The following is a 72,089-nucleotide window of genomic DNA, read 5'->3' as shown; positions in this document are numbered from 1 at the left end:
CTAATTCCTAATCAATTGATGACTTGATGATGAGGAAAAAGTTTTTAATTATTTAAGGAAGGTAGGAGTGGTAACAGGGAGGTCATGCGAGGGGGAAGAGTAGAATTAGGGCTATCTCATGGTATGTGTATGTATATATATAAGAGTAGTGTAATTTGTACGGAATGATATTTCAGGGTTAGGATATACATACACATACCATGAGATAGCCATTTTCTTTTGTTTACTTTCTTTGATGTCCTTGCCGAACTTGGTTTCTTCATCATTGTGGCGCAATGTAAGATTACCGACGCTCACATCAATAACAACTTGTTGTGTAGCCAAGAACGGTCTTCCAAATATTAATGGCACATTTTTCTTTTGTTTACTTTCTTTGATGTCCTTGCCGAACTTGGTTTCTTCATCATTGTGGCGCAATGTAAGATTACCGACGCTCACATCAATAACAGCTTGTTGTGCGGCCAATAACGGTCTTCCAAATATTAATGGCACATTTTTCAATTCAGGTCCTACATTCAACACTACAAAGTCTACAAGAATAACATAGTTTTTAACTTTGACCGGCACGTCCTCCAGTATGCCCAATGGATACCGCGTGTTACCATCGGCAAGTTGGATGGTCATACGGGTCGGTGTCAAAGGCACATTCAACTTTTAGGATATACACGAAGGCATAACATTAACAGAGGCGCCTAGATCGGCTAGTGCATCCCCAACAAATTTATCATTGATAGCACATGGCACTACAAACGCCCCGGGGTCACCATCCTTTCTATGACACCCCTTTTGTAACACCCCTAAATTTCAAGATATTTAAAACCTATAAAATAAAGGCTAATCTCTTATTAATTCCCAAACAGAGCATAAAAAAGACATAGTAGTCGGGGTGCTATGCCACATCTGAGCTAGAGAACTCAGATCCACAGGCTAAACTAACTAACAAAGCATAAACCATAACTAATACCCAAATACAAATCAAGGCACGCAGGCCATCTCATCCAGGCTAGAACTATCTAAACTAAGTCCACGAATCCACTAGCGCACTCCGAAGCTACTCACTGTCCCTAAAAAATATTCGGTGTAACAACCGTCAACGAATAATGTTGGTAACCCACTCTAACGCGTTAAGTACAATATAGATAGATATAAGAAACTCATTTTGAAATTGGAATACATATATACTTACGAGACTCTAGTTTAAATCCAAGATCAAGACTCAAGGCATATTAACAAACTCAATATCATAGAATAATCATAAGAACTAATAGGCACCCTAAACATGCAATGCAAGACATAACAGACAGATACGCATGCAACTAACAAGTAGAGGCAACTAAGGCATCCAATACAATCAACTAGCAAATAGTCATCAAAGCACACAATTCATCATCCAACCTTATACCAAGTTCCAACCTTGTATCTCCCCTCCGTCCTTATATCAGTTCCAACCTATACCTCCAGGCCACCCTTATATCCCCACCTCTTATGCCTCCGGGCAACTAGATGCCCCCACCGACAAACCACCTTTCAACCACCAACATATCAAGATGGTGCCGCAGTGCCATTCAATGATCTGCACCTCTAGTGCCAATATCAAGGGTTTAGCGCATATAGCTCTAACATGACATCGCATCACTTATAACATGAACCATGCCTAAAGCAAGCAAGTCGAAGGTGGGTGTGTGCCTTTAGCATAGTCACCGCTATGGTCTGTACCTTTAGTACAATGACCGGGAACAAGTGGTGCCAATCGCCAATAGTTTATTTTCCACCAATCATAATCTCATCATCATCATCATTAGTCACACTGGCCATTGCGCAATGACTACAATACTCATCATCATCCAATCAATCAACACATAATCACATAATAAGCAAGACACAACAAAAATGACACGTTCCACACATAAAATCCTAGAACGATGCCTAAAACACCAAACGAGACTCATACACGACAAACGAGGTACAACGGGACATGAGGAAACAACAAACGGGGGAAAACATCACGACGCACTGCCAATTTCCAGCGGGTTGGCTGCGGGTGGAGGACCACCCGCCTGCCACCCGCCGGCGGCGGTCCACAATCCAGCGGGGGTCCGGCGGGCAGTCGCCTGCTCGTCGGCTACCCGCTGGAGATCGGGCAAGGGCAGCGGGTAGGTGGCGGGCACCCCTGCCCCCACCTACCCCCCACTGACTCATAGGTAATATTTTGGTCCCGGGATCTCTCGTGGAACCCGAAACCATGCCCAAACACATTCAAACACATAATGACAACACCACGTATTCAATTAACGGAATTAAACCAAGAATCACACCAAATACATCCTAACACGATTCCTAAACATGCCAAGACTTAACAAAAACCTATTTTATTGATCCAGGGATATCTGGAATCACAAGAACATCAAGAAATCTATATGCAAAGTCCTAAACACAAGTCCCGGGCTAGACTCAACACCCGATCATGCGAAATCCCACCCCAAATATACTAAGAACATCATAATACGAAATCCACGTTATAACCCTAGGGATCTAGACATAATCAAAATACAAGATTATTCATATAATTTATCATGGTATCAAGAACATCAAGATTATCACATAAACATCAAGACTATCACATAAACATCAAGATTATCACATAAACGCAATATAAACCCTAGGCAAAGCTCTATCAAGACTCAAGCACAAAATCATATATCAAAGAAGCCAATGAATAAGATATAGCAAGGAAAATAGGTTTTGTTGAGACATGGGTTACCTCTTAGCCTTAATTAATCCTCCCTTGGCTATTAAGGTTCTTCTCTAAGATTTCCATCCGATTGATCTCCCTAGGCTTGGTGGTGGGAATCTCCCGGGAATATTTTCGTGTAATATAACTATGGGTGGCAAGGGTTCTAATTGCTTTCTAGTCCCCTATTTATAGAGTCAGGAATCCAAATCAGAGTATGAATAGTAAAAACCTACTTTCTATTCCTAATAGGTATATAGGTCTAGGATTTCTAATTAGAATCTGAGTAGTAAAGGCCCACTTTTCCTATTCTTAATAGAATTAAAGACTTGGTTAAGGATAAGGGTCCATGATCCATTGTGGATCATACTAATTAATTAATGGGAATTATAGTCTAATTAAATCTTTTTTAATTATATGTTAACGGAATTAATTTTATAATTAGTCCAGATACGGAGGTCGTAACACGGGGTGTTACAACTTTTCCAGAACATCAGAACATGCCACACTGAGGTGGGCATGAGATTCATCATGAATCTCTTTCTTTTGTAGAACATGTTCTTTCTTTTGGCAAGTCGATCTAGGTAGGTTTTTCAGTGTGTTTAGCAGAGTCATGTTAACATACAATTTTCTAAGCAAAGCATTAAATTTACCTCGTTGTTCAAGTTCAGCCATATTTACCGTCTGTTTTATGGCTTGCGGGCGGTAACGAGACGTCACCGTCCTTCCATTGGTTTTTGTGTCCGTCGTGACAATCAGATTTCATGACTTCTTTTCCTTTGTGTCCTCGCATTGTTCTTTGTGTTTCCACGACAACCATATCGGGTTCAGATTCTTGACGAACTGATATAGCATTCACTCGCTCCTTTGGGTTGTTCTCCGTCATACTTGGTAACGACCCCGAGGGTCTTTCAGTTACCAGTTTAACCAGTTGGGCAATCCGAATCTCCATATTCTTGTAAGAAGTTTGTGTTTCTTGTCTCATAGTTGTCATGTCTTGTCGATATTCCTGTGTGATTTCTTGTTTCAGCTGAATCCTATCACTTTTAATTTCTTAAATTGTCTGGTTTAATTTTTCATCCATCTCTCTCAAATCTGGTTGGTAAGGTCTCAAATCGTTTTGGGGACATGAGGTGGTCGATAGAGAGCATTGTTGTTTACTCCTAGTTGTGGGCTATAGGTGATTGGGCCCCTATCTCTATTCTGACCATAGGCAGGTTTGCTGCATTATGCATTATGTGGTCTCCCTGACGATTGTCCTCCTTGGTTCCATCCTTGTGCGGGTTTCCAACCGTAACTCCCCTCCCAGGATTATTCTGATAGTTATTTCTTTGTTTCCCTTAAACATATGCGATTTCATCCGCATTTCCTGATTCATTCGATGAAGTGCATATTGCTGTGTCATGTGGCCCCCCGCAAACATTGCAATACAACACAAGGGCCATGCATGGTTTTCCTTTAGTTTCCATCTTTTGAATCATTTCCTGTAGTTTCTTGATCTCATGGCTCATAGTCTCCACTTTTGCATCTTGGGCTACATTCCCAGATACTTCATACATCCCTGACTTGGTGTTTCTTCTATTATACCAAAATGTGGTATTAGAGGAAATTCTCTCGATTAAGGCTTCAGCGTCGGTGGGCGATGACGACACAAATGCTCCACTTGAGGATGAGTCCAAAATCATTTTACTCTCATCGTTTAGACCTCCATAAAAAGAATTGGTCACGTCCTAGGGGTGCAGTAGATTGAGAGGGAAATTGCATACTTAAATTATTAAATCTTCTCCATGCCCCACCCAATGATTCAGATGCTCCATGTTTAAAATCTTGCACTTGTTTGTGCATTTTCATTGTTTTGGTGAGGGGGAAGAATTCGTTCATGAACTCTCAATATAATTGTCTCCAAGAAGTAAAGTGTTCATTATCTTGTGAATCCAACCAGGTTTCGACTTCTCCAATAACACAAAAGGGAAACAAAGTAAGGCGGATTGCATCCTCTAGAACTCCATTGGGTCTAAACATACTACAAGCTCTTACAAATCTTGTCATGTGGGTGTGTGGATCTTCCGATGGTAATCCACTGAATGGATTGCCTTAGATCATGTTGATAACAAACGGATGGATGGTGAAATTAATCCCCTCCATGGGCTGGATATAGATTGAATTGTGCATAGAGAACTCGAGAGTCATATACTCCGCGATTGTTCTCATATGTCTTTCTCCTGGTTACTCAGCTCTATTCCGGTCGTCCACATATCCTGGTGCTTCTTCATCAACTCTTATGTTATTGTTCAAATGTTCTCTCGATGGAGAACCTTCAAAGATGTTCACTCCTGGCTGAGATGGTTGGTTGGTATCCGTACTTGTGGATGCCATATTTCTTGGTATTTCCTAATTTGTTTCGGCTCTTAGCCTTCTCTTCGAAGTTCTTTGAATCTCTGGATTTAACGGGAACAAACCTTTTGTTCTGTGTGATCTGGTATGCATCAACTTCTGATTTGATTTTGAAAGCAATGTAGCTAAAAGTAGCTAAATTGTTGGGTAAAAGTGAAAGAAAAGAGAAAACAGTTTTGAATCACGCTTCAAGGTTGTACTTCCTCACTCCTCACAAGCTCAAGCTACCGTTTTCCATTCCATGGCAACGGTGCCATTTTGACCGTGATCTCTCCGCTTATGGTTGTGGTTCTTGAAAGCGTGGTCAAAAGATTGAAGTTGTGTGTGATTGGGATTGTTATGAATAGATGGTAAAACGGGGAGTTAGAACCACCCCGGGTGTCGCTCCTTCAACGAATGACAACTTGGAAGTTGGGCTTAAGAAAAGGTAAGGCAGGCTAGACACTTAAAGGTTCAATTCGGGAAGGTAGATTGACGTTGTTGGTTTGAAAGGGAATTGGAAAAGAACTTGAAACTAAGAAAGGTAGATCGGGAAATAAGAATTTACTCAGAGAGAAAAAGGCGGGTAGGATTGGGTTTTGATTGTGTTGTGCGATTGGTCAATCCCGCAAGGGGAGGCTTGTGGTGATTTGATTGTGCGCTACTAGTCAAGAGAAGTGGATGGCTAGTGCGTTATCCGAAATAGTCTAACGCCGCTCGTAAGAACTCTTGCTCTCTATGGGGCATTTAAACAAACACTTTGACCTCACTTCTTTCCGATTCTTGCCCTCTCGGATCGGACACGGGGAAATGAAGAGGATCAAGGCTACTCGGATCTAGCAATCTCTGGCCAAGATCTAGGTGTCCAACACCATCCATGGAGTTGGGCCCCACTCCAAGAATGTCACAAAGATCATCCTCAACAACAAGACATCCACATAGTCAACAATCAATCAAACACCACAAGATAAGCAAATCAAAGCATCATCACAACAACAATCTACACCTCAACCCTAGCCACTAGATTTAGCCAAGCATGATTAAGATCTCAACAATCAAGGGGCAAAAAGAGATATAACAATAAAGCACAAATTAGATTTTACCCCAAATTGTTTAGATCCACCAAATACGAATCGTTGATGAAGATCTACTAGCCAATTGCTTTCAATCTTCAATGTTCCTTTGCAAAATCTAGCAATACAAGGTGTTTGCTAATGTAGATCTAAATCTCTCTCTAGAAACCTATTCTAATCCTACTAACCTCTCTCTAAAATATGATTGTAGCTAATGAAAATCTCTCTAGACAAAGTTGGAATCCCCTCACAAAATGAAATTTTAGCTTTAAATAGTCTTCATCCATTCGGCCTCCCATTCACGCACGGCGTCACGCCGTGACGCTAGCGTGAATGGGAATTACTTCCTCCGGGTTTGTGCTTCTCGGCCTCTTTAAGATCCCATTCGCGCAGTTCTCACGACGTGAGGAGGGGCGTGAATGGGAAATAATTCCCATTCCGTCCCTCTTCTTCGTGCGTAACCTTGGCGTGTTCGGTCCTTGTTCGCGTGTTTGCCTCAGTTTAGCTTCTTTTAGCCTTTCTACCACATTTTGTGTCTTAAAATGTTCAAAAATACATAAAATATAATTAGGAAGGTATTTCCTTATACCTTCGTGCTTTTAAGATAATTTGCTCTATGAATAAGACTTTTAGGCTAAAATACACATGCAAAACCTTAGAAAAGCTCTTAGAAACTTAGCATGTTTTGAGGCTTATCAGGTGTGTTTTATTATTTTAATATGTCCTACTATGATGTGGGGTTATGTCCTCGTTAGTTATTCCTTTAGTTGGACTATAATTGGAACCAAATATTGATTATTTAGTATGCCCAACTAATGGTGGGGAATTATATCTTCATTATTTAGTTGGTCAAATCAATTATGAGTATGTATATCATTAATTTTGCTGAAGAATATCTTAATCGGTGGGAGTGATCATTTAGAAAATGATCATTAAGATACTCCACTAAAGTTTTTTGATTTAATAGGCTTCATACATCCTAAATTGGATTTTATGTCAAACAATAAGTCCAAAAGATTCCACAAGTATTAATCTTGTATTTGTTCATATAAATTCATATTGGTTGTGCAACATATTTATGAAAATGTTGTAATAATATTAAGGAGTTTATTAGACCAAAACATTTAGCCTGCGGTGTGCTGTTATTTAATAAATTCTTTAGCATTTAATAGAGTCTTTAGTTTCTTCAAAATTGGTCACGGGCCATTTTTGGTTTGTAAGGCTCAAGACAATTTTGCGAGACATAAAAGTAAGATTCATAATGTTCAGCTCATTTTAAGGTGGACCTTGAGATTATTTGGGAAGTTATGGTGTATGTTTAACATTCCAAATTAATAGACTTAGAGTTTTGGTTTATTGTTGTCTAAGTTGTTGGAATGCTTCTGTGATTACTATCTTTTGGCTATTTTGATGAGTGGGAGTGATAGACGTGTATGTCAACTCCAAGCTCTTAAACAACATATCTTGAGCCTACTTGTCAACACACACACACACACACACACACACACACACATATATATATATATATATATATATATATATATATATGATCAATTGATGGAGATCAATTATTCTTTTACATATTCAATATACTAGGTGAAATTCGAGCACACCAATCAAAAGATGAATAACATACCCAGCTAGTGGTCCATGCCAAAAACAAGAAGATCTTGTACCTGTAAAGCAAAAGCAGTCACATAAGCAACAATAGCAATGATAATAACATAAACTTTGTATGCGTTATGATCGTTCCTTTTTTTTTTTTGTGAATACTGAAATGCCCTTACTTAAATATTAATTTTTCTTTTATCATTTTTTATTTAGTATTCTTTTGTCTAGTAGAAGTCTCTTTTCGCTCCCAAAAGTAAAATTGAAGAAATTTTATTTTTTTAGATCTAGTATTATATGTGCTCTATAATGCATGGATTTAACTATCAACTACCCGTACCAATTGTGGAACTACCATATTCAAAATATTAACCTGCTCGATAATACTATTGAGAAATTTGGACTCATCAAATTGGTTTGTAATGACACTTATAAAGAAAGCATTGCATCTTTTGTGGGAAAAAAAAAGGGTGAAGTATCAACAGAAAGAAAAATGAAAAATGGTTTAAATGACTATAAAATGGTCAAACAAAATGATCAATGTTGGCCAAAGGCTGGTGAAGAGTCAAGTCCAATACCGTGCATCTCGAAAATGTGGTGGCAATATATAAGAAAATACAGTTGCACAAGTTGTGCCTTCGCTGTGAGTTATTTTTGGCGTAGTGAAAAGTTTTTGATCTTAACAAGTGGTATCAAAGATAGGTCACGGGTTCGAGTTTCAGCAAGAGCAAAAGTTGTGTAGTTAAGACTGGCAGGTGCTGACAAAGTCTCATTTGGAGCAAATGGATGTGAAGACTGCTTTTTTGCATTGTGATCTAGATAAGCATACATTTGGAGCAAATGGATGTGAAGACTGCTTTTCTGCATGGTGATCTAGATACGCATATTTTTATGAAGCAATAACTCGAGCACGCTTATAGGTTTACAGTTCTCATTTTAGATAGCGTCATCAAAAGATTCGATGAGCATGGTCGTGTATGGAAAGAGATGAAAAGAGTTAAAATGGGGTGAGTGAGAACCACTCCAAGTGTCGTACTCAAGGAGCAAAAACTTAGAAGTGTTGAGAGAGTGTTATGGTAAGGGTATTTGAGCTTGAGGTTCTTGGTTAAGGGCTCGCATTAATAGGTTGTGGTAGCCGAATCGAGTAAGGTGAAAGAGAAATAAGAGAGGTAAAACAAATGAAAGGAAACGGGCTCGGATCGTGCTTCGATTGCATTGCGTGGTTGGCCATACCGAAGGTTAAGTGATCCAAGTGTGTTGAAACTCTAGTCAAGAGGGATGACACTGCTAATGCATCGTCGATTCAGTCTAAACGCCACTCGAAGTAACTCTTGTTCTCTAGGAGGCATTATAACAAACATCTTGCCTACATCCCTTTTCGGACCTTATCCTCTCGGATCTGAGGGCGGGAAATGCAAGTGGTAAGGTTAGAGTGCATCACAATCTCTTGGCAATGCACTCATATATCCTAGATCTAATGGGCAAGTTGCGCACCACACTCACTAGTCTACAAAAAACTCACTTCCAACAAGACAAACAAGCCAACAACGATCAAGAATCACAAAACGCAAATCAAATCAAGCAAAGTAATCTACACATCAATCCAAGCTCCTAGAATTTTAGCCAAGCATAATAAAAACCAAGATCAAGTAATAAGGAAGTGGATGAAAGCAAGAGATAAGTAAATAAGAATAGAGTTTAGATTTCACCCAATCCAATCTATATCTCTTCAAATGGTGGTGAGAAATGAGAGATCCAAGCTATAGAAACTTTAGATCTTCAATCTTCCTTCCAAAGTATCTAGATTTGAGGCTAAAACCCTAGAAAAGAAAATGTAACCTAGCCTAAGTCTAAAGCTACCTAAAAGAAACTTCTCTCTAAAATTGAGGAATGGAATTGAACTCTCCTTTCAATGCTGAATTTTTTCCCTTTTTATTCGCACTCCTATTCACGCACGGCCTCACGTCCTGAGGTCGGCGTGAATAGGTTATAAGTCTTCCGTGTTGAGCTCTTTGTCCGGTGCCCTTAAATCCCATTTACGGGACCCTCACGCCGTGAGGAGGGGCGTGAATGGGAAATAATTCCCATTCCGTCCCTCTTCTCGTGCGTAGTCCCAGTGTTTTCGGTCCTCATTCGCACGTTTGTCTCGGCCTTGACCTTTTTGCCACATTTTCTGTCTAACAGTACCTGAAAATAATTAAAATGTAATTGGGAAGGTATTTTCGTGCTAAACTGTACTTTTAAGACATTTTATCCTAAAAACACGACTTCTAAGTTAAAACTAGTGCACAACTCCTTAGAAAAGCTACTAGAACTTAGTATATTTTGAGACTTATCACAAGTTTCCACACTTTAGCTTGCTTGTCCCCAAGAAATTTAACAATTAAGAACTGATTAGCTCAAAATATACGTTTAAACAAAAACTTTTGGTGTACTAAGTGTTTCTCTTGAAGAACAAGTGCTAGACAAGCATAAGAATGGAATCCCTTGAATTATTTCAAAAGTGTGTAAATCATGCACCAGTCAACAACTCTTGGAATATTTAAGAAAATCGTCCCCTTGAGAAGGTAAAAACAATTTAAACAAAACGGGGTGACTCACTCTATACACCACTTAGTCAAGCATGCAATCCAAAGTGGGGGAATTCACCTATTATTTTACCAAGACCTATAGCCGAGCCACACTAGTGGGAACGATGTGCACAACCCAACCGAAATCCAACCTTATAGCGCCAATGCCCTCTACAAAAAGTAAGTGAAAGGTTTGGTATGGACCGCTTACCAGCCTTAAGCCAAGGTCCAGTCTCCTCCGGCACAGAGCTCTATGTTTTAACCCGGGGAGACTTTTAATGGTCCCGACTTAAGCGTTGGTTCTCACCTTCCTCCACCCTTATGCCAAAGACCGATTCCCCTCGGCATAAATCTTTATCTTTTAACCCAAGGAACCTTTTGTGATCCCGACATAAGCAATGGCTCCCTCTTTCGCTCAATTTTTTCGTTGGGCAGCCCTTTTCGGTCTTTTCCTTTTTTCTTTTGTAATCCCCTTCTTTCTATCACTCATAATTTTTCATTTGGGACTTTTTTGTTAAATTTTTACCACAAGGCTCACCTTTTGCTCCATACCTAACCAAGAAATTTGTTCATTTCTGACCTTGCTTCTTATCTTTGTGTGGTTGGAGAGTGCACACTCCCACTTCGAGATCGTTTACTAAGGTCTAGGCAAAATAGAAGGTGACTTATCAAACAAACATGTAACAAAAGTAACCATACTTGGGTTCTATACAATCCTAAGGTGTAAGAGGAAATAATTTTCAAAGATATTCCAAAAATTTAGCTGACTTAAGGCATCATAAAACACATTTCAAAATAATGCAACCAATTCGATTCTTTCCTAGTCATATGCACATTCTAATATTCACAAATTGGTACGCCAAAAGTTATCAAAATTAAAGCACAAGAGTGCGCCCCTTTCCACATTTTAGAACAACATCGTCCCAATGTTCATTACCGTGGACGCACGGATGTGAACAAAAGCAGGAAAGTGAAGCAAGGTTTCCCATTCCACACTTTAGAAGTGTGGTGTGGGATGCCCCTGATTGTTCAATCAACACCCAAAAAACTATCCTAAGGAAGTTGTCCATTTCCACACTTTAGGAAATGACACTGGGACTAAAAGTGACAACAAAGCACTCAAAGGATAAAGTCTAGCAACACAGGGCACAGGAAAGTACCTTTCCACACTTTAAAAGCAAAAACTAGGAAAGGTAAAAGATTAGAGAACATAAAAGAAACCCTTCATTGTAGGAAAATTTCCACAATCTGTCATTAAGAACCTGTTTCCCTACTTTTCTATAGACAACATATATTGAAAATTAAGCATTAGTGGCAAAGGTATAAAACATCTATCTAAACAGCAATTAAAACGAATCATGTAAGGATGACACATCGTCCTTAATGTTCCTATTTCAAGCACCTGTGTTGTTCATTCAGGTAGATAGGCATCAAAAGATGTATAGGAGGATTCAACTACTACTTAAAGCATTGAGAGATAGTTAAAGTTCAACATAATACTAAAAGAAAAGAGTTCAAACGTAAAGTAAAGCAGTCAACGTAAAGTACGCAAGAAAATAAAGGAAATATAAAGTCGGCACCCCACGCGTAGGGTACCTAATGTTCAGACATCTCCAAGAATCCAGGATCAAATCAGGAAAATCCAGAATCATAAAAAGCTCACGAACACTCAGATACGCATCAGAAAGGCGGGGGGTCATTGCTTGGGCCCTAAGGAGGTTGAGGGAAATAGGTGCTAAAACGGTAATCCACATAAGTCTGAAGACTGTTAAATCAGGCATCAATATGGGACTGCAGACCATCATATCTGGCGTCCACATGGGACTGAAGGGCATCCCATCTAGAAGCAGCCTGGGCCTGGAAAGCATCTCATCTGGAATAAGCCTGAGACTGGAGGGTATCCCATCGAGCGTCATTCCTCGTAGTCTGCTCAAGATGTAGGTTAAACTGGAAGCGGCGCAGTGTCGCCCAGTCCAGAACCTGCCCATACTGCTCGGGGATGTCATCATCGGCACCTGGTTATTGCGGTGCCTCCTCCTCCTCGACCTTGTCCGCCTAGTTCTCCCTTACTCTGGTTCAATCAAGAACCAGCCTCGTTAGAGGCTCTATTTCCGCCTTCACCAGTTCGCGCCCCAGCCTTCGATCCATTCCTATTCGTTAACATAGTCGGGTGAGCATTGGTCCAATAAAGATGTTTGCTGCTTTGCTGTGACTCTGCGTTACCAACCACTTCCTCGCAGCCAAACCCATGTTGATGTACTCTGCCCGGTCCATGCTTCGTAAGAATAATAGATTGCTTTTATAGACCTTATGTAGATTCTTCGTCCTGCCTCCGAAGGTGCTGGCTAAAATAGTTCGAACGACTTTTAAGTCATTCCAAACTATATGTTATCCTTTGCTTTGTCCAGCAGTCCATTCAAATTTCCCATAAGAAATTTCATTCCAATAATCCCTGGCCTCATTGTCAGTCTCAAAATCATCCTCTGTTTGAAGATAATCCAAATTCCTTTGCTCTTCCTCCGTATGCAGACCCAAATATAGTCCCAACTGGTTTACAGACAGATAATGTGCCCTGCCAAAAAGAGTGAAAGTCATGGATGTACGGCTCCAATCGCGCTCCTTTAACAATTTCAAGGAGGTGATAAACTTGTAAACCAGTGGAGTATAGGTGGATCCCCTCCATGCAAAGACTGGTGCCCACTAACGGTGAGACATTAGTCTTTCAACTTCCTCTCTACAGTCGTATGGCGCAAGAACCACCATGTCAATGAATTTTCCGTCGAGGACCATTTTCATTTGCAATGCTTGCTCTTTTTCTGCCTCATCGGTGGGCAGGTTTAATTCTCTTTCTGTCCCCTCTTCCCAGTCCATATCTAAATCCGAATCACTGGCAGGGTCCTCATTTAGGTTTCGACTAGAGCCACCCTCCTCAAGGTTGCTGGCCTTTCTTTTTGTAGCCCATCTCTTGAAGCGAGGCATAATGTCCTGCCAAGTCAAATTATATCATTTAAGGATAAAAAGACATCATGTATTCTTAGCAATAACCCTTTCAAAACCAAAGTCAAACTTGATGCGACGGACTTAGCATACAATTTTTGAATGACCAAGTATGGCATTTTAGTAATGATAAACATTTAGAAATCAACCCTCGGTTGCTCATATTCGATACAAATTAAACATTAAAGCTTCCAGGTCATTACCAAAATTGAACATGCATATGCAACTCTCCAAATATTCATACAAAATCAAGAAAACAATTTCTTCAATTATCAAGCTTTTCTCATTTGAACAACATCCAATAATTGTGATGACCCAAGATGATACTTAGCAATCATAACAATGGTTTATGCAAGAATTAAGGGCAAATATTTTCAAATTGATAGTCAAAATCAACTTAACCCAAATTCATGCATTATTGAACATGAGATACAATAAATTAGATGTTCTAAAATCATGAATGACTCATATTAACATCTAATTTCATTATATAATCATCAATTTCATAATCTCATATCAATTTCAAGAAAACCCAAATTCACCCTAACATGCAACCTAGGGTTCAAAATTACAAATTGGGCATCAGCAATGTATCAATGTATATCACAAATTTCTATCATTCAAACGTTCTCTAGAGTACATAGAAGCATCTTGTAACAAATTTTAAGCAAGTATAACAACATAAACTGTTCTTCCATGCATTAAGCTAAAGAAACAAACTTGATATAAAAGAAATTGACAAAGGAGAGTGTAGATGTTACCTTGTTGTGTAGCTAAGTTGGAATGCTAATGGAGTTCAAAAATTGGAGGGAAAATGGAGAAAGATGGAGCACCTTGCGTGAATGGAGTTTTTGGGGCTGCTGGGGTGCGTAGAAAGAAGATGAAGAAGACAAAAAATGAAAATAAGGGGGGGGGGGGGGGGGGGGGGGGGGAGAGAGAAACTTACGCTGGCTAAAAAAATTGGATGCCCATTCACGCCGCTGTCATGGCGGCGGGCGTGAATGGGGTTTTAATCCATTGTTCTCTGCGCTGTTGCGTAATTAGAACTCCCTCACGCCATGTGCGTGATTGGGGATTTAAAATCCCTTTCGCGCCCTAATAAAACTCGTATTCCCGGGCCTATTTTGACTTGGTGTTTTTCAGTATCCGCCCTAAACATTTGGTTCTCGTATCGTCTCTATATTCCTTTTCAAGTTAATCTTGGAAAAACTTACTTCAAAAATAAGAAATAAAAATAGAAATTAACAAGGAATTTAAATTGCAAAACAAAAGTAAAGGCAAAAATTAAAAACTTGGGTTGCCTCCCAAGAAGCACCCTACTTTAACGTCATAGGCTAGACGAGCATGGGTTATGCGTCAAAACACACTAGGATGGGGACCGCGCCATGCGTCCCGTCCACTTTTGTAACACCCCAATTTTTCACGACCAAAATTAATTTATAAAAAGGCATATTTTTTATTAAAATTTCGTTATTTAATTGCGAAAGCTAAACAAAACAAGGAAAAAATGGATGCTACCGCCACGTTTAGGTAACAACCTATATCCAAACGCACATGCTAAAAACAACACTACTAAAAACAACCCAAAACTAATACTAGTCTATTAACTCAAATAATACAATTGTCTAGATACAATTTCTAAATTTTCTAACAAAATAAAACTCCAAAGCTCTAAAGGATGAATCGCTCTCATGCTTCGAATATCATGCAAGATGTACGTGCAAAAGAAACTAAAGAGGGGACAAATTCAGCATACAACTGCTGGTAAGACTTACTCTGCCCCGTAAAATATTTGCACATAACACGTAACACTTTGGAGCACATAATTCCACGTTAACCCCTTAGTCATATTATCCTTAGATTAATTTCTCATACTACTCCACATTTAATCACCAATTACCAAATCAATCATATAATAAATATAATTTATAATTCCACATAACATTCCAGAATTTTCCATATAATCATTTAACTTCACATAAAATTCCACAACCTCCACATTTCACCACTTTTATCAATAATAGGATAGGATTTAATCCTTTATTTACCACCAATTTCTATCAATCATAAATATATTATGACATTTTCATATTTATCCACTGTTTACCACCAAGTCAATGAGGAGGAAAAATACCAAGCAAGAGTCATTACTTCGGCCACAGTGACCAAAAAAACCAACCGGAGACCCACACAGTTGGTCCAAGATCAATTCCTTAAGTATGCATACCCCCAATGGGAGACTTACACCAATAGGCAGAACGAACTCGAGGAGCCTGTGGGATTAACTACCCGGCGCACACCGGCATGTAAAGTAGACTCCACCTCCAGAATCAATGGTGGGATTAACTACCCGGCCCACACCGGTATATAATAATAATCCACAATCAAACGTGAGAGACCAAATTTACAAGAAAATCCGGGTACAAATCCTCCATGACCAAAGTGAATTATAATATAATTTTTATACCAATTAATTTATTCTCTCCACCTTACTCAAATATACAAATATATGCATAACAATACATTGATTACACCACTTTTCATACCATGTACCAAGTATTCATACCACATACCAATATGCAGGGACGGAGCCAGAAAATATGTTGAGGGGGGGCAAAGAAGTAGGGATGGATTCAATGGCGGATTCAGAAATATTTTTTAGTGAGGGAAAAAATTAAAATAAAAGAGAAAGTTTAAAAAAAAAATGAAATACTTAAAGAAGTATAACAATAAATATTGTTGGATATAGAGAAAAATAAAACATATTAAAACTTTATAAAAATATTTATAACAAAATATGAAACATAATTAATTTGATAAAATAATTCGAATATAAAACACATTATAAATTACACATTCCATTATTAATATAAAGAAAGTTATAATGGAAGTTATATATATCATGCCAAAATTTAATTGTGTTAATCAAAAAAGTGAAAAAGACTGTGACATTGTCAATGCAAAGACTCGAACCCAAGCCATTCCAAAACTCATACATGTTAGCTACCACATTGTCTATCACAGCTTTTGTTTACATAATTTGTTTTATAATACTTATATGAATAATGTACAATATATACATATTATATACAATATAGGGTAGGGGTGGGGTGGGGTGAGGGGGGCAGCTGACCCCCCTGCCCCCCCTCTGGCTCCGTCTATGCCAATATGTATTATTATAATATATAATATACGAACAAACTAATTGATATGCTTAATACATACCTATAAACAAGTAATAAATGTAATCATACTGTACGTACACCAACTAAACAAACATACATATATTCATACCTACTCAGTCTATTAATCAACATATAATTCGAATACGTATACAACATACAATATAAGTTCACGCATATAATACTAATTAATATGCAATTCCAGTACCTATAATCGGATTGTATACATTACATATATATATTTATTTCAAATAACTTACATATTAAACACAATTTGCACGAATATCATGAGTCACACATAGCAATCATTCAAAGATAACAAAATTGATTTTTGATGAAAACGATTTTCACATAAGCACTTAGGAGAATATTTTTATCTTGAGGCAAAATAATTTTGAGTGAACATAAATCTTACTTATTAGGAGTTAAAACAATATAATCTATTGCACACCACAATTTCCTATAATCGATATTCCAACTTTCTAGATGAATAGAAGAAGAAGACTTGATCAACTCTTGATTATTGAAGAAGATCGAAATTAAAAGAATTTATTTTTTCAAATGGAGTGATGTTTTTGAGCTAATGGAGAGGAAAATGAGAAGGTAATTTTCGACCACAGCTAGGAGAAAAAGAGAGGAGAAGAAGATTTATCTTGGTCAACCATGAGGAAAAATGGAAGATGAGTAATTAGGCTACTAATTTACAAATCAAGAATTGAAATAATGGAGTGATATGTGTGATTAGTTTGACTAGAAAATTATCCACATGTTACATTAACCTAAACTCCAATCAAGACCACATACACTATCTTATAAATAATATACAATGATTATACTCTATGATATATCATATATATATATATATATATATATATATATATATATATATATATATATATATATAGTGAAAGGATCAGGTGCATTTGTTGCTTCCCGTGCGGATGTGCGGTGGATTAATGTGCGTGAGATTTGTACACAATGTGCGTGAGTGTTGTGTTTAATGTGCCTGAGATTTGCACTTAATGTGCGTGAATGTGTAAAATGCAGCAGAAAATATTGATGTCAGCTTCTTCCCCATCCCCAGTAACCATTTGCCCCCTCCCTGATGATGATGATGCGGAGGCGGGCTATGGGGGTTAAGAATTATGGGAATAATACAACAGAAATCCACACTTAGCTACTGTACAAATTTTACTGTGCGTGCGTCATTTATATAAACATTCAGCTGCACTGAAGGTAGCTGATAATCCAGAATTCATAGCCAAATTGAAGGAAGAAGTAACAAGAAGTTTGGGCATTAATGTGCGTGAGTTTCTGTTCTGCTTCCTTCTGAGCTCGTAATTCTGAAATACTCACGCACATTAAGCACAAATCTCATGCACATTAAACACAATACTCAGGCACATTAAGTACAAAACTCACGCATATTAACATGACGCACATTAAGTACAAATCTCAGGCACATTGAGTACAAATCTCATGCACATTAAGTATAAACCACACGCACATTAATCCACCGCACATCTGCACGGGAAGCAACAAATGCACCTGATCCCTTCCCTATATATATATATATATATATATATATATATATATATATATATATATATATATATATATATATATATATATTACAACATTAGTAGAAATATCTATATATTTATATTTTAATTATATAAATACATATGTATATTTAATATACATAAAAAAATACGTGTACATATATACTAATAGAATAATATAGTAAAAATAGTTTATTTAAAATAATATTTATATAGTAAAATAATTTACTAAAAGAAATAATATTAAAATAACCGAAATATCACACTCTACCCCCTTAAAAGATGATTCGTCCCCGAAGCATAAGTACTCAAAATTCAAACAAAGAACCTAGAAATTAACTTACACCATTTAGAATAAATCACCAAATCCAAATTAAACATAGAGCACCACTTATCAAGTATCACGATCAAAGGAAATAAATATGCAACTAGGTATGCAATGTCTCACCAACTAATATAATCGAATCTAAACGAATTATTAAGCCAACGAACTAACTAACTACTAGATGAATACGCCCCTAGGTGACTCACTCGGTCTTGTGTCAACGCATCACGCCACATCACCAGAAACCACATCACTAGCCTCAGCCCGAGCTCTATTCATTATGAAGATCCTTCCTTGATTGTTGTTCCTATCATTGTTGTTTTGACCTCCATTATCAGTTGTTTGATTGTTCTCACTCCCATGGTTACCTCCACCATTGTGATTCTGGTTTCCAGCCCCATGATTGTTAGGTCTAGGTCCTCTGTGATTTCCTCCATTGCCATTAGATCCTTGGCCTTGTTGATTCCCAGTTTGTTGTGAACGACATTCATAAGATCGATGTCCCATCTTTTGGCATTTGAAGCATTTCACTAGATTTCCTTCGCAATCTTTCCCAGGGTGTCCATTTCCGCATTTCTTGCAGTAGTGGTACCTCTCTGTTCCATTGTTTTTCCACCCTTGGCCTTAACAAAATTTTCCTTAATTTTAATACTTTTTCTCAATTAAAAGTTCAATAATACTCTAGCGGAAGCATTAACAAGCCAAAATAAACGGTGTTACCACCACACTTAGGCAACCAAAAACCCAAGTGTTAAGGCTAAAATTACAACATCGAATAATATCTCAAGTACCACTTAATACATAAAATTTCAAATTACTATACAACAATATTTTTCTCAAGAATATCAAATCTTCCATGCTGTCTATTCTTAAATAGACTAAACTCGTTCTCAACTTGAATCCTTATTCATGTTCACCTGTAATAATCATTTCACACAAAAATCGAATATAGATAGAATTAGCATAAGCTATGTAAGTTCCATTTCACCCCGTAAAATAATAGGCTTGGATTTAATATAATTTTCAAAATAAAATACTTATATATTCTTATACTTTCGCAAACCATATATATATATATATATATATATATATATATATATATATATATATATATATATATATATATATATATATATATATATATATATATGTATATATGTATATATATGTATGTATGTATGTATGTATGTATACTTTTGTACAATTAACATAGTAGAGTCTTCCGAAGTATTACTTGGTAAATAACCATTTTTCAAAACATTTCACGTCATTTTTCCAAAATGTATCATATTTATCAAGGAGGAGTAGATACCGAGTGTAGAGTCTTTAAGCTCTCAACTTAACCACCAAGACGTATAATAAGCCAATCATGAAAATAATTTCAGAATTACAATGTGAGTTCTACCGGCTCACTCCGGTTTCCATATCTGAGATAAATTTCAAATTTGTGAGTTTTTCTGGCTCACTCCGGTATAGTAAATATATTTTTGTGAGTTCTCCCTTCTCACTCCGGTAGAATGACCAAATTTCCAATCAGTAGGTTGTGAGTTTCCTGGCTCACACCAACACCAAATATCACCATCCTCCAAGACAAAGATATATACATATATATATACATATATATATATATATATATATATATATATATATATATATATATACACACTAGTCTTTTCTATGCGCGATGCGCAAAAACATATGTCCAATATTTATATTTTTAAAAATAGCTAACAAATTTTTACTAATTATAATCTAAGTGAAATAAAATTTATTTATTATATATATATATATATATATATATATATATATATATATATATATATATATATATATATATATACACTAGTCTTTTCTATGCGCGATGCGCAAAAACATATGCCCAATATTTATATTTTTAAAAATAGCTAACAAATTTTTACTAATTATAATCTAAGTGAAATAAAATTTATTTATTATATTAGTCTAATATATAATGAATATATAATGTTTTACAAATATTGTTATAATTAAAGAATATAAGAAAAGATATGGTAGATGCATGTGCATGGTAAAAGTAATGGAAAAGATAACGGAAGTTATAACGGGGTAAGGGTATTTTTGTCCAAAAAATTGTATAGTACAAATCTAAAAGCACAATGCATACATACATACATACATACATATAGTACAAATCTAAAAGCACAATGCATACATACATACATACATACATACATACATACATACATACATACATACATACATACATACATACATATATATATATATATATATATATATATATATATATATATATATAGTGAAAGGTTCCAGTGCGGTTGGGTGCTTCCCGTGCGGTTGATTAATGTGCGTGAGCTTTGTACTTAATGTGCGTGAGTCTTGTGCTTAATGTGCCTAAGATTTGTACTTAATGTGCGTGAGTGTGTAATGTTAATGTGTGTGAGTTTTGTACTTAATGTACATGAGTCTTGTGTTTAATGTGCCTGAGATTTGTACTTAATGTGCGTGAGTGTGTAATAGTAATGTGCTCCTGTACTTCGTCTTCGTCTTCTCTTCCTCTCTTTTCCCTTAATCCTCTCTTTCTCTCTCTCTCTGTTCTTCGTCATATACGTCTTCGTCTTCTCTTCCTATTCAATTCCCTTAATCCTCTCTTCCCCTCTCTCTGTTCTTTATCATATACGTCTTCGTCTTCTATTCCTATTCCCTTAATCCTCTCTTCCCCTCTCTCTATTCTTCATCATATACGTCTTCGTCTTCGTCTGAATTTTGTGTTTAATGTGTGTGAGTTTGTGCTCTGAATGTATTTTGTTTATAGCTTCCTGTGCGATTGTACGTGTTAAAAGTCAAGCAGATTAAGCACAAACCTCTCGCACATTAAGCACAATACTCAGGCACATTAAGTACAAACCTCAGACACATTAAGCACAAGACTCACGCACATTAAGTATAAAACTCACGCACATTAATCAATCGCACAACCGCACTGGAAGCCACAAATGCACCTGATCCCTTCCATATATATATATATATATATATATATATACTTTATTTCATGTCAAAATATTTCTTTTCCAAACTTTATTTATTAATATGAACGTGGAATAATAAGATTTCATCACATATATAAATGGTGTAGTTTGTCAAAATATCAACTTATGCAAATTGATCACATTTGATCATATTTTTAATTTAATATAGGGGAAATGACACTTTTTTTCCCTGAGTTATATACCTATAGCATTTTTTTCCCCTAAATTATTGAAGTGACTGTTTTTCCCCCTGAAATGTTAAATGGACATATTTACCCTTAAACTAAATATTTAATTTATTTTTTTCTCCAACAAATTATGACCATAATTTGGTTCAAACTAAACAAACACTATAGCAACCAAACCGAAATATTCCAATTACAATTTAGAATCGAAATTCAATATTTAGAGTTTATTAAAATCGTGAACCGGAACGGACGGTTCATGTTCCGAACTAAAAAATAAAATACATTTATTGTTGAATTTAGACTATTTTAAAATAAAGACGGTTCAAAATTGCAAATCGGATCCGGAACCGCCGGTTCACGGTTCAAGATTCAATTTTTTTGATACATAATTTTAATAAATTGACATTTACATATTGGGTTCTAGATCTGAATTATAACCGGAAACTATTAATTCGATTGCTTTAGTATCCGGTTGAATTCAAACCGAACCGTGGTCATCCCTACGTATACGCAATAATTTGTTGGAGTAGTAAAATAAATAAAATGTTTACTTTAAGGGTATAAATGTCAATTTAATATATCAGGGGGAAAAAGCACCACTTTTAGAATAATTGAGGGGGCTAATGTGCTTACCTAAATAATTGAGGGGGAAAAAGTGCTATAAGTATATAACTCAGGGGTAAAAAGTGTCATTTTCCCTTTAATATATAAATATCAAAAATTACAAGCCAAGCATGCATTTACACAACATACGGGTTCGACACGTCGAAACCCATTCTCGATACTTCGAGAATCACCACTCACAACGTTACCATTTATCGATAAATGTACTTGTGTCACTATAATATTATAATCACATAATATCACACATAATTTGTGAAATCATATAACTTTGATTTATATAACATCATATCATAACCACATTCACACATTATAAAAACATAATACTTTGGAGTAAATATAAAATTTTAGTGAACATGAAATCTTACCAAAATGATGATCCTAACAAACTGCCCAACCTCCAATTCATATCTTTCTTTCTCTCCTAATCTTTCTTCTTTCTTGTCGTCTGTTTTTGTTTTTCTTTCTTTTTTGTTTTTCCTTCGTCCGATTCATCCCCTAACCCCTTCTTATAATACTTTTCCTTATAATAATAATAATAATAAATAATTATAATCAATTAACAATATATAACTGCTAATCACCCCTAATCCATCCAATAACTGCTAATCAATCATCATTATAATAAGGGAGAAGTGTCAAATAGGCTCATCTATTACTGTCAAATGTTCAATTCCCACCACGAACTAAATTAAAGACTAATTAACCATACTTACCTGCTAAATTGTTCAATTAACTTTTTTTTGCAGGTTGCTAACAAGTTACCAATTCAATTATTAAACAAATAATTAAAAATAATTTAAAAATTAAAAAAAAAAAACCAAAAAAACAAAAGAAAATGGAATTTCAGCCACTGCTGTCCTAGTTAGCGAGATAATCCGATCTTGCGTGAGAAGCAAACGGTTTTAGTCATATCCCGGGTTGATATCAGATTCCGATGTCGGAAGATGACAACGGGCCGCGGCGAGATCATCAAGAAGCTGGAAGACACCACCAGGGACGCTGCCAGACAACAGTCGGAGACTCTCCGATACATTCTCCAACGCAATGGTGGCTTAAGTTATCTCCGGCGCTATCTAGGCAGCTACAATGGTTCGGTCGATGCCGATACTTTTCGGACAGCTGTGTCGTTGTCGCGCTACGAAGACTACACTGATTACATCAACAAAATGGCCGACGGCGTCCTCACCGACAAAAATTACGGTGGCCGGCCCCTCCTCTCCGTTGACCCTCTCACCTGCTTTTTCTATAGGTAATACGGAGTAATAAATTAGGCTCATCACTTTGAAACACAAGTATTAGCAGTAGTTTTGAGGTTTAATATTTTCAATTTTTGCAGCTCGGGGACAAGTTCAATGAAACCAAAGTTAATTCCCTATTTTGATTCAAAGCATGCAAAAGAGACATCAACCATGGCTCATCAAGTCAGTTTTGCAAATGTAGGCAGGTATTATCAGTTTCTTTGACAATGTCTTCCAACCAATGAGTTTTATGCTTAACCTTAAACGCAAAGAACACCGCAGGTTGTTTTCCCCCACGCCATCCGTGAATAAAGCGCTGTGGTTTCTCTATGCTGGTAATGTTGCAGAGACTAAAGGTGGATATTTTTAATTTTTAAATTTTTTTTAAATTATTTTTTTAATAATTGAATTGATAACCTGTTAGCAACTTGCAAAAAAAGTCAATTAAACAAATTTAGCAAGTAAGTATGACACTTCTCCCTTATAATAATTGCCAATCGTTATAGTATTTTACTAATCAATCATTTTTAATACTAATCACTCTAATCAACTGCTAATCACATTATTTTTTTTTTTTAAATGCTCTCTGCCGACAACACTTATTTCTTTTTTCTGCTGAAATCAAAACAAAACAATCATTTTGTAGATTGTAAGAATTGAATCCGAAACCTCAAAATTAACATACAAGTCTCAAACTACAACACCAATTCATCTCTTGAGTTATCTCTTATCAAATTATATATATATATATATATATATATATATATATACGAAAAACAATACAAGGCTTTGAAAATAAATTGTATATGTATATACTATACCCGAAATTATCTTTTAGGCATAACAAATTAATTTTTATAAGAATAATTTTCAAAAATTCTTTTGGCAACATACAAAAAATATTTTAAGGGTGAACTTAATAATATTTTCCCAAAAATATTTTTACTCAAAATTACCGGGTGTTACACTCTACCCCCTTAAAGGATGTTTCGTCCCCGAAACATAAAGTTAGACTTCAACTTAGATTTTCTATATCTCTAAAATTCCATAACTTAGATTTTCTATATCCCAAAGGTTCGTACCGCTCTGATACCAATTTGTAACACCCCAAATTTTATAACAAAATTTTCCTTAATTTTAATACTTCTTCTCAATTGAAAGTTCAATAATACTCTAGCGGAAGCATTAACTAACCAAAATTACCGGGTGTCACAACTTTACTTCGGTCGTATACCCTTACATGTCGAGCATCCACAAATTCATTCAGACAGTTATACCACTCTTCATCCTCATGAGATCGTTCAAGCTTTGGTTGGATGAAGGCGGTATCTCCTTCCTTTGCTCCTTCTTTGTGGCTTGGAATAGCCTTTTCTTTCTCACCAGCGCACACACCATCATCTCCACTTTCCTTTTCTTGCTCTTCTTCCTCAGGCAATCGCTCTTCCCCGGGTATTGTGAAATTCCCCCCCATGAATGATCTGTTAATCTTTATAAACTTCGTCAAGTCCTTCATATATTGTGTCACTTGCTCTGGACATTCGAAAGGTATGCTGAAGTACCATTGTTTCAACGCTTGGGAGAACATGTTCCTCGATGTACATTCTTTCATGCCCTTTTGATATTGAAGGAATTGGGGTCGAGGTTCAGATGTGGGTTTATTAAGTTGCACCTCGTGTAACACCCCAGATTTTTAAGACTTTTTAAAGCTGATAATAAAGGTAGAATCTTATTAAATCCCAGAATATAATACAAGTGTTCGGGGTGCTATGCCACACCTAGGCTAGAGAACCCAGATGCACAGGCTAACTAACTAATATCCTCAAAAGCATAAATGTATAAACATGGCACGCAGGCCGAAAGGGAAACTATCTATTTCTACACTCCGAGTTCTAGCGCACTCCAGTGACTTAATCTTCTGTGCCTGAAAGCCAAATATATCTGTTCAGTGAGAGATGCTGGTAACCCACTCCAACGCGTTGAAATACAATACATATAGAGATATATATAGATATACGAAAACCATTTTGAAGCATGAAGATATATCCTACGAGACTCTAGCTTTTAAAACCGGGAATGACTCGACAGATAAGGCTAGACACAAGCAAAAGTTATAACAAGCGTATACAATCCACAACAGGTAAGACAGATAAAGCTGAGCATAATTAATAATCATAACCCAACATAAACAATCCCCAGCATAAATCCCTTAGTCACATCCCCCAATATACTCATAAACACAACTCCTCCATATCTCATCACATAGCACACTTTGTTGGCGCCACAGGACCAATCGCATGCCCATACATGAGGGTCAGCGCATATAGCTCTGACACGGCCCCGCAGCACCCTGCCCCGTCTCACATTACGGAGGAGCCGATCGCAACCGACTGATGGACCTTTGTCCTACATAATATTTATATACCTGACCGGTCTTTACCAGCCTGGTTAACAATTGGGATGGTTCTCAGCCCATTCAACTGCCCGTATAGTGGACCTTTGTCTTATATAATATTTATATACCTGACCGGTCTCTACCAGCCTGGTTAACAGCCGGTATGGTTCTCAGCCCATCCGACTGCCCGTATAGTGGAACTTACCCTATATAATATTTATATACCTGACTGGTCTCTACCAGCCTGGTTAACAGCCGGTATGGTTCTCAGCCCACCCGACTGCCCGTATAGCCCGATTGATCTTAACCAACTCGGGGTTACATGCACACATAACACATAGCAAGTACATGCAACCCACATTAACACATTGGGAAGGGGGGAGAAAACGTATAACAAAACCTATGCGTGATCCATCACATACTAAGAATAGTCCTAAGGGGTTCATACTTCTTCCACCTAAGTCAAGGGATACCAATTCAACTAGCATGCAATATAATAGACTCATAAACCTACGAACGGTACCCGAAATATCAAACTAGACATAGGCACGATAAACGGAGTCCGTTGGGACACCACGGGGGACGGGGAAACATCAAACAGGGAAGCCGGGACCCCAAGATGGGGAAAATTCCAGCGGGTAGCCGGTGGGTGGGGGGCCACCCGCCGGATTCACTATTCCGGGCAGCGGGTCGCCGGCGGGCAGCTGCCCGCTGCCGGGATCACTATTCCGGCCATGGGTAGGTGGCGGGTCCCCTACCCCCCACTGACTCTTATCACACAATTTCGCCCCGGGAACCATTGTGGAACCCGAAACCATGCTTAGACACTTTACAACGCAATCAACGACAACACGTAGACAATTAACGGATCAAATACGAGAAACGAACGACACATAACCTATCATGCTTTTCTAAACATAATCAACACCCAAGCATGCGATTACCCCACCCGATAATCCAAGAATAATATCATACGATACAACTTAGGGTTCTAATCACTTTTATATCAACAAGAATACGATTCGCCTTCTAATTGCAAGATTCGGTAAGAATAACACATAAGCATCAAGGGCATCACACAATTATCAAGAACAACACATAATCATCAAGAACTCCATATAATCATCAAGAACATCATAATTATCAAGAATCTCCCAATATCAAGATTATCAAGATCCCCCATGGGATCATCACATCAATCATCAATAATAATCATCACAAGTCATTAATACACAATAATATGGGGAAACCCTAAGGGGGAATCATAACTATGAAAATAGGTTTTGTTGAGACATGGGTTACCTCTTAGCCTTAATTAATTCCTTGGCTATAAAGGATCTTTCTTTAAGCTTTCTTGCTTTCTTGATTTCTCCTAGGGGAATTCTTGGAACTCTTTGGATGGTGAGAGATTATTGTGGTGGGAATTCTAGGTGCCTCCTAAGTTCCCTATTTAAATATTTAAGACTCTTAATTAGGGCCCGAATGGTATGGGTTTACTAATTCTATTCCTTATAGGACTAGGGACTTGTTTTAGGGATAAGGGTCCATGGTCCACATTGGACCATATTAATTAAAGCGGATCCTAATCATAATTTGGATAGTAAAAGGCCTACTTCCTTTATTCCTAATAGATAACTAGGTCTAGGATTCCTAATTAGGATCTGAATAGTAAAAGGTTTACTTTCTTTATTCCTAATAGGCTTAAGCCTCTAATTTAGGCAAGGGTCCACGGTTCATGGTGGACCCTATTAATTAATTAAAGGGAAACTTAACATAATTAAATCATATTTAATTATTATTAGCGGGATTAATTAAATAATTAATCCAGGATTGAAGGCCGTAACACGGGGTGTTACACCTCGGCTTGAGTTCCAACCATTTTGACCTCATCAGTTTGTGATACATCTTCCACTTCATTATCTGAACTGGCCTCATGAATGGTCATCAGACCAATGGGAAAATTCTCGTTTCCAACGCAACGGCTTGCGCCTCCACTTGATTCCTCCGTGTGACTTCTTCGATAAGATTGGCTAGTGTAGCTTCCATCCTTTTAAATGGTTCAAGAGTTTCTTCTCAAAAGGTAGCCAATTCTTCCTTCATTTCTTTTCTAATAGAATTTCCAAGGTCTTCCCTATCTTGCTTAGCTTCGTGTATCAACCCGTCAATTCTTCTATCGAAGCCAGCATATTCTTCTTGATTCACAAACGATGCTTGCATGACAAATCTTGGTTCATGGCAACCATAATCATTTGGTGGGCTATAGCCTTGGTATTCATATAAGTATGAAGGTGGTGGAGTGTATTGATAATTTTGGTAATAGGGGTCATTGGGAAAATTACTTTGGGAATATGTTTGAGAAGGTGGTGGGGTGTATTGATGTGAAAGGTGTATGTTGTAAGCTTGGTAAGAGTAATGGGAAGGATACCAAAAGTTGTTATATTGAGAGTTCATCGTTTCAAGTCTCCTGAAATCACAAGATTGGGAAAAGCTTTTGGTGGACACAAGATAAACAAGTGAGATTAAAACAATAAAACAAAATAAAACTTAACTCAAGATTCAAAACATCAAATTTCCTTACTATAATTCAAACTCAACAAGACAACTGTTTACCACTCCCTGGCAACAATGCCATTTTGACTCCAGCACGCTTATAGGTTTACGGTTCTTATTTTAGATAGCGTTGTCAAAAGATTCAATGAGCATATTCATGTCCCAAAGCCAAATGATTCAAAGCCAAATCATGGGTTCAAGTCCCAAAAAGAGTAAAAATTGTGTAATTAAGACTGGCAAATAGAAGGGAAAATTGTTAGACATGCAGGTAAAGGGCCAAGTCCAGCAATTTGTGGCTAAAACGTTGTTGGGCAAAGGCTAGTGAAAAGTCAAGGTCAACACCCTGTCTCTCGAAAATGTGACAGTATAAAATAAAATTGTGCCTGTGAACTATAGTTTTTAACGTAATGATAAGTGGTTGATCCTAATGAGTGGTATGATAAAGCATTTATTAAAACAAAGTTTTATATTTTGATTTGCATCATACTTTGAACACATGCAACACACATATTTTACTAGTGCGAGTAATAATAATTAGTATGTAAATGTCTTATATCAACAAGAAAAATTTGAAACTCTTTCCTAGAGAAATCTAAGACACGTATCGAATTTGAATTGCTCTTCATTTGCAACGAAGAAGTGGTCAAAATCACTAGCATAAGGCGTATCAATTTTAAAAAATAAAATAAATAAAATAAAAACAAAGTAAAATAGAATACGCAAGACAGAACTGGAGAAGGACGTTATGTTGTTGCATGTTTAGACTAACTGGGAGTAAAGAATCTTTGATTCAAATGGGAAAGATGCAACTAATATATGTGTTCAATACAAAAGACTTGAGTAAAAATGAAAAAGAAAACAATTGGAAATATACAACTGAATAGGCTCAAAGTTACTGTAATAACCAAGAATACTAAATAGGTTAGAGATATATTAAATAAAACTAGGCATGAAGCGCTCTAGGAATATGTGGTAGGTAAGCTGAGCCCCTACAAAAATGCCTCCAACAAAGTGTACAATCAACGACTTTGTATACCCACGCTCCCTGAAATTCTTCCAAAGTATTTGACATCACATCACAATGTAATTCCCAAAGAAAATTTTAGTAGTGTTAATTAATGTTTTGATAATTTCTTGATTTTCAAACAACTAGGAAAAAAAAAAGTACCATGAGATTTTTGATTCAAAAATTGGTCATGAAGACAATGGGAAAACTTTAACAAAATAATTCACAATTTTCGACCATCAACGACTTATGTATAAGCGGCATAGTCAATTAGTTTACGGACCGCAAATCAATTTTGATTTTTGACTCGACATCCAAAACTCACTCAGAAATTCCATGACCAATAGCAACGACGATCAAAGACAACAGAACTACAGAAGCTACAAGAAAGAAAGAATGATTGAGTAATATAAGGGAATGTTAGAATTTACATGTGAGTACAAATCAGATGAATTGAACTATCAACTATGGCTTTGGGGGCTAGAAGACAAAAGAAATTATAGGTAGGAAATAAAGAAAGTGGTGAGATTGATAAGGAGAAGAATAAGTTGGTAGGTTGCAGTGGTACAGTCTTACAGACATGGCATTGATGGTTGGGTATAGAAGTCAAGTGTACGTACAAAGTGGTTTCTATAACCCTAGTAATAATTTCCCATTCCGATCGATCTGGTAGCCCGTCGATCTTGAGAATGGATGCATGCTAAGTTACTTGGAAGATATGATGACCAGTTGGCTTTATCTTGTTAATACATAATTTTCTTTTGCACACAAAATGGCAGAATGTTTTTAGTTTAAGGTGTTCATTACATTTTGTTTAGTATGAGAACTCATAAGTCCAGTAGGAAATATGGTGCCAAAAGTATGTGAATATCCAAATTGTGAAGTGCAAAAAGAGTGTTATTTTAATAAAATTCTGAAATGCCCTTATACAAACATCAATTTACAACAAATGGGAACATATTTAAGTGGACTAAACCTACAACTGTAATGAAAGAATGACGCCTAACTATTTTTTTTTTTTTTTTTTTTTTTTGTTGGGGGGGGGGGGGATTTGGAGGGGGAGGCAACATGATTTTTTTTTTAGATCAGAAAGTGCACCTCATAAGTTGCATAAATCTCAGTATTGAAACCAAATTTCCTCACAATTTTCATTTGTACCAAAACCCCCTGGTTTGCCAAAATAAATACATGTCACCAGATTATAATAATCAGGTCAAGTGGGCAACAATGTTTTCAACAAATAGATGTAAATAAGATATATATTAGAACTAATTGTCAGGTTGAAATCCAAATTATGATTGTTTAGAGACTACCAAAACTAAACTCTTGTAAGTTCCCTGACAACCATTAGGTCTACACTTAAATCATGTGAATCTTATTCTATCCCAGCAAACTATACACTTGGATCAACATTTTCCTCAAAATCTATGTCATCTGCATTAGACTCACCATCAGATTCCCATTCATCATCACTTGCTGACTTATCTACTCCTTCATCATTTTCACCTTCAGATGTATTTAATCACCACTCACAATCCAAATCTCAATCTCATTATGCAACTCAATTTGTTTCACTAGATCTCAAACTTCACAGTATGTCGGTAACTCTATCAATTTATTAGACATATTGACAAACATCTTCAAATGTTCTATGATTTCATATCTTATTTCCTCCACTTTATCCCTTAGTGTGAACAATCCCCACTCGTTTAATTTACATCCATATTTTAGAAACAACTAATCTCTCTCTCCATCCATTATGTGTAAAGCAATGAAAATGACAGCCTATAAGTGAATATCTTCCCACTATAAATCCAATACAGTACTTGTTTCCCAACCCCAACACGGCCACACAAGTGGTCCCCATGGATTTTATTTCTTCAATCTGTTTTAAAAACAAAACGACATATGTGGTCCCCTACACTCTAAACCCAGCACATTAAAAAGCTAACACAACTGCACTTTACATTAAAAAAAAAAAAAAAAAAACACCTCAGCTCAGTCCTACCTTTAGCTCAATACTATTTTTCACTTCAAAAAAACAAATTGTCCCCACTCCAACACATAAGCATTACAAAAACTATCAACACATAGAAGCATACAAATATATTCACATTTACTCTAAGCCTAGTCATTTTCTAATATCAAGCATACCAATGGATTCCAAGTAGCACAAACCCATAAATACAATTGCATAATATACTAAACATTTCACACCTAAGGAGTCAATCACATACATGTACGGTGTTGCTCTCTTGAACCCATTACGTAGGTAGAACTGTAAAGCTTTCTTTGCCAAGAATGAATCCACAATTGTGAAATCTTCGAATTGAAATTTCAGTTTTGGCTAGGAAAAGAACGGTGTTCGCGTAATTGGGAATTATTGGAGAAAAAGTTCAATGGGAGGAGATTGTGGTTAGGGCTAATTTTGATTTCCAAGGAAAATGAATTGTTTTGGATGGGGTAGCAATAAAGAGATGATTTTGCCCTTAAATTGCACAACTGAAACGGAATATCTTAATGGAAGGACTACGGCTGGTCGATTTTGAAACTTGGAGGATCATAGAGGGTCATTTTGAATGTTTAGGACTAAAATGGCAAAACCACCAAACTCGAAGGACCTTGTGGCGAGCTGTCGTAGGCTCCCAAATTAAAACCTTACAAATGTAGTAGCGGGAGTAAGGATCGATCCCACGAGGAGTAACTAGTTTAATATATGTGCTCAAATTAAAGGAAAAGGGGGTTTGATATGAAACTGATATTCAAAGCAAGTAAATGAATAAAATGATAAGGACAAAATAATGAGAGCACTTAGAATAGAAAACCTTTGTAAGATATATTAAATATAATATATATATTATATATAATATATCTATGTATTTATATATAATAATATATAAATAGGAAGAGAGAGAGAGAGAAAGATTAGAATGAATAATGTTTATTCACTGGGATGATTTAACAAATGAAAATACACAACATATTTATACTAAGAGAAAGCTAATAAATAGGAAGCTAATGCTCCATGTACTACTCCTATAATCTAGGCATGTTCCACATTAACATACATGACTCACCCATGTTTGTTTTTATTAAATTCTTTGACTTGGTTTAATTACTAATAATATTAATAATATTATTATTATAACATTGCCTCCTTTAAACCAAGTTGGATGTATTGGTCATTCCAATTTCCTTCTTCAATTTGAAAAATGTCTCCGTCTTCAAGTTGGATATACTGACTTGTATTTCGTTTTGTAAACCCACTTTACTCCAATTGGCTTCTTCCCAGGAGGTAAATCTGTTAACTCCCAGGTACCATTCTTTTCAATGGCACGTATCTCCTCATCCATCGCCTTAAGCCAATGAGTTTCTGTAGCAGCCTCCTCAAAAGTTAAAGGATCACAATCTGCAAAGAGAGCAAATTGAATAATCTCTTCATCAGACAGGTCATTATCATGACCCAAAACATAATCTTGCAAGTGAGCTGGTAAGTGGCGCTCACGCTGAGATCGCCGAACTGACGGTTCTGGCTGTGAAGGAGACTGGACATTATCTGGAATCGGTTGCTCATCAACAATATTTTCAACAACAGGAATAACAACTGAACTTTCATCTTTAGCTAACCAATCCCAGACACCATATTCATCAAAAGTGACATCACGACTTATAACAACCTTCTTAGTTTCAGGATTGTATAGTTTATAAGCCTTTGAAGCGTCACTATAACCAATGAATATGCACTTCTCACCTTTATCATCCAACTTCTTTCTCAATGGATCTGGCACATGTGCATACCCCAAACATCCAAAAACCTTGAGATATTTGATAGAGGGTTTTCTCCCACTCCAAGCTTCTTCAGGTGTCTTATCACGGATACTTTTAGTTGGACACCTATTCAACACATAGACAGCACAAGCAACAGCTTCTGCCCAAAAAGGCTTAAGCAGATTCTTGGATTTCAACATGCACCTCACCATATCCATGATTGACCTATTCTTCCTCTCAGCCACTCCGTTTTGTTGTGGAGTGTATCTAGCTGTCATTTGGTGCTGAATACCCTTTTCTTTCAGAAAATTATCACAAGCAATATATTCTGTACCTCTATCAGTTCTCAAGATTTTAATTTCATAACCACTCTGCTTTTCAACAAAAGCCTTAAATTGTTTGAAAACATCACATGCTTCAGACTTTTGCTTCAGAAAGTAAACCCATGTTTTCTTACTGAAATCATCAATGAAAGTAATAAAGTACTTACAACCTCCATGTGAGGGAACCTCCAACGAACACAGGTCTGAGTGAACAATCTCCAACTGTTTTGTAGCTCTCCTTGACTTGCCCACGGGAAAGGGATCTCTATGCTTCTTCCCAATCACACAAATCTCACATATACGATCAGGGACATTCACAATAGGTAAATCAGAAACAAGTTCCTTTCTCGCAAGATAGTTTAATCCAGAGAAATGAAAATGCCCAAACCGCATATGCCATAACCAATTATCATCACAAACTTCAGAATTAAAGCAATCAAGGAGAGTATGCTTAATTTTCAAAGGAAATAGTCGATTTTGGGACATATTTACCTTTGCAATCAAAACTCCTTTAGCATCTTCAATGGTACAACACCCCTGAGCAATATGTATCTTATATCCTTTTTCTGACAACTGACCCAAACTCAACAAATTTTGGTGTAGTTCAGGAACATAGAACACATCGGATATAAAATTGTGAGTTTCATCCTTCAACTGAATAGAGATTTTACCTTTTCCCAAAATTGGCACCTTTGACTTATTGCCAAATGTCACTTCAGACCGGACTGATTCATCCAGTTCAGAAAACAATTCTTTCTTCCCACACATATGGTTACTACACCCAGTATCCATGAACCATATGTTTTTATCTGCAGAAAAACTATCGCTGGCTAAAAGTAAAGTTTCAGAACTCTCACCAGACTTTTCAGCAGTATTTTCAGCAATGTTTGCTTGATTTCCACGATTGTTGTCCTCATTATACCAATAATCTGCAATCGTGTGCCCATACTTGCCACAATTGTAGCAATGAAATGGAAATTTACCTTGTTTGGTATTACCTCCACCTCTTCCTTGGTTGGAGTTACCACGACCTCTTCCACTAGAACCTCCTCTTCCTCTTCCACGACCTCTACCAGATCCTCCACCTCTTTGATTAGTGCAAGTCACATTAAGGGTGACTTGACTCTTCAAAGCTTCTTCTACTAGTGGTTCCGATTTTGACGCAATCCTGTCAATATGACTTTCTACCATACCTTTCAGCTCTGCAATTGATAAGAGCTCGGTTGTGTGTGACTCTGTTATTGAAGCCACCACATGGTCATACTTCATCGGCATAGTTCGAAGAACTTTTTCAACCACTGCACCATCTTCAATCGTATCTCCATATAGCCTCATCTTATTCACCATATCAATAAGACGAGTGAAATACGCATCTACTGTTTCTGTAGAGGTCATCTCACAATTATCGTACAACCTTCTCAACGACTGCAACTTAGACTTCTGTGCCCGATCGACTCCTTTGTTTGACACCTTTAAGAGGTCCCAAGCTTGTTTTGCTGTTTGAGCACGAGCTAATTGCCCAAAAATGGAATAATGAACACCTTGGTGAATCTGACCCAAGGCCAATTTATCTCGCCGTATAGCGGCTGCATCAGCTCCTTCGGGTAGACCGGGATCAACAAAGCTCCAAAGATTTTGAGCTTGCAAATGTGTGGACATCATAATTTGCCAATAATTGTAATCGAGTTTCCCGTCCAATTTGGGACCCGACCATACAATATTAAAATTTGTTGCCATATTTCACTACGGGAAATATTTCGGGGTTGAAAGGTTGAATTGACTGGCTCTGTTACCAAATGTAAGATATATTAAATATAATATATATATTATATATAATATATCTATGTATTTATATATAATAATATATAAATAGGAAGAGAGAGAGAGAGAGAAAGATTAGAATGAATAATGTTTATTCACTGGGATGATTTAACAAATGAAAATACACAACATATTTATACTAAGAGAAAGCTAATAAATAGGAAGCTAATGCTCCATGTACTACTCCTATAATCTAGGCATGTTCCACATTAACATACATGACTCACCCATGTTTTTTTTTATTAAATTCTTTGACTTGGTTTAATTACTAATAATATTAATAATAATATTATTATAACAACCTTGGTTAGTCAATATCCACCACCCGAATTTAGCACTGATCATTGATTCCAAAGGTAATTAATATGCAATTGAATATTTTTCGTGAAATTATTTCATTTCCGTTTTCCCTTAGTTGTAGGTAACTAGAGCACATGCGATTTAATTGCCCCTAACTACTAAATAATCTAAGGCAAGCGCTATAAATTTAATTTAATAGAAGCAATAGGAATTAGGAAAACCGACAAACTAAATAACACAAGCACAAGCAGTTGCATTTAATTTAAGAAAATATTCTACCTGAGACCAATTATCACTAAAGCCGTCAATAATTAACCTCAGTTGCTACTGAATATTAGAATAATTTGTAGCACAACATTAACTAATATAGAAAATAATTATATCAAATAAATTAGAAGAATATTTAATACTCAAATGCATAAGAAATTATATAATAAAAATAAATAAATAATCTCATAGCATAATCAATTCCAGGGCTTCAATTTACTAAACCAAGCTAGAGAAATTAGCCACGCAGGTGACATTGATAACAACTTTAAAGAAAGAAGAAATAATCAAGAAGGGGAAGAATGAACGTTTTAACAAGAGAATTCTTCTACTATTTATACACTTCTTGATTTATTTTCTTCCACCCATTTCCTATTTTTGCGCCACACGATTGAGTCTTTTGCTAGCTGCTTTGCACGTCATCGAGTTTGCGCTGAAATTTTGACGAAGTCCTGTTCGTTTTCTGCGCCACACATTCTGTACGAAGGAAAGAAAAGGAGAAACATGAGTATAATTTTGCTTTTGTTTGTTTTTTATGCTAAGAAATTGGATTTTATTTAATTAAAAAGAGAGTGGGCAGGGGTTCTCTAAGAAAGTCAAGATCTGTGAATGGAGACAACTTCGATCAGCCTCCCCGGTGAATCCTACTCAACAGCGACTCATGGGTCACCGGAGGACCAGGACCTGCTAGAGAGAAGCACCAGAAAATAAAAAAGAGGACGGGTGGAGTTGGAAGCGGTGGTATCATCACTCCCGGAAACTGATCCTCAATTCACTTCGGTAGCGGAAGGAGCAAGGACTCCGGACTCGACCCAATGGGAGACACCAGATGTCACACCTAACCATGCATGGGGTCGATCTAGGCTAAATCAGTCGAAGAAAGTGGGTAATCAAGAGGAGGAGGCGTTAGACGACGAAGGTATGGAGGAAGATGTGTGTGCTGGAGGATTTCTAGTGATCAAGGTTATGAAAGAAGAGACAGAACGGCTACGTTGTCCATGGCGGCGTTCTCTCATTCTTCGTGTGTTGGGCAGAACGGTGAGTTACTCGTATCTTCAGCAAAGATTGTTGAAAATGTGGAAACCTGAGTCTGTGTTCGAGTTGATTGCGCTCAACAATGATTATTACATTGCTAAAATAAAATCCCTTAGAGGTTACAAAGTTGCAAAATTTGGCGGACCATGAATGGTCCTTGATCATTACGTTACTGTCCAAGAATGGGAACCCAAGTTCGACATAAGAAACAGAAAGACGGGGAAACTTCTTGCGTGGGTTCGCTTTCCTGCCATATCTATCGTGTATTTTGATGACGACTTTCTTAAGAAGATTGGGAAAACGATCGGCCGGCCGGTTAGAATCGACACCACTACAAGCCTAGAATCTAAAGGGAAATTTACCAGTGTTTGCATTGAGTTGGATATAGCGAAGCCTCTGGTTTCTAAATTTGTATTGCATGAGGCGAATTGACCCATAGAGTATGAAGGAATCCATCTCGTGTGCTTCAAGTGCAGTATCTATGGACATCGCCAAGAATCTTGTGGCAAAGATGCGGAGGAAAAGTCAGCCATGGGAGACAGCGAAGGTACTTCTACGACCGAGGGTATTTCTGCTCCTACCCCGAAACCGAAGGAGAAATACGGAACGTGGATGTTGGTGATGCGGAGGGACAGACACAACAATGGCAGAAATTATAATCGACCAACCGTGAACCAACCTAGAGACAAACAGCAAGCTCCGTTTAACAACAAACAGCCTGTGTTTGAAGGTGTAGTTACGCAATCCAGGTTTGCAACTCTGAATGGTTTAGAGGAGGCTGGAATGGTCCAAGGCCTAGAGACTCAGCAGGTGCTTGCGGATGATCAATACCAAGTTTTACCACCACCACAGTTGGTAAATAATCCCCACTGCAATCAACAACAGTTTGACCAGAGCAGGAGGGCAATGCCGCAACAAGCCAGAGTCCAAGAAGCACCTCCAAAACCAGTAGGGATAGTGGCCCAATATCAAGTTGCACCGCTCCAAAGAATAAGAATCAATGTCCAGGAGATACGGCAACAAAGCGTGCAGAGGAGGACATAAGTGCCTTTGTAGCCCAGAGGTTTTCTAGACACTCCAAGGCATTCCCAGCCTAATGGCCAAGGTGGATTCAGGAGCCCTGAGGCAAGGCGAGGGGCCCCTAACTTGTAACACCCTTGAATTTCAACAACTTTTAAAACTTAATTTAAAGGGATTAACAGTCTAAACATCAACATAAGAAAAGCGGAAGCTAACTACAATAATCCGGGAGATGTTATGCCACACCTACACAACCTTAGGTGCACAGGCAAACGCTAACTACTAAGCAGTCTAACAGTTCAACTACTTGGGCTCACAGGCCTCAACAACTATTAAAGGAAGATATCTAATCTATCTACAAACTACTAGCGCGCTCTCCAAAGCTACTCAACCTGTAAAGCAACATAAAGAAAGGGGATGACGCCCAGTCAGCGAATATTGCTGGTAACCCATCAATACGCGCTAAGTAGCATATATAGATAGTATAATACAAAATCATTTTCGAAACAGAATACAGTATATATCAGTTCAAAATCGTAAAGAGAGAAGTCAACTGCAAAGACTCTATTTCACTCTCAAAAGAACAAGGGAATCACATCCCAAGACAACATCAAGACAAGAACAACAACAGAACAACTCAACATCGCTCAAGATGTAATCTACTGATCACAAAGCAGAAAACATCAAGGCAAAGACAAAAACAACAACACGTACAACTCGAGGTGTATTCTACTGATCACAAAGTAGAATACCACTCGACATGCTCAACAGAAAAGGATAGACCAACACACATTGGAAACACATGCCACCGTGACACTACATGTCACAAGTTCCAACCTTATGCCTACCCCCGGCCTTATTACAGTTCCAACCATTACCTCCGAGAACCCCTGTACTTCTAAGTCCAACCTTATGCCTCCGGGAACCGTCGTTCCCCCGCCAACAACCGCCAACAATTCTGCCAACAAGTGGTACACGAGGGTACCGTTCATTTCAATCACACAACCGCCAACAAGTGAGCCTGAAGCCCATAATACAACTCCATAATATCATTTCGAGGCCACCACGAGGACCACTTCTGTACCTTGGTGATTAATGTCCCATTCCATTAATCATGCAATCCAGGTACAACCAACACACACATCATCATAGGAATCAATCAACGGATCACAACGAAGATATGAAACCAAACTCAATCAAGGAAAGGATCACAATCCGACTCCAACTATGACCAACACAAGTTATCATCCACAATAGGAAAGAACAAACACACACACTAGCATTTCATCATCAAACTAGCATGCTTATCAAACGGGTAAACCAAACATAGTTCCAAAGAAAATACAAGACTCATCATGGTTCAACGAATCACAAGGTTGAACACTTAGCACGATTCAAGACACCAAATCCTACATGGATTCCTACCATATAGTTCTAAACATATGAAACATCAAGAAGACACTCAAATAGCCCAACAAAAGAACATCGGGAAGTCAAAATATCAATTACCGAGTCAAAAGAATCATGGGGAACAAATCCCCAACAACCCACATTTGTGTACCCCGCGGGTGGGGCCACGGGTGGACCTCCACCCGTGGTTCCGCCTGCGGGAACCACCTTCCACAACACATGTACCCCGCGGATGGGGCAGCGGGTGGACCCCTACCCGCCGTTCCGCCCGCGGGTACATGCTTGTACCAAAAATAATCCCTTCGGGGATTTTCAACACCAAGCTCAAATTCAAGTCCAAAACACCCAAAATCTCACAAAATACAACAACATGACTTGAATCAAAGGAATAGCCAAGCAATGGCATACAAGAACCCTAATAACAAGCTCTAGATATGCATTCTCACAAGACAATGCATCAAATCTCACATTTCATAGCAAAAATCACATGTAGAAGTCAAGAAATCATCATATCGGTAAGAAAATAGATTTTGTAAAGCATGGGTTACCTCATTCGCTTAACATCATAAAACAACGCCAACTTAGGCTCAACTCATAAAGCCAAGCTACCGGGAACCTGTGGATTAAACCGGATCTCCAACTAATTAAGCTTATTAGGGGATTTGAACCCTAATATTTCCTTAAAATTAACACCTTTCTTACCAACTAAGCTAATCATCCTATTGAGAAATTAAGCAAGAATGCTAGTAAATAAACTAATGGCTAAGCTCAAGATAAACTATATAATAAAAGTTAGCAATTAAAAGCTTAATACCTTAGCAAAGTTCAAACTTAGGCTACTCGAGAACATAACCACCCCTCATCCCACTAAGCTAATTCTACACTTAAAAACCTTATAAAACAAAACTATTCTAATACTAAACTAAACAACAAAAACAAAGAAGGAAGCAGCTCACCATCTTCATTTTCGTTCTTCCCTGCTAAGGACGCCGCGGGTGGAACACGAGTAATCCCACCACTCGCCACTCCTGCTCTGCTTCGCCGGAGGTGTTGTTGCTCCTCTACTCACCAAGCTCATCAACAGGGACGGAGCCAGGATGTAATAGTGCGGGGGGCCAACTACGATTAAGTACTAAATCAAATACATTGATATACCGTTAACATATTTCAAAATAATCATTGCATTACAAATTCAATAAAGTTTAGAATAAATCATTTATAATTGAATCTATATTAAATTATTTTGCAATATGATTTTCAATGCACATTGCTTTGTATGGTTGAAAGAATGAAAACATTCACACATGTTTTAAAAGACTATTGATTATTTCTTGAAAAACCATCTTCACAACATAACATAATAGCACTTGTTTTCTCAAATACATATACTACACAATTGTTACATTATTATGCATTTTAAATTCAATACAAAATTTATCACACAACCACAAATTTACATAATTAACCAAACAAATGCACCTTGATATCCATGATTTAGAATCAAACAAAACAATTATTTAAGATAAACAATAGAATATGAAACAAAAATTAACCAAACAAGTAGTTAGAAACAAAAATAAAAAACAAAAATTAACTTGAAAAATATGCATAGATTTTGTTAATGACAAATTATCTTATTATAACGTATATGTCGCATATATGCATGGTTCTAGAGAGAGAAACTAGTAAGTAGGTTAAATGATGTTTAATTTGAATGTGAGTCAATAATGTAGGGAATACATAATTTGAAATAAGAGAGAACTGAAAAAGTTGAGAAGATGAAGAAATTTATAACTTTACCTGTAAGATTAATTAAGTGGAGGGGGCCAAATATTTTAAAGAAACAATAAAATTTTAAAATTTTATATAATATTTTTTTAAAAAAAAATTAATACATATATAACATTAAAAAAATTTGGGGTGGGGGAGGGGGGCCAAGGCCCCCCTAAGAATGCACTTGCCTCCGTCCCTGCTCATCAAGCCGGAAGGAAGAAGGATGCTACTGAGGCTACCGTCCGCCAAACCCGCCGCCGAAGATGTTTCCTCGCCGGTGCGCTCTGCCAAAGATTGCAGCTTGCCAGAGCTTTGCCGCTACTACCGAAGGGAGAAGACAATGAGGGGCTTGGTCACTCGCGTTCACTACCTCAGCTCGTCGAAAAGAGAAACTGAGCTTGCCGGAGGTGTCTTCGCCGGAACGGATGCAAGAGAGAGAGGTCGCGGTTGATGGCTGCCGGTTGCTTCTTCTCAGCTCTGCCGGAGCTCTGTCTCGACGGGAAAGGAAAGGACGGGTGAAGCTGGTGATGGAAGGAGGTTGCTCGGTTGTTCTCGACAAAGCCGAGAGGGAGAGGAGGTGTTTGAGTCGAGGTCACGGCTGCTTGGATTATAGGATAAGGATGATAGAATGCATACACACACACAAGAGATGGTAGGGTTATCTTTCTAGGTTGGGCTTAGGCTAGTTGGGTTCAAGGCTTGGTAGAAAATACACATCATTTTGGGCTCTCAAAATAATAATAACACATATATTATACGACATATGGGCTTGACTAGTTTGGGTTCAAAGCTTACATAACATATAATAAATAAATACATTTTGGGCTTAGGATGACAAGTAAACTTCTAGGCTAAAAATCATTTTTGGGCTTAAAGCATTTGGGTATAAAAATGCTGGTTCACCATACTAAATAGACCTGAGCCCATTTCAAGATAAATAGCTATATAAATATTTTTATTAAAATATTTAATATCGGGACTATAATTTATTTTAAGAAGATACGGGGTGTCACATAACTGGGCAGCAGTAGAATATGAACATATCATAGTCAGGGGCTCGAATAAAGGGAAGGAAATCGCGACGACAGTAGTTTGCCATTCGGAGTCTCAACATGAGTCACCACTACTGACTGTCTTCGAGAACACTTATGAAGAGAATCCTTCGGATGTGGCTCATGTAACACCCCGTGTTACGGTCCTTAATCCTAGATTAATTATTTAATAATTCTGTTAATAATAATTAAAAATGATTTAATTGGGTTATGATTCCCTTTAAACTAATTAATGTGGTTCACCATGGATCGTGGACCCTTGCCTAAACTAGAGTCTTAAGCCTATTAGGAATAAAGAGAGTGAACCTTCCACTATTCAGATTCTAATTAGGAATCCTAGACCTATTAGGATAAAGATAATAGGCCTTTACTACTCAGATTCTAATTAGGGATCCTAGACCTATATACTTGTTAGGAATAGAATGTAGGTCTTTACTATTCAGACTCTGATTAAGATTCCTAAACTCTATAAATAGGGGATTAGAAAGCAATTAGAACCCTTACGACCCATAGTTATATTACACGAAACTATTCCCAAGAGATTGCCCACCACCAAGCCTAGGGAGATTAATCGGATGGAAATCTTAGGGAAGAACCTTAATAGCCAAGGGAGGATTAATGAAGGCTAAGAGGTAACCCATGTCTCAACAAAACCTATTTTCCTTGCTATATCTTATTCATTGGCTCCTTTGATATATGATTCTGTGTTTGAGTCTTGATAGAGCTTTGCCTAGGGTTTATATTGTGTTTATGTGATAATCTTGATGTTTATGTGATAATCTTGATGTTCTTGATACTATGATTAATTATATGAACGATCTTGTATTTTGATTATGTCTAGAGCCCTAGGGTTATAACGTGGATTTTGTATTATGTTATTCTTGGTATGTTTGGGTGGGATTTTGCATGATCGGGTGTTGAGTCTAGCCTAGGATTTGTGTTTAAGACTTTGCATATAGATTTCTTGATGTTCTTGTGATTCCAGATGTCCCTAGATCGTTATGTGATTTGTGTTGAGTCTTGGCATGTTTAGGAATCGTGTTAGGGTGTATTTGGTGTGATTCTTGGTTTAATTCCATTACTTGAATACGTGGTGTTGTCGTTTGTGTTTGAATGTGTCTGGACATGGTTTCAGGTTCCACGAAATATCCCGGGACCGAAATATTACATACGAGTCAGTGGGGGGTAAGTGGGGGCAGGGGTGTGGCGAGCTGTCGTAGGCTCCCAAATTAAAACCTTACAAACGTAGTAGCGGGAGTAAGGATCGATCCCACGAGGACTAACTAGTTTAATGTATGTGCTCAAATTAGAGGAAAAGGGGGTTTGATATGAAACTGATATTCAAAGCAAGTAAATGAATAAAATGATAAGGACAAAATAATGAGAGCACTTATAATAGAAAACCTTGGTTAGTAAAGATCCACCACCGGAATATAACATTGATCATTGATTCATAAAGTAATTAATATGCAATTAAATATTTGTCGTGAAATTATTTCATTTCCGTTTTCCCTTAGTTGTAGGTAACTAAAGCACACGCGGTTTAATTACCCCTAACTACTAAATAACCTAAGACAAGCGCTATAGATTTAATTTAATAGCAGCAATAGGAACTAGGAAAACCAACAAACTAAATAACACAAGCACAAACGGTTGCATTTAATTTAGGAAAATATTCTACCCGAGTCCAATTATCACTAAGCCATCAATAATTAACCCAGCTGCTACTGAATATTAGAATAATTTGTAGCACAACATTATCTAATATAGCAAATAATTATATCAAGTAAATAACTAGTAGGCCTCCCTAGCAATTAAATGATACAACTATTCAAATAATTTAGAAGAATATTTAATACCCAAATGCATAAAAATTATATAATAAAACTAAATAAATAATCTTACAGCATAATTAATTCCGGGACTTCAATTCACTAAACCAAGCTAATGAAATTAACAACGAATGGACATTGATAACATCTTTACAGAATAATCGAGAGAGGAAGAATGAACATTTTACAATAGGAAACTTCTACAATTTATAGTGTTCTTAAAATAGGCCAAATGAACCTCTACCATCCATTTTCCAACTCTTCAGCCTCCCGTACGTCCGAAGTTATCCGCTTTGTCTGCTGCCTTAATCGCATGATGGAATTGAAACATTCAATTTGCTTTTGCTGGAACATTAATATATATATATATATATATATATATATATATATATATATATATATATATATATATATATGTGTGTGTGTGTGTGTGTGTGTGTGTGTGTGTATTTAAATGAGGACAAGTATATTATAGAGGATTGTGAGGACAGATGTAGTGTGTGCCATTAGCCGGTATGTCGTGTGCATGGACGAATGTAGTCGTGTGCCACAGTTTGTATGTCGCGTGCTAGATTTGTTAATTTATAGAGCCTGGGTTCGAAACCTGATATTTACATTTATTCTTGTGTGTCATTATGTATTAAATTGTGCCTGGTATTAATTTGTTGTGTGCCCATTATTTGTCCTCACAGTCCTCTATATATTGTTGTCCTCATTTGAACTCAACCCTATATATATATATATATATATATATATATATATATATATATATATATATATATATATATATATATATATATATATATATATATATATATATATATATATATATATATATATATATATATATATATATATATATATGGGGTGCGGATCCAATGAGACCCCCATATTTAATGAGATCATGAGATCACATCCCATCCATTTATACATTTGTAATGGAAGGATGAGATTGAATGAGAAATATAATGTAAATAAGGCCATATTTTAATTAGAAGGGTTAATAAATAATTCTATTAATGTGTTAATTTTGGTTAGAAATAGATTGGAATCTTTTACATAATGAAAGATCACAAAATTAATGGAAAGTAGTAGTAATCCATTCTTGTTAGTAGCTGTACCAGTCAAACCATGAACGCAGTGTGTTGAAGCACTCAAACAGTCCAGAGGTTGAAGATGGCGAGAACTAACACGGGTAGGTGCTGCTGTTTTGAATTTTAAATTGATTTTGAACGTCGGTTTGTGCATTGTGGACCTACGGTGTGTGCGTGCGAACATTTAACCCATTTGTTATTGTGTTTTGTTGATGTGCTTTGAACAATTAATATGTAACGGGAACACGAAGCAATTGGGGGGGGTGGGTTGTTTATGTTTTTTTATTAAAAAGATGAATGCAAAAGCAGTTGGGTAATGGGTAGACTATTGGTATGTGCGTGTGTTTAAATTGGCGTGTGCATGTTGTATATTAAGGGGGTTTGGAATTTGTTTGTCCATCATTTTGTATCCAAAATAATTATTATAAAGGGGTGTGCGTGTAATGATATTGTTAGTTCATTTTGAATGAATTAGACGGTATGGGTATTATTTGGTTGGTCTGCTATGAAACGTATTTTTTATAGACGCTGGTGTGTGCGTGTATGTTGGTAGGTTTGTGCAACGTACCCAATTAAAGCGCACAAATAGTAAAATGCACACTCCAACATTCAACTGCGCACAAACCAGTGTCAACACATCCCCGATTACAAATATTCGCATACCGCGAGTTATAAAAAGCAAAACTTGGATCCCTAAGATAAAATGAATCTGGAAAACCGATTAAAACTCATGCTCACTGTAAGCACCAAAGATCCCTAATCAAACTCAAAAAACATAAACAATATTATACCATCGACACACCAAAAACACATGTGACAGTACAATGCACAAGCTAATGGTATTTTAAGCACAGACCATAAAACCAGTAACATGTACACGCCAATACAGAACTGCGCACCCACTTTTTGGTCCTATAAAGGAATTTGGAATTGGTTTGTCCATCATTTTGTATCCAAAATTATTATTAGGTGTGTGCGTGGAATGATATTGTTAGTTCATTAAGATTGAATTAGACCTGTAAGGGTATATATATATATATATATATATATATATATATATATATATATATATATATATATATATATATATATATATATATATATATATATATATATGATAAACCATTTTGAAGCCGGAAGATATATACTTAGGAGACTCTAGTTTTAAAACCGAGAATAGACTCAACAAGTAGGGACAAGCAAATTCAACAGATATAATCATGCATATAAAGATACTAGCATATATCCTAAGGTCACAAGATTATTTCACATCATTCATATCGTTATTATCTCAACACATAAGCACACTTTGGTGGCGCCACAGGACCAATCGCATGCCGATACATGAGGGTCAGCGCATATAGCGCTAACACGGCCCCGCAGCACCCTGCCACGTATCGCAACACGAAGGGGTTGATCGCAACCAACCGATGAATCGCAGCTCATCATAACGTTTGATCGCAACCAAACGGTGGACCGCAACCCAAAAAGTGTATTTCTGATCGCAACCAGATTATGAACCGCAGCTTATGTATAACTTTTGATCGCAACCAAACGGTGGACCGCAACCCTATATAATATTTATATACCTGACCGATCGCAACCGGCCTGGTTAACAGTTGGTATGGTTCTCAACCCATCCAACTGCCCATATAGCCAATTTGATCGCAACCAAATTGGGGTATCATGCACATATAACACATAGTGTAACACCCCCTAATTTCCATGCTATTTTAAGCCTTAAAACATGCAGATAACTAATCAAAACATCAAACACAGCGGAAGACTGAAAGAGGATTATATAAACTGGAAATGAAAGGGTGTTATGCCACGCTCACCCAGAGGTGAACGCACAGGCTAACATCTGCATGATTCACAATCTAAAATCCATTCACGACAAAAGTACTAAAGTCTATCCATGGCACACAGGCCATAACAACAAAACAAAAGGAACTACACTAGCAGGTTCTAGACCGCGCTCACGTCTACACATCACCTGAAAGAAGCACATAAAAGATGGGACGATGCCCGGTCAGCAAATAATGCTGGTAACCCACCAATACATGTGAAATATCATACATAGATAGGCTATAGATATGTAAAATCATTTGCGAAACGGAATATACATATATATGTTCAAAACCAAGAGCAGAAGTCAACACAAGACTCTAAGCACTCACAACAAGGTAAGGGTACACATCTCAAGACCACACGAGATACAATAACGACTCACAAGAACGGCTCAAGGTATAATCTACCGTCACACAGTAGATTAACACCCGACATGCATAACACAAGAGAATAAGGACACAACCAATGGCAACACATTCCTTTGTGACAACACATGTCCCAAATAGAGAATCACACAACGGTAACACATGCCTTCGTGACATCACCATCACGAATTGATATGCCTTCCTTATGCCCGGTTCCAACCTTATGGCTAACCCCAACCTTATGTCTAGTTCCAACCTTTACCTCCAGGACCCCTGTACACCAAGTCCAACCTTATTCCTCCGAGGACCGTCATCCCCTCTCCGACAAACCACCAACGAAATTCCGCCAATTCATAGTACACGAGGGTACCGATCACACGCACAGCGACACACGCCTCTCCAAAATACGTGAACCCGACACACAGGTCACAAACTCCATAATCACGTCATGGTCACCACGAGGACCACTGCCGTACCTTGGTGACTAGTGTCCCATACCACTAATCGTGCAATCCAGGTACATCCACACACAACACACCACAACAGGAATCAATCAACGGATCACAACGAAGATATGAAACCATACTCAATCAAGGAATGGATCACAGTCCAACAACAACGATGATTAACACAAGTCATCATCAATAATAGGAAGGTACGCTAGTATTTAAACACCGAACTAGCATGCTTATCAAACGGGTAAACCAAACGTAGTTCCGAAGAACACACAAAACTCATCACGGTTCAACGAAACACAATGTTGAACACTTAGCACGATTCAAGACACCAAAACCTACATGGATTCCTACCATATAGTTCTAGACATACGAAACATCAAGAAGACGCTCAAATAGTTCCACAAAAGAACATCGGGAAGTCAAAAGACCAAATACCGAGTCAAAAGAATCACGGGGAACAAATCCCCACCATCCAACATAACGTTCCCTACGGGTGGACCCACGGGTAGACCCCCACCCGTGGTTTCGCCTGCGGGTACATACCCACAAGCCTCATGTACCCCGCGGGTAGGGCGGCGGGCGGTTCCGCCAACGGGTACACACATGTATACCAAAATAATCCCTTCGGGGATTTTCAACTACAAGCTCAAATTCAAGTCCAAAACATGCCAAATCTCACCAAATACAACAAAATGACTTGGATCAAAGGAATAGCAAGCAATGGCATACAAGAACCCTAAACACAAGCTCTAGATATGCATTTTCAGAAGACAATGCATAAACACTCTCATTTCATAGCAAAACACATGTAGAATCCAAGAAATCATCATATAGGTAAGCAAAATAGATTTTGTAGAGCATGGGTTACCTCTTGTAGACAAAAACCATCACTTAACACTTCACCAAGCTCCTACTGAGGCTCACCTTCCAAACCCACTTCAAGAACACACCAAAAGATCATAAAGATTCTATCTTTAAGAAAAGATACCTTAGAAGACACTAAAAACACAAGATGAACATAGATCTTACCCTCCTAGATGCTCAAATGTATGAAAGGTAGAATCTTGGAGACAACCTTTGAGGATTTGATAAAGCTCCAACTTGACTTGGAAGAAAAGCCATCCAACTTTTAGAGAGAAGGGAGAGCTCAAATTTGGGAAGTGTAAGGAGAAAGAATGAGGAGTGTCTACTAGGTTAGCATGCATTACTAACACAAAATGAAATGTCATGAATACCCTTACTAAAATGAAGAGGTGTAAGGGAACAAGGGAACTACTCACAAAGCTTAAGGTACAACCTTGACTTTGGGTTGACTAGTCAATTACTAGTCCCCGACTATTGAATTTTAAGGAATTTAAGGAATTAAATTACCAATTGGCTCAGGAATTGGATTACGAGGTGTCACACATAGCAAGCACATGCAGCCCACAGTACCACATTGGGAAAGGGGAGAGAAAACGTATAATAAACTTATGCGTGGTCATCCACATACTAGGAATAATCCTAAGGGGTTCATACATCTTTCGCCTAGGTCAACGGGATACCAATTCAACTAGCATGCAATACATAAGACTCTTTTATCCTACGAATGGTACCTGAAACATCAAACTAGACTCAGGCACGATAAATGGAGTCCGTTGGGACACCACGAGGGTCGGGGAAACATCAAACGGGAAAAACCACCTTCCCACTTGGGAGAAACCAGCGGGGGGCCGGCAGGTGGAGGACCACCCGCCGCCGGCGAGATGCTAGGCAGTGGGTGCCCGGCGGGCAGGCACTGTCGGCGACGCCCTTTAGGCGCAGCGGGTAGGTGGCGGATTCCCCTACCCCCCACTGACTCTTTTTCAATACATGGGTCCCGGGATCTTTTGTGGAACCCGAAACCATGTTTAGACACTTTTAAACGCAAACGACGACACCACGTAGTCAAATAACGGATCAAAACCAAAAATCACATTGAACATATCCTAACATGACTTCTAAACATAATCAACACCCGAACATGCGAATTCCCACCCAAATATACCAGGAATATCACAATACGAAATTCACGATTCAACCTAGGGGTCTAATCATATTTAAATCACAAAATCATACTTTATCTTTATAATCAAGAACATCAAGATTTATCAAGAATCAAACACAATTATCAAGATCCTCTTATAATCATCAAGATTATCAAGATCAACACATAAGATCATCTCATCAACATCAAGATCATATCACAATCATCATAAAAGATTTATCAAGACACAGGCATAGAATTGCATATGAAATGAGCTAAAGAAGAAGATTATAGCAAGAAAAATAGGTTTTGTTGAGACATGGGTTACCTCTTAGCCTTAATTAATCCTCACTTGGCTATTAAGGTTCTTCCCTAAGATTTCCATCCGATTGATCTCCCTAGGCTTGGTGGTGGGGAACCCCTTGGGAATACTTTTGTGTAATATAACTATGGTGGTAAGGGTTCTAATGCTTTCTAATCCCCTATTTATAGCATCAGGAATCCTAATCATAATCCTAATAGTAAATGCCTACTTTCTTCATTCCTAATAGATAAATAGGTCTAGGATTCCTAATTAGAATCTGACTAGTAAAAGGTTAACTCTCTTTATTCCTAATAGGCTTAAGACTCTAGTTTAGGCAAGGGTCCACGATCCATGGTGGACCACATTAATTAATTAAAGGGAATCCTAACCAAATTAAATCCTTTTTAATTATTATTAATGGAATTAATTAAATAATTAATCTGGGATTGAAGGCCATAACACGGGATGTTACACCCTCCCCCCTTACAAGAAGCTTCGTCCCCGAAGCTTAGAAATCATTTTGGGTTAAAGAGCCCGAATTAGTATAGTAGTACATAAGGAAAATATTATATGGGAGATATATACATATACACATATAAATTTACTGGGTTTAAGCCTAACTATTGTGCTAGCAAAATGCATCAAATAATAAGATTATGAATATGCAACTCACATGATGTTAATTTTATGGATAATTGATAACATAACATAGAAGTCTTACACACGGCATGTTCATTATGTAATTAATTTATAATGATTTAACATATAGGATCACAAGTTACACCGATCATATAATTATTTATGTACCTAATTAAGAGGCAAATACCACGTGGGTGCAGATTTAGATAGCCACATAATTATTATAAAGCACATAAGCACATATATCAACACAGGCGAACCACATTTACGAATGGATGCAAACATTTAATATGTAGTGTAGCATGTCGTGAGCCAAAATGTCATATATATATATATATATATATATATATATATATATATATATATATATATATATATATATATATATATATATATATATATATATATATATATATATATATATATATATATAGGATCCCTACCTAATTATTGTGCTAAGCAGGCTATACCCAATACTCACAGTTACAAAGTAACAAGCCTAACACGTATGCTAATTAATATTATGTTATATGTGAGACCTGCAAGTTGGCATGCCTATATGTATATAGTCGTAATTATGCTAAATATGCAATTTCTTAAGTCTATAGGCATAGAGTATGAAGGCATGTGAACATATTTCAAGTCTTAAATAATAACTAGTCCTGTGGAATCATAAAACACACGTATGTATTATTCAACCTGTTAAACTAGTGCATGATTAACAATTAAATTCATGTACTCAACGTCGTGACATAACCAAACAATTGTCATATAAATTCAGGAAGGTCATAAATCATATAACAATTATTCAAATAGCGAAAATCAGTTTTTGAGGAAAATATTGTAAGTAATTAGGAGGAAGGTTCTTGCTTCTTATGGGGTAAATAAATTCTGGGGAGACAAAAGAATTTGGATCTTTATTTTGCATATCATGGGTAATGGTGGGTAATCACATAACAAGTATTGGCACTTATATGCAGATTGCTTGTTATTAATAATATTGTGTATATGCATAGTGGGATGCCTTATAACATACAGTTTTGTCTAACATGCTTTGTATATATACATGAATGCATGTAAGTATGTGTTTTAACACAAACATGCGAGCTATGTGATTTGACACGCAATACATATGAAAATATAAATTTCCACTTATAATTGGACCATGCAATTCGCATACAAATATTCTTTAATAATTACAAGTAAAATAGCCTAAGTACTAAAAGGTTTATCTTGAGAATCTTGACAGAATTTGATCACACAAGCACTTAGAAAAATTAGTTTTATCTCGGTGGTAAATAATTTTAGGTAGGCATAAATCTTACCTTTAGAAGCCCAGAATACCTAAATAACTTAGAATTGAAGACCCTTGATTGCTAATTCCTAAATCAATTGATGACCTGATGATGAGGCTAAAGTTTTTAATTATTTAGGGAAGGTAGGAGTGGTAATAGGGAGGTCATGCGAGGGGAAAAAGTAAAATTAGGGCTATCTCAGGATATGTGTATGTATATATATAAGAGTGATATAATTTGTATGGAATAATATTTTAGGGTTAGGATATGCTAAGTGCAAACTCATAGATGCATATAAGATTACCATAGCTAGGGTAAATGTGTATGGTTTGGGGCTAGGGATATTATTGTATATAATATGACTGTAACAATTTATATGAATACGTATGAATAAGGGAGGATGTTCTATAGGCTCACAAGTTTATATATATATATATATATATATATATATATATATATATATATATATATATATATATATATATATATATATATATATATATATATATATTGTAATTTTTGCATCTAGGTCAAAATTAAGGTGAGCGGATCTGTGATTAATGTGCGTGAGTTTTGTGCTTAATGTGCGTGTGTTTTGTGTTTAATGTGCGTGAATTTTGTGTTTAATGTGCGTGGGGATGTGCTTAACGTGAATAGTTGTTAAAACTTAAAGTCTGTGAGTTAATACTTAAAGTGCGTGGATTTTGTGCTTAATGTGCGTGATGTTTGTGCTTAATGTGCGTGGGTTTTGTACTGAATGTGCGTGGGTTTTGTACTTAATGTCAGTAGTTGTTGAAACTTAAAGTCTGTGAGTTAATATTTAAAGTGTGTGGGTTTTGTGCTTAATGTGCGTGAGGTTGTGCTTAATGTGCGTGGGTTTTGTACTTAAAGTGCGTGAGTTTGTGATTAAGATTTAACACTTAAAGTGCACCAAGCCTCCGACTTGCCCTGGGCTTTGGCAAAACCCTCCAGCAAAGCTACTCCTAAGCAAGATAAAAGGAGAAATCCAAATTCAAAGTATAGAGTTGATGAGTTGAATGAGTCTCCTCCTCGTCTTCCTGGTATTCGCACACTTCTTCCATTACCTGGTGGGGATCTGTTAACAGGGGGCACTGACTTAAAGATACGTCGCTGGGACCACTGTAGCCCGGAGCGAACTTATTGTGTCTGTGGACCATATATAAAGGGAGTTCCAAATAATGATTTTTACGATGTGAAATCCAGCTTTGGTGCTCAAGTTATGCAGGAGGCAAAGAGACGACCCTTGGCAACCAGGTTAACTGCGAAGGCTATTTACTTCTTTGTTCCAGGCACGCGTTTTTTTTTTAAATTTTCATTGATTTGAGCCGTTGATCTAAATTTGATCAACTGCTCAGATTTAACCGCACAACCGCACGGGAAGCTATACACGCACCTGAACCCTTCTCTCTCTCTCTCTCTCTCTCTCTATATATATATATATATATATATATATATATATATATATATATATATATATATATATATATATATATAGTGTAAGGTTCTCGTGCATTTGTTGCTTCCCGTGCGCATGTGCGTGAGATTTGTACTCAATGTGCGTGAGTGTTGTGTTTAATGTGCTTGAGATTTGTACTTAATGTGCGTGAATGTGTAAAATGCAGCAGAAAATATTATGCCAGCTTCTTCTCCATTCCCAGTACCATTTGCCCCCTCCCTGATGATGATGATGCAGAGGCGAGCTATGGAGGTTAAGAATTATGGGAATAATACAACAAAAATCCACACTTTGTTGCTGTGCAAATTTTACTGTGCGTGCGTTATTTATATAAACATTCAACTGCATTGAAGGTAGCTGATAACCCAGAATCCATGGTCAAATTGAAGGAAGAAGTAACAAGAAGCTTGGGCGTTAATGTGCGTGAGTTTCTGTTCTGCTTCTTTCTGAGCTCGTAATTCTGAAATACTCAGGCACATTAAGCACAAATCTCACGCACATTAAACAGAATACTCAGGCACATTAAGTACAAAACTCACGCATATTAACATGACGCACATTAAGTACAAATCTCAGGCACATTGAGTACAAATCTCACGCACATTAAGTATAAACCTCACACACATTAATCCACCGCACATCCGCACGGGAAGCAACAAATGCACCTGATCCCTTCCCTATATATATATAAGCATATAGGGGCGTACCGTATATGACGCAACCATGGAAGATTTAGGATTAGGCAAGGTGATTAGGGTTAGGGTGTAATAATAATGATAATAATAATAATAATAATTTGCATGTAAGTGTAGCATATAAATGTAATTGGGATTTACTACATACTTTAGGAGCGTGTGTATATATATATATATATATATATATATATATATATATATATATATATATATATATATATATATATATATATATATATATAATAGAAGTTTAGGGGAATATATTCAGAATAGTAGTGATATACTTATTTATGTATAAATGTTTGTTTAGGGGGTCTTTATCTTAGTGGTCAAGGGTTCTAAGCAAGGCATTGGAAGCTTGTGGTCTATTATACAACATGGACCAAAGTCTAGATGGATAGTTTTGAGATAGTTTGGGGACGCAATATATTTTTCCAAGGATAATTTCTAGATGACCATTTGGTTTAGGTTCCTCGGATTTCTCCCGGTCTCACTCAGATTGTCTTTCAGGTCAAAACTTAATACGCAATGTACCCAAGGATTTAGATTTCTAGAAATAGAATTAGTCCCTATAATTTCTATGTAACTTATAAAAAAATCAATTAGGAAGATAATTCGACTTTCATGTTCAAGTATTAGATTGTTATTTACATGTTAAACACATAAGAAGTATCAAGGAAGACACTCCAATGCACAATGGATCAATAAAACGAGAAGCCAAGAAAACATAGCGTACCAGTGGGCGCGAGGTGGGCGGTCGACCGCCTGTCAAGGTCCCACTGGAATGTGGCAATGGGCACATGGTGGGAGGTCGACCTCCTGCCAAGGCCCCACTAGAACGTGACTGTGAAGAAGGAATCACTTCGGGAAAGTCCCGAGAATGCACAGATTTAAGTCCAAACAATTCCACACTCATATGAACAATGGAAGGGACTTAAATGCATGGAAAATCTTAAGAAATCATATTATTATGACACTAACAAGGAACACGGGAGACATTCAACGAGATATCATAAGGATCACACACCCCATTCTCCCCCCCCCCCCCCCCCTTCCTAACTAAAGCTACGTTCCCACAATTTTCCTCCATGCAAACTTATGTAAGTACTTATTGAGCTATTAGTAAGTTAATTATCAAAGTAATTGGTCAATTATGATTAGGAAAAATGAGCTATTATATGCCGAATAAAATTACCAATTACAAGTTCAAAATACTTTATCAAATAACAGATACCCAAATAACGCACGTTTGATCAAATAGTTAAGCAACAATATGCAATTCCTGACTCGGTCTATAAACAAATCAATTAGGAACATAATCCAACTTTCATTTTTAAGCAAATAGACAAGTATGGTATTTAAACAAAATCGATAGTTTATCGAGTTTTAGTACGTCAAAGTAAATCGTTAGTAGTCAAAGAGTGATATGCAACAAAGTAGGTAATAGTATGCAAGGATGTCACAACTTTTAGGGCAAGCATAAGGACTGAAGAACAAGTACGTGAGAAAAAGCGATAAACTCACAATCTCATCGCACGTCCTAAGATCCCTATATCCTAAGTTCCTAAACACCTGAGGTTCAAGCTTAACATTCTAAAGTTCAAGCCTAATGTCTTAAAGTCTTATCCTAAAGGCATTGTCTTAGGGTCAAACTTAGGCTCTGATACCAACTGTAAAACCCCTAAAATTTAAAACTCTGAATACTTATAATATAAAGGTAAAATTACCATTAAATCCCAAAACAGAGCATACTAATCATAAGTGTTTGGGGTGTTATGCCACATCTGGGCTGGAGAACTCAGATGCACAGGCTAAATTATCTAATTATCCTTAAACGTCATTACATCATTATGGCACGCAACCCGAATAGGAAACTAACTATCTAAGCCTTGGGTCCTCTAGCGCGCACCGGAGCTAAACATCTGTGCCTGAAAGCCAAATATATCTGTTCAGCGAATAATGCTGGTAACCCACTCCAATGAGTTAAAATACAATATAGGTATATATATATATATATATATATATATATATATATATATATATATATATATATATATATATACTTGAGTTCAAATGAGGACAAATATATTATAGAGGATTGTGAGGACAGATGTAGTGTGTGCAATTAGCCTGTATGTCGTGTGCATGGCCGAATGAAGTTGTGTGCCACAGTTTGTACGTCGCGCGCATAGATTTGTTAATTAATAGAGTCTGAGTTCGAAACCTGATGTTTACATATATTCTTGTGTGCCATTATGTATTAAATTGTGTGCCTGATATTGAATTGTTGTGTGCCCATTATTTGTCCTCACAGTCCTCTATATATTGTTGTCCTCATTTGAACTCAACCCTATATATATATATATATATATATAAACCATTTTGAAGCCGGAAGATATATACTTAGGAGACTCTAGTTTTAAAATCGGGAACAGACTCAACAAGTAGGGACAAGCACATTCAAAAAATATAATCATGCATATAAAGATACTAGCATATATCCTAAGGTCACAAGACTATTTCACATCATTCATATCGTTATTATTTTAACACATAAGCACACTTTGGTGGCGCAACAAGACCAATCGCATGCCTATACATGAGGGTCAGCGCATATAGCGCTAACACGGCCCCGCAGCACCCTGCCTCGTATCGCAACACGAAGGGGTTGATCGAAACCAACCGATGAACCGCAGCTCATCATAACGTTTGATCGCAACCAAACGGTGGACCGTAGCCCAAAAAGCGTATTTCCGATCGCAACCAGATTACGAACCGCAGCTCATGTATAACATTTCATCGCAACCAAACGGTGGACCGCAGCCCTATATAATATTTATATACCTGACCAATCGCAACCAGCCTGGTTAACAGTTGGTATGGTTCTCAACCCATCCAATTGCCCGTATAGCCAATTTGATCACAAACAAATTGGGGTATCATGTACACATAACACATAGCAAGCACATGCAGCCCACAGTAGCACATTGGGAAAGGGGAGAGAAAACGTATAATAAACTTATGCGTGGTCATCTACATACAAGGAATAATCCTAAGGGGTTCATACATCTTTCGCCTAGGTCAACGGGATACCAATTCAACTAGCATGCAATACATAAGACTCTTTTATCCTACGAATGGTACCCGAAACATCAAACTAGACTCATGCACGATAAACGGATTCCGTTGGGACACCACGAGGGTCGGGGAAACATCAAACGGGGAAAACCACCTTCCCACTTGGGTGAAACCAGCGGGTGGCCGGCGAGTAGAGGACCACCGGCGGCGAGATGCTGGGCAGCAGGTGCCCGTCGGGCAGTCGCCTGCCCACCGGCTGCCCACTGCCGGCGACGCCCTTTAGAGGCAGCGGGTAGGTGGCGGGTTCCCCTACCCCCCACTGACTCTTTTTCAATACTTGGGTCCCGAGATCTTTTGTGGAACCCGAAACCATGTTTAGACACTTTTAAATGCAAACGACGACGCCACGTAGTCAAATAACGGATCAAAACCAAGAATCACATTGAACATATCCTAACATGACTTCTAAACATAATCAACACCCGGACATGCGAATTCCCACCCAGATATACTAGGAATATCACAATACGGAATTCACGATTCAACCTAGGGGTCTAATCATATTTAAATCACAAAATCCCACTTTATCTTTAAAATCAATAACATCAAGATTTATCAATAATCAACACACAATTATCAAGATCCTCTTATAATCATCAAGATTATCAAGATTGTTGGTCCCGATAGGGTGGTAGAAAGTCTAGAGGGGGGGGGGGTGAATAGACTTTCTAAGCTTTTTCACAAATTAAATAACTCTTTGGTAACTTCAACTCTAAGTAACAAGTAAATAGAGAAGTAATTAAATTGAAATGCACAACGGAATAAATAAGTGTAAAGAGTTATGCCCAATCAATAATTTGAATCACATGCACGTGTAGGATAAGCTCAGATGAGGTGTAAGGATGACATGAATATCTTGAATATTTAAAGGATTTGGTGCACTCAATATTTAACAATAATATTCAAGACTATAAATAAGATTTCGTGTCACGTCAACCGTATGATAAATGTCACATGCAACACGTCAAACTTGCTTAGAATAATTCAAATGTTAAACATGGAAAGTTTGAGTTACATGCATACGTGAAAAGACAATAAACCCGAAAGATTAAGATAGACAGTGAATAGTAAACGGGTTAGTCGGATGATAAATAAATCAAGCGAATTATGTAAGAGCGGTATGTAAATGAGAGAGGCAATTTATAGTGGTTCGGAAGTGGCGTAATCTTCCTAGTCCACTTTACTCCATTCACTTCTAAGAGTAATTTACTATTTTCCACACACAGTTACAATAGTGATAAGCGCTACACAAGCACTTCTTCCGGATGTCTTGCACACAGCTACACCCAACTCCGAGTGTGTCGCACACAGCTACACTAAACTATGAGTATTTCGCACACAGCTATACTCAACGCCAACTAAGTGTCTTGCACACAGCTACACTTAGCAACCACGAGTGTTTTGCACACAGCTACTGTAACACCCCGTGTTACGACCTCTAACCCAAACTAATTATTTAACTACTTACCTTAAAAAGAGAATTAAAATCCATTAATTAACTAAAAAGGGGTCCACCATAGTCCATGGACCCTTATCCCTAAAACCTATCCCTTAGTCCTATAAGGAATAGAATTAGCAAACTCACACCATTTAGACCCTAATTGGGACTCTTAGATATATAAATAGGGGCTTAGGAGGCACCTAGAATCCACACCACAATAACTTTCACCACACAAGAATTCCCAAGAATTCCCATAGGAGAAATCAAGAAAGAAGAGATCTTAAAGAAAGACCCTTCATAGCCAAGGAATTTAATTAAGGCTAAGAGGTAACCCATGATTCAACAAAACCTATTTTCCTTGCTATAATCTTCTTCTTTGGCTCCTTATTCTATGTTTGTGTCTTGATGAAATCTTCTATGATAATTGTGATATGATCTTGATAATTGATGAGATGATTTTATGTGTGATCTTGATGATGATAAGAGGGTATTGATAATTGTGTGATGTTCTTGATAGATCTTGATGTTCTTGATTTTTAAAGATAAAGCATGAATTTGTGATTTAAATATGATTAGAGCCCTAGGTTGAATCATGAATTTCGTATTAGGATTTTCTTGGCATATTTGGGTGGGAATTCACATGTTCGGGTGTTGATTATGTCTAGAAGTCATGTTAGGATATGTTCTATGTGATTCTTGCTTTTGATCCGTTAATTGTCTACGTGGTGTCACCAATTGTGTTTAAAAGTGTCTAAGCATGGTTTCGGGTTCCACGGAGGATCCCGGGACGTATATTTTGGAAAAGAATTAGTGGGGGGTAGGTGGGGGTAGGGGGACCCGCCACCTACCCGTTGCCTGAAGTAACGCCACTGGCAGCCGGCAGCCGGCGGGCAGATGTCTGCTCGCCGGGCACCCGCTGCCCGGAGGACTATCGCCGGCGGGTGGCCCTCCACCCGCTGGAATTTGCCCACTTTGGGACTTCGGCTTCCCCGTTTGATGTTCCCCAACCCCCCGAGGTGTCCCAACGGACCCCGTTTGTTGTGCATGAGTCTAGTTGATGTTTCGGGTACCGTTCGTAGGATAAAAGAGTCTCGTATATTGCATGCTAGTTGAATCGGTAACCCGTTGGCCTAGGAGGAAGATGTATGAACCCCTTAGGACTATTCTTAGTATGTGGATAATCACGCATAGGTTTATTTATACGCTTTCCCCGTTCCCAATGTGTTAATATGTGATACTATATGTTATGTTAGCATGAAACCCCAATTTGGTTGCGATCAAATTGGTTATACACGAGCTGCAGTTCGTTATCTTGGCTACAGTCAAACTGGTTACTCATGAGCTACGGTTCATTCTCATGGCTGCGGTCAGTGACTCACTTCTTGGGCTGCGGTCCACATGGGCCTCGTGTGCTATGGTCCACCGACTGGACGCGCCAGGCGGTGTGTAGGGCCACTAGCCCGAGGAAGGCCATAGCCCACCGAATGAATGATCAGGCGGTGTGTAGGGCTATGGTCGGCTGCGATCCACCGAGTGTATGTGCCAGCGGTGTGTAGGGTCGTAGTCCCCAAAGATCATTGCCCACTGAATGAGTCCCTCAGGCGGTGTGTAGGGCTTTGATCAGCTACGACCCACCGAATGTGCTCGTCAAGCGGTGTGTAGGGTCGCAGCCCCCAAAAGAGGATCACAATCCACCGACTGAGCGCGTCAGCGGGGTGTAGGGCTGTGATCCGCCATTGAAACTATCGACGGCCTATACAATTGGATGCGGTCAATTCTTTCATGCTGCGGTATGAGGTAGGGTGCTGCGGGGCCGTGTTAGTGCTATATGCACTAACCCTCATGTTTGGGGCATGCGATTGGTCCCGTGGCGCCACCAAAGTGTGTTTATGTGACATGAATGTTGATTGAATGATGATGTGAATGATTTGAAAGTAAACTGTGACCTTAGATACATGTTCTTTATGATATTATCTCTATATAACTGATTATCATTGTTTAATGTGCTTATCCCTACCTGTTGGGTCTATTCCTGGTTTTAAAGCTAGAGTCTCCTAAGTATATATCTTCCTGCTTCAAAATGGTTTTTGTATATCTATATATATATATATATTTACCTATATTGTATTTCAACGCGTTGGAGTGGGTTACCAGCATCATTCGCTGAATAGATATATTTGGCTTTCAGGCACAGATGATTAGCTTCCGGAACGCGCTAGAAGAACTTGGATTAGATAGATAGTTTTCTTTTCGGCCTGCGTGCCATGATGATGTATTGAGGATAATTAGTTAGTTCAGCATGTGCATCTGAGTTCTCCAGCTTAGATGTGGCATAGCACCCCTCACTCTTATGTTTAGTAATACTCGGTTTAGGATTTAATGAGAATTTACCTTTATTATATAAGTTTTAAAAGTTTCGAAATTTTGGGGTGTTACAGCTACACTCACTAGAGTATTTTGCACACAGCTATACTCTTTTAACAATTACAAATACAAAGGTAATTGTATCTCTCTCCAACTAGTTTTGAGACTATTAAGACTAAGTCTCTTTCTAGATATTTCAAAGAATATTTGAGCACTTGTATTTCTAGAATTCGTACTTGTTCATCCGTGTGTTCTCTTGTTTCCTTGTTTCTTTTTGTCTTCAAGTCTTCATGGCCTTTTATAGGAGATCAAATATATCTGTTGGAGTGGGATAATTTGATATTTGAATTTTGAATCTTGTAGCCTGATATTGTTGACAATGGTAGGTCTTCAATTTTTTATTTGATTGTCAACTTGCTTGACAACATAATATTTTATTTCAACTTGATTTCCAACGTATCTTTGAAATAAATCCTTCTGATAGAATTTATTTCTAGGATAAGATTTTATATTCATGTCTTCATAAATTCCTTCGAATTTATCCATTTTCTAATCATCTTGCTTTTTGCCACATTCCACATCGTGCTTTTCTGAAATAACATTGTGTTCCTTTGGAACATTGTGCTCCTTGGGCACATCTTACTCATCCGTATTCTTAACTAGTAAAAATAAGTCCTTAGGGGGAATCAATCTTAGGTGTGATTGTTGTAAATAAGGACTTCTACCATTTTGCCATTAAGCTCATCCAATCATTTATTGCAACGCCATTCTTTTATGCTTATTTCCCAGATGAATACTTGTAGGACCAAAATTAATTTTTCAAATTAATTTTGTTCTTCATGTGGTAGATTTTCCTTTGACTCGATATTCTGGATTATGATGCTTATACTAAAGACCTAAATTCTAAGGGGATCTAAAGTACATTTGGCTCATCAAAACTTTATTACAAAAAATATTCCTATCAAAGATCAACACCTAAGATCATCTCATCAACATCAAGATCATATCACAATCATCATAAAAGATTTATCAAGACACAAGCATAGAATTGCATATCAAAGGAGCCAAAGAAGAAGATTATAGCAAGGAAAATATGTTTTGTTGAGACATGAGTTACCTCTTAGCCTTAATTAATCCTCACTTGGCTATTAAGGTTCTTCCCTAAGATTTCCATCCGATTGATCTCCCTAGGCTTGGTGGTGGGGAACCCCTTGGGAATACTTTTGTGTAATATAACTATGTTGGTAAGGGTTCTAATGCTTTCTAATCCCCTATTTATAACATCAGAAATCCTAATCATAATCCTAATAGTAAATGCCTACTTTCTTCATTCCTAATAGATAAATAGGTCTAGGATTCCTAATTAGAATCTGACTAGTAAAAGGTTTACTCTCTTTATTCCTAATAGGCTTAAGACTCTAGTTTAGGCAAGGGTCCACGATCCATGGTGGACCACATTAATTAATTAAAGGGAATCCTAACCAAATTAAATCCTTTTTAATTATTATTAACGAAATTAATTAAATAATTAATCCGGGATTGAAGGTCATAACACGGGGTGTTACACATGTTGTGAGTATGATTTTATTTTAAGAACCTTGGTGATGGTATGGTTCTTCTTCTTTTTTTTTTGTGTCACTATATGTGGATGATATGTTAATTGTTGCTAAGAGTATGAATGATACTACTGCATTGAAAGCTTTGTTGAGTTAGGAATTTGATATGAAAGACTTTAGAGTTGCACAAAAAAATCTTGGCATGAAAATTCGCAGGCTTAGAGGTGCAAGGAAGTTGTAACTAACTCATCAAATTTATATTGAGAAGGTCCTTGATAGGTTTGGGATGAATAAGTCTAAATTGGTTAGCACTCCTTTGGTTAATCATTTTAAGCTCTTATATAGTCAATGTCATTAAACAATCGGTTTGATTGAAGATATGGAAAATGTTACGTTCCTTATGCTAGTGCAATTGGCTGCTTAATATATGCAATGGTTTGTACTCGACCTGATTTGGGTCATGTTGTTAGCCAAGTGAGTAAATACATGTCTAAACCTAGAAGTAGTTAAGTGGATTCGACAGTACTTAAGGGGCACTCTGGGCATGGTATTAACTGTATTTAGAGTCAACAGAGTGACCCCGTACTCATGGATATGCGGATTATAATTATGTTGGTGATAGGTATAACAGACATTCTACAACATGGTATGTCCTTACTCTTGGTGTGATCCTGTTTGTTGGAGGTCATCAGTTTAGTCTGTTGTAGCTTTGTCTACAACTGAGGCAAAATACATGGTTGTTATTGAAGCAGCTAAAGAGAGAGCTAAAGAGATGTTGTGGCTTTCACGTTTAATTAAAGAATTGGGTATTGAGCAAGTGATATCAACGCCAAATTATGGGTTTGAGTCCCAGGGAGTGTAAAAATTGTGTAATTAAGACTGGCAAATATTGGAAGGGAAAATTGTTGGACAGCCGGTAAGGGGTCATGTCCAACAATTTGTGGCTAAAAAGTTATTGGGCGGAGGCTAGTGAAGAGTCAAGGTCAACACCCTGCCTCTCAAAAATGTGGCAGTATAAAATAAAGTTGTGCCTTCGCTGTGAACTATAATTTTTAACGTAATGGTAAATATTTGATCCTAACTATTGGTATGATAAAGCATCTATTAAAACAAAGTTTTATATTTTGATTTGCATCATACTTTGAACACATGCAGCACACATATTTTTCTAGTGCGAGTAATAATAATTAGTAAGTAAATGCCTTATCTCAGCAAGAAAAATTTGAAACTCACTCTTTCCTGGAGAAATCTAAGACACCTATCAAATTTGAACTGCTCTTCATTTGCAACGAAGAAGTGGTCAAAATCACTAGCATAAGGCATGCAAGGTTTTCTATTATAAGTGCTTTCAATATATTATTTTCATTGTGTAACACCCCTAAAATTTAAAACTTTGAATGTTTATGAAATAAAGGCAATACAGTCATTAAACCTCGAAATAGAGCATAACTAAACATAAGTGTTTGGGGTGCTATGCCACATCTGAGCTGGAGAACTCAGATGCACAGGCTATACTATCTAAATATCCTCAAAATAGTGTCAATAAATCATCATGGCACGCACGCCGATAAGGAAACTAACTAATTAAGCTTCGGTCCTCTAGCGCGCTCCGGAGCTACTCATCTGTGCCTAAAAGCCAAATATATCTGTTCAGCGAATAATGCTGGTAACCCACTCTAACGCGTTAAAATACAATATAGGTAGATATATATATATATATATATATATATATATATATATATATATATATATATATATATCAAGAAACCATTTTGAAGCCGGAAGATATATATTCTTAGGAAACTCTAATTTGAAACCGAGAATAAACTCAACAAGTAAGGATAGGCACATTCATCAGTCATAATTACACATATAAATATACGAGCATACACCCTAAGGTCACAAGATCACTCCACATCAAACATATCAGTATTCAATTATTATCTCAACATATAAGCACACTTTGGTGGTGCCGCAGGACCAATCGCATGCCCATACATGAGGGTCAGTGCACATAGCTCTGACACAGCCTCGAAGAACCCTGCCTCGTACCGCAGCACGAGGGGATTGATCGCAACCAATCAATGAACCGCAGCTCATATAGTAACGTTTGATCGCAACCAAACGGTGGACCGCAGTCCGAATAGTGTGTATTTCTTATCACAACCAGATTATGAACCGTAGCTCATTTATAACGTTTGATCGCAACCAAACGGTGGAACGCAGCCCTATATATATTTATATACCTGACCGATCGCAACCGGCCTGGTTAACAGCCGATGGTTCTCAACCCATCCTACTGCCCGTATAGCCAATTGATCGCAACCAATTGGGGTATCATGCACACATAACACATAGCCAAGCACATGCAACCCACATTAACACATAGGGAGGGGAAAACACATATATAAAACTTATGCATGGTCAACCACATTACTAGGAATAAGCCTAAGGGGTTCATACATCTTTCACCTAGGCCAACGGGATACCAATTTGACTAGCATGCAATACACAAGACTCTTTTATCCTATGAACGGTACCCGAAATATCAAACTAGACTCAAGCACGACAAACGGGGTCCAAAGGGACACCACGAGGCATGGGGAAACATCAAATGGGAAAAACCACCAATTCCACCTTGGAAAAACCAGCGGGTGGCCGGCGGGTGGTCCTGGCGCTACACTGGGCAGCGAGTGCCCGGCGGGCAGTCGCCTGCCCGCCGGCTGCCCGCTGCCAGCGGCCTCTTTGGGCAGCGGGTAGGTGGCGGGTACTCCTGCCCCCACCTACCCCCACTGAATCTTTTGTAATAAATTGGTCCCGGGATCTTTCGTGGAATCCGAAACCATATCCAGACACATTTAAACATAAACGACGAAACCACGTAATCAAGTAATGGATTAAAATAAGGAATCACATTAAACACATCCTAACATGACTTCTAAACGAAATCAAAACCCAATACCCGATCATGCAAAATCCCACCCAAACATACCAAGAATATCATAACACAAAATCCACAATTTACCCTAGGGCTCTAATCATATTTAAAGCACAAGATCATGTTTTCATCTTTTAAAATCAAGATTTTCAAGATCAACACATAATTATCAAGATCACCTTATAAACATCAAGATTATCAAGATCAACACACCAATATCAAGATCCTCTCATAAACATCAAGATTATCAAGATCAACACATAAGATCATCTCATAACATCAATATTATCTCATAATCGTCATAAAAGCTTTATCAAGACACAAGCATAGAATTGCATATCAATGGAGCCAAAGAAGAAGATTATAGCAAGGAAAATAGGTTTTGTTGAGACATGGGTTACCTCTTAACCTTAATTAGAATCCTTGGCTACTAAGGTTCTTTCTCTAAGATCTCCTCTTCTTGATTTCTCCTACGTTTGTTGATAGGGGAATTCTTGTGTGGTGTGAATTCTAGATGCCTCATATGTCCTTATATATATCTAAGAGTCCTAATTAGGGTCTGAATGGTAGGGATTTATTTATTCTATTCCTTATAGGATTAAGGGTTTGGTTTGGGGATAAGGGTCCATGGTCTATGGTGGACCCTTCCTAATTAATTAAGGGAATTCAATTCCCTTTTAAGGGTAAGTAATTAAATAATTAGTTTGGGTTAGAGGCCGTAACAGGGGGTGTTACACATTGATTTATTCGTTCATTTAAATTTCTTGTTTATTTAAATTCTCTTTTATTTAATCTTTATTCTCGTTATATTCCAAACCTCCCATCATTTTCTTAAGCACAAAAGTTAAACTAGTTACTCCTTGTGAGATCGATCCTTACTCCCGCTACAACGTTTGTAAGGTTTTAATTTGGGAGCCTACGACAGCTCGCCAAATTTTGGCGCCATTACCGGGGAGTTTTTCTTGCTTATTTTGTGTTTATTTATTTTTTTTCTCATTAATTTTTTTCCAAAACAAAATCAAAAGAACAATTCTTTTCTTTCATTACTTTTACATTATTGTTGCACTATCTTTAATGGTTTATGCCTATAACTCGATCTGCTAATCAAGAAATCTTGTCGTACGATCCAGAAATTGAAAGAACTATACGCAGGTGGAGGAAACAAGCTTTGAGGAAATTGGAGTTTAGTGATCTGGCTACCGGTTCTACCAATTCTGGTTTAGAAGAAGAACCCATAGCTCAAAATCGAACATTAAAAGAGCTTGGAGCCCCAAATTTAGATCAACAACATTTATGCAGCACTTTCCCCGCTCTAGATGCTAATGTGCAATTCGAATTAAAATCTGGGTTAATTCATCTTTTGCCTTCTTTTCATAGACTTGCAGGTGAAGATCCTCACAAACACTTAAAGGAATTCCATGTGTTGTGTTCAAGTATGAAACCCACAGGGGTTACTGAAGAACAAATAAAGTTGAGAGCCTTCCCCTTTTCTTTAAAAAAGTCAGCGAAGGATTGGCTATACTATCTACCTTCTGGGAGCATCACCACATGGAATAACCTGAAGACAGCGTTCCTTGAAAAATATTTCCCAACTTCAAGGGCGGCCAACATTAGAAAGGAAATCTGTGGTATAAGGCAAAACAATGAAGAGTCTTTGTATGAATATTGGGAGCGTTTCAAGAAACTATGTGCAAGTTGCCCACACCATCAAATCAGTGATCAATTACTCATTTAGTACTTTTATGAAGGATTTTTTTTTCAATGGATAGAAGAATGATTGATGCCGCAAGCGGTGGTGCGTAAGTTAACAAGACACCAGACGCTGCAAGAACTCTAATTGCAAACATGGCTGCAAATTCTCAACAGTCTGGCAATAGACTTGGCCAACCGTCTAAGCAAGTGAATGAGGTAAATATTTTTGCTCTTGAACAACAAATTTCTGGTTTAACTACTCTTGTTCGTCAATTAGCAGTAGGCAATATGCAAACTGTAAAAGCATGTGGAATTTGCTCGGTAGTTGGGCACCAAACTGATGTCTGCCCAACTCTTCAAGAAGAACCTATTGAACAAGTCAACATGGCTGGAGGTTTTCCTGGACAACCTCAAGGTAAGTATGATCCATTTTCCAATACATATAATCCTGGATGGAGGGATCACTCGAACCTTAGTTATGGAAACTCACAAGGGAACCAGTTTGTTCAGAATCGTTCCAATTTTCAACAGTATAGACAACCATTACCTTCCAGCCAACAACCACCCCAAAACTCTAGCTCAGGTATGAATCTCGAAGATATTGTTAAATCTCTTGCTAGTAACACTTTGCAGTTTCAACAAGAAACATAACTATTCCAACAAGAAACAAGAGTTAGTATTCAAGAAACAAAGGCTAGTATTCAAAACTTGGAAAGACAAATGGGCCAACTAGCAACTACGGTAAGTCGGGTGGAAGCACAGAATTCTGGCAAATTACCCTCTCAAACGATTGTTAATCCTAAAGAGAATGTAAGTGCAATTACTGTGAGAAGTATGTCGCTGGAAAAGAATGTTGATTTAGACAAGGAAATAAGTGCAGGTAACATTGCCATCAATAAAGAGAAGTCCCAAGGTAAGCTCTCTTCTTTTTCTGATTATGAACCAGTACCCCCATTTCCTCAAGCTCTTTTAGAACCAATAAGAGGAAAATCAAATAATGATCTGTATGAGACATTTCGTGAATGTGATAGCAATAAACCATTTTTAGATTCTATGAAAAAAGTACCTCGCTATGCAAGTTTTCTAAAAGAGTTATGCACTTTGAAAAAGAAACAAAATAAAGGAGTTGAGGAAGTGAAAGTGCAAGAGAATGTCTCTAAGGCTAGTCCAAGCAATCTTCCTGAAAAGTGCAAAGATCCAGGTATGTTTACTATTCCGTGCATGATAAGTGGTGTGAAACTTGAAAATGCTATGTTAGATTTAGGAGCTTCTATTAATGTCATGCCATATTCTGTTTATAATTCTTTAAATCTTGGACCCCTGAATAAAACTAGTATTGTAATTCAATTGGCTGATAGATCTACTACATTTCCTAGGGGTGTGATTGAGGATTTGATTGTTGAAGTTAATAACTTGGTTTTTCCAGTTGATTTTATGGGCTTGATATGGAAGATAATAAAATTTTGTTAAGAAGGCCATTTTTAAAAACTGCCAGAACTAGAATTGATATTCATAGTAGTATGCTTACTATGGGGTCCTATGGTAAACTTGTGACTTTTAATATTTATGATACCATGAAATCTCCTAGTGATGATAATTTTTCAATTTTTGTTGATTCTTTGAAGCTTGTTAAATTTGATGAAATTTGCGTCTAATGAAAGCAAAGAAGGAAAAAATAATAAATAATCTTTGAGTACTAATCTGCATGAAGGGATTGTTTCTTTGAATACTCATAATCATCGAAGGTACTCAAAAAGATGATGGAAATTTAAAAAAATATCATAAGTCGAGCCAACGACGATAAACAAAAGCGCTGCTTGGGAGGCAACCTAAGGTGTGTTTGTTCCATTCTTTTTCTTTTATTCCCTATTCTTATTCAATAACCATTTTTATGTGCATTTTTATTCAACATTGGGGACAATGTTGATAATAAGTGTGGGGGAGGGGATTTAGTTTTATTATTTGTTTGCTTATGTCAAAATTTTCAAAAAAATTTGATAAATATTTTACTAGTATTTCATGCAAAATAAGTATTACTTTGAAAAATTATTATATTTTCCTTTCTTGAAATTCATAACATGATTGAATAAATAGTTTGGCAAGTTGTTATTAGTTTGTTTAGCATTTCCTGGTTGATATGTAGCGGCTATATTAAGTAAGCAATAAACCTGTGAGTGTTTTGAGCCTTTGACTAACACTTCGATCCTATTTTCTTTCTGTTGTGTGATTTCTTCTATAATTTTGTTTCTCTAGAACTTGCCTTGATTCTTTTTTAAAGCTAATTAGATCATGCATGATTCAAGTGTGATTAAGGCCATTATTTGATTTTGAGCCTCACTAGCCAAATAACCGGTTTATCCTATGGTTTATTTTCCTTTGCTAACCACTTTGAGCTTTATGGTCATTCTTTTCTTTATCTTGAACCACATTATAAGCCCTTTATATCTAAAAATAATGCCTTGACCCAGCTGAATAACTATTGGAGGAAATTTTGAATTATTCATGTAATCTGCGTGAGGTTGTGAAGAATAAGTGTGTGTGTGTGTTGGGGGTGGGGGGGGGTCACTTACTTTTGTTAGTATGATTGAGAGTGAGGCGGGTGTTGCATCTTCGTTGTCAATTTGGTTTTGGCCTTTTATGGAAAAGAAAAAAATGAAGGCAGTTCATCATTTCAAAAAAAATGGAAAATTGAAAAAATGAAATGGAAAAATGGAGAATATATGTTTGAAAAAGAAAAATATTGCTGAAAATTTATGAGAAAATGAGAAAGAATCAGCAATTGGTTTTGAGTTGAAGTTACTTCTAAATAAATGAATGAGGAAATTTCAATTTTGGTCATATGACTATAGGGGTCTTGTTAATTTCAGCCCTTGACTTTTAAAAGTGTTAATTTAGTATCTTAACTATGCAATTTTTGTCAATTTTGGTCACTCCGGCCAAATTACCGACCAAATTTTACCGGAAAATTTTAATTGTTAAAATAATGTATTTTGATCATTTCAAGTCTCTTTTCTTCTTCCCAGGCGAGTTCATGCCTTCCTCTCTCGTTTCCGGTGAATGCAATGAACTAAGATGATGGGAAAAGGAGGTTTGATGATATTAAAGATAGGGTTTAGAGGGAGAAAGAACGCCGGAAATGGGAGAGAAAGAGATGGACTCGCTGGAGAAGAAGAAAAAAGGCATGAAACGACCAAAATATCTTCATTATTTTAACTATCAAAATTTTCCAGCGAAATTTGACCGGCAATTTGGCCGGAGTGACTAAAATTGACAAAAATTGCATAGTTAAGGTACTAAATTGACACTTTTGAAAGTTAGGGACTGAAATTAACAAGACTCCTATAGTCATATGACCAAAATTGAAATTTCCTCATAAATGAAATAAGGAAAAATTCTGGTAAAAAACTGAGGAAGAATTCTATACTTTTGTGAATGATAGTCATGTTGGAGCCTCAATAGGATGTGTTTTTGAATGGAAATTGAGGGTGTTGAGCAAGTATCTTGGATTATTTGCATATATTTTGCTCCTCTAGTTTGAAAGTTATATTTGAGCTATTTTCCTAAATATTCCCTACCTTAACCTTAGCCCCATTACAACCTTGGAAAGTCCTTATGATTTGTGTCATACATGACTCTTGTAGTGGTGATTGAAAAGATATGCAAGCCTATGGTAGAACAATTTTATAGGAATGAACTTGAGTGAAATTTATACCCATCAAACACTTGAGTAATGAGTGATATTCCTGTGAGGACTTACTTATTAATTGCAGGGTGCTTCAGATTATTGTTCATGATATGTTATGAGTTTTGAGAATTTCTTTTTAATTTATTTCGCAAAAAATATGTTTGCTTGGGGACAAGCAAATGTTCTAGTGTGGGGGAATTTGATAGGCATATTTTACACTCATATTTTAGGTACATCTTTATAATAATTTTGCATTAGTTATTTAATATTATCTAATAATTAGTTCTTTTTATATATAATATATAAATATATAATATATATAATATATAGAATACATATTACGTACTATATATATATATATATATATATATATATATATATATATATATATATATATATATATATATATATATATATATATATATTATTTGTGAATGCAATCAATTAAAAGATAGAACTAGTAACATATCACATATCAATTTTATTTATTTTTTTAAAGTAAAATAGAATACGTAAGACAGAACTGGAGAAAGAATCTTTCACTCACTAATATATGTGTTCAATACAAATTAAAAGACTTGAGTAAAAATGAACAAGAAAGAAAACATACAATTGGAAATATACAACTGAATAGGCTCAAAGTTACAATAATAACCAAGAATACTAAATAGGTTAGAGATATATTAAATAAAACTAAGTGTGAAGCGCTCTAGGAATATGCGGTAGGAGCAGCCCCTACAGAAATGCCTCAAACAAAATGTACAATCAGCAGCTTTGCATACCCACGCACACTGAAATTCTTGCAAAGTATTTGACATTATATAACAATGCAATTCCCTCAAAAGAAAATTTTAGTAATGTTAAATTAAGGTTTTGATAATTTCTTGATTTTCAAACCACTGAGGAAAAAAAATCACAATTTTCGACCATCAACCACTTATGTATAAGAGGCACAGTTAATTGGTTTACAGACCGCAAATCAATGTTGACTTTTGACTCGACAACCAAAACTCACTCACAATTCCCAGGACCAATAGCCGCGAACA

The 72,089-nt window shown here is 37.1% G+C and overlaps 1 protein-coding gene and 1 long non-coding RNA gene across 2 annotated transcripts; one reads left to right on the top strand and one right to left on the bottom strand.

Moving 5' to 3' along the window:
• The first annotated feature begins 23,112 nt into the window (after positions 1–23,112).
• LOC109190668 (jasmonic acid-amido synthetase JAR2-like) lies at positions 23,113–23,867 on the top strand. Its single transcript, XM_019341219.1, has 3 exons — positions 23,113–23,508; positions 23,596–23,703; positions 23,780–23,867. The coding sequence occupies exons 1-3, from the start codon at positions 23,204–23,206 to the stop codon at positions 23,865–23,867; spliced, it is 501 nt and encodes a 166-aa protein (XP_019196764.1). The 5' UTR covers positions 23,113–23,203.
• Positions 23,868–25,387: 1,520 nt separating this feature from the next.
• Positions 25,388–40,464, bottom strand: LOC109190489. Its single transcript, XR_002055721.1, has 3 exons — positions 40,346–40,464; positions 39,938–40,005; positions 25,388–25,418 (listed from the first exon to the last, which is right to left on the bottom strand). It is a non-coding gene; the product is annotated as an uncharacterized LOC109190489 (long non-coding RNA).
• Between the last annotated feature and the right edge of the window lie 31,625 nt (positions 40,465–72,089).

Source organism: Ipomoea nil, unplaced genomic scaffold (genome assembly GCF_001879475.1).
Source record: "Ipomoea nil cultivar Tokyo-kokei standard unplaced genomic scaffold, Asagao_1.1 scaffold0202, whole genome shotgun sequence".
In the NCBI taxonomy this organism is placed as follows: Eukaryota; Viridiplantae; Streptophyta; class Magnoliopsida; order Solanales; family Convolvulaceae; genus Ipomoea; species Ipomoea nil.
Note: the sequence above shows the minus strand (reverse complement) of the source record. Positions and strands in the feature narration are given on the sequence as shown.

Coding starts and splice junctions, on each gene's coding strand:
- LOC109190668 (XM_019341219.1), top strand. CDS start 23,204: ATGACAACGGGCCGCGGCGAGATCATCAAGAAGCTGGAAGACACCACC. Junction 23,509..23,595: donor CTCACCTGCTTTTTCTATAG/GTAATACGGAGT, acceptor CAATTTTTGCAG/CTCGGGGACAAGTTCAATGA. Junction 23,704..23,779: donor AGTTTTGCAAATGTAGGCAG/GTATTATCAGTT, acceptor AGAACACCGCAG/GTTGTTTTCCCCCACGCCAT.